Source organism: Panthera leo, chromosome D2, assembly GCF_018350215.1.
Source record: "Panthera leo isolate Ple1 chromosome D2, P.leo_Ple1_pat1.1, whole genome shotgun sequence".
Classification (NCBI taxonomy): domain Eukaryota; kingdom Metazoa; phylum Chordata; class Mammalia; order Carnivora; family Felidae; genus Panthera; species Panthera leo.
This window is the reverse complement of record NC_056689.1, coordinates 76,334,857-76,393,424: the sequence shown is the minus strand read 5'-3', so window position 1 is coordinate 76,393,424 and position 58,568 is coordinate 76,334,857. Positions and strand designations below refer to the sequence as shown.

The 58,568-nt window shown below is 44.2% G+C and overlaps 1 long non-coding RNA gene across 2 annotated transcripts; it reads left to right on the top strand.

Moving 5' to 3' along the window:
• The first annotated feature begins 12,830 nt into the window (after positions 1-12,830).
• On the top strand, positions 12,831-35,738 carry LOC122202250. 2 transcript variants are annotated; one of them, XR_006194546.1, is made up of 3 exons: positions 12,831-13,173; positions 13,427-13,570; positions 35,638-35,738. It is a non-coding gene; the product is annotated as an uncharacterized LOC122202250 (long non-coding RNA). The 2 variants fall into 2 exon arrangements; XR_006194547.1 differs by lacking the exon at positions 35,638-35,738 and adding an exon at positions 30,303-30,387.
• Positions 35,739-58,568: the final 22,830 nt, after the last annotated feature.

Below are 58,568 nucleotides of genomic sequence, written 5' to 3'. Positions count from 1 at the left end.
ATCTACTAATTGTTGCAATTAAAAATAAACGCCAGTTTTCTTCTGTGAACTTTGAATCTCTGAGTGTTATGCTTGTGTTTCTGCCCAGGGCAGATGAACGACTTATAATTCAAATCTACCCTGTAATGAAGCTTGAGTGTGGACAGGCTGAATCAAGAGGCTGAGATGACAGCAGAAAACCAAGGGGCCTCACAGCACTCAGACCTGTACCAAAAGTATTTGTTCAGAACTATCTTGTTTTACTCTTTTGAAATATGAAGAACAATATAATTTTTAGAAATGTATCTGTAACTTTCATTTGCTAATGTTTTTATTTTTATTTACACATTTTCTCCCAGTTGTTCAAATGAAGATGTATTTTACATAGTTGTATAATACACATACATCTTGTCAATCTTTTCCTTTGAACATTCTATCAAAATTATATTTATAATATTTATGTAGTCATCATTATCATTTGAACGATTTCACAATATTTGGTAGAGTGGATTTATTTAACTAGTCTACCCTTCCTTGCCTGATACGTAAGTTATTTCCATTTTGTTAAAATGTTTATTTTTGAGAGGAGGGAGGGGCAGAGAGAGAGGGGGACAGAGAATCTGAAGCAGGCTCTGCACGGACAGCACAGAGCCCAACGTGGGGCTCGAACTCACGAACTGCGAGATCATGACCTGAGCCGAAGTCGGATGCTCAACTGACTGAGCCCCCTATTTCCAATTTTTTAAATAATGAAGATAAAAAACTACAGTAAATATCTTTATGCTTACAGTTGGTTTTAATTCTATTATTCGCAGGAGTGAGTATAACTATCTTCGTTTTACTAAAAATTTCTAAATCATACAACAAATAAATGCTTATTGTAGAAAGCATGGAAGTTTCAGAAAAGCATAAAGACAAAAAAATTAAGTATATGGTCACTGGTAGGATTGGCTTCTTGTAAGTGACTATGTCTTCCTTTTAAAATGCATACGTTTTATTTTTCAGAAAATTGAGATCATACTATAGGTGATATTTTTACTCTTCTCTTTCCCACTCAATAACCAGATACAATCATTTGTAAATATTTTCCCCTCAGTAACCAGATACGATCATTTGCAAATATTTTCCTAATTTAATCTGCCCTTTATTTTGTGATTTTTTTTATAATACAGAAATTTAACAGTTTTTAATGGAATAGAATGCGCTGCCCACTGTATGCCCTTCTCGTATGATAAAAGCATGTCTTTCATTGCTTGACTGCCCCATTTCCATTTGACAACACGGTGTTCTAGATCGGTCGCGGCATCGCTGCATCTAGGCCTGATGTCAGTCACAGAAGCTAATGAAAAGGAGCCATTTTTGAAGTCCTCAGGTGATGAGCCAGGTGCCAGCCCTGGGAGGTGCCAGCCCTCCTCCCCTCTCACCCTGCTTCTCTCAGTGGTCTGCTCAAGTTCCCAAGAGGGCTTTGGTATAGTAGGAGCTGAATCCCAGAGTCTGCACTCACTGTCTACACGGACCCTGCAGGGAGCCTGGGCTTCACAGCCTCACCTAGATGTCAGTCATTCAGCCCCACAGCTGGGAAACTGGTTCAGGTAGCCAGGGCCAGCCACCAGACCCACATATCTGCCTCAAGACGCACCTAGCTGGGTGCTTTCCAAACAAGCCAATTAATGACAACGTGGCGCCTTCCTCTGAAGGATGCTCTCTTGAGGGCCAAGTTAAAGCTCAGGGGTTTCCAGCCAAGGAAAGTCACATCTGACTTCGCTATGTGTCACATCTGTCTCATTTGCATGAAGGGTTTCAACAGACAGTAGAGAAGGAAGACGGTCATTAATCTTCTCATGGCAGAATGTAGCAGTTATAAAAGTCAATTCTCTGCAGGATCGGGCTGAAATTTCACTTAAAACATTTTTAAAAGGGAGAACCACTAGGATTCTTGGATAATTGTAGAAAGGAGCATTCTATAAAGCTTGATGAGCTAAATAATGCGGTTTATTGAGAAGCAGTTTGGTAAATGGAAATTCGTGCTTCTGATTAGATATGTTATATATATATATATGTATATATATATATATATATATATATATATATATATGTATATGTATATGTATAAAATCACAAATATAAAAAATATATATAAAATGTTTTAGCTCCGACCATAACTTGCCATGTGGTAAATGGCAGTGATATTAAAATGTTCTCATTTTAAGTCTTGCCTTTCCTAGCTGAGCGCTCTCTGGGGGCTCTGGAAGTGGGGGATGTGAGTTACTGCTGAGAGCCTGAACAGAGAGGGTGAATAGAGCAACCATTATCGGAGACGTTTATGGTGTCTATGATTGAGGACTCCATCGCTTCCCTGCTTTAGTTAGCCCATAAGAACAGTCTTTACATGGTAATATGTTCGTGTCGGGGTTATACTGCCATTGCAGAATTTGCATTAGGGCTCATTAATCTACAACAGGAGGTAGTAGGTGCTTTACTATGAAATTTAATGATTCAAGGAAGTGATAATAACACAACATCAGATTTTAAACTGTAGGGGAAATTCTCCATCCCTGAACAGTACCTTTTCTTCTAAAACAGTGTTTCCGGTAGTGTAAAACATTTCCCTTATGCTCTGAAAACTGTATCCCGATGCTCACCTCCATCAAGTCTATCCTCCAGGGCAATGCTCTCCCTTGACCACTGCCCTTCTCCCCCTTCCCTCCCTCATCCATCCTCATTCAATGTCACACGTGTTCACAAAGCATTTGCCAGGGTCGGTGCTACGGGGCCAGCTGGTGGCCATCTTACTTGTCCATCATTGCTGGGGCTACAGCAGTGAGGTGCCTCGTGGACCTCCCTGTCAACCAAGGTCATGTCTCTTGTCTCCCACTGCTGGGTCTTCGCTTACCCTGTTCCTTCTGTCTGAGACACCGAGTCGTCTTTCTTTGACTGGCTCTTCCTCCTCTCTTGAAAAATCAGATCTGGTATCTTCCTCTCGGGGAGGTCTTTCTGGAATCTCCAGATTCACCATTTTCACACTGTCGTATTTTTTCTTTTAAAGAAGGGTATTTCCTATGTTCTTCTCATTATATAAGTAGCATGTGTTCATGAGTGAAATATTGGTAAATTTTTAAAATGTATCATTGAAATATTGGTAAATACAAACACGTATACAAGAGACAAAAGTTTCTATTAATCGCATCTAATGATAATATTCATATCATTTTAAAAGTTTCTTTTAATATGCCTGTTCCCTTCCCCTGACCTCTTGGGGACACATATTCATGTCTTATTCATATTATGCCTTTTTCTACCTAGCTCTCTGCCCGTCACATAGCAGCTCTCAATACATGCTTACTGAGTGGATCCAGATTCATTCACCTCTTATTGCTACAAAAGAGAGAGAGAGAGAGAGAGAGAGAGAGAGAGAGAGAGAGAAGTGAGCAAATTAAGCATTCTATTTGGGGCATTAGGAAAGAAACATAAATTCTTTCCACCAAACAGAAGGATATAATAAAGACAAAAGAGAAATAGAGTAGAAAAAGAAAGTATAATTAATAAATCAAAGCAATCTTCTTTTGAAAAAAAAAGTATATGGATTACTCTTTGGCAAATCTTGAAGACAAAACAGTGAAGAAAAAATACAAATAATAGAAGAACAGGACTGAATTGTAGGTATGGAAATATTAAAAAAAATTTAAGTACCATATATATATATATATATATATATATATATATATATATATATAACTTGAAAGGCTAAATTAAATGGATAGTCCTGAAAAACACGCATTGATACCATAGTAAATTTCTTTTCTAAATCAGAAAAGATAAATAAGAAGAAATGAATCAAAGAAGTGAGGCCTCTTCTTTAGAGCCCACTGCTGACCTGGGCTACTTGACAGGTGAGTTCTTATACTGTCAAGACATTGATAAAACCCATTATCTAGAAGCCATTTGTAAAACATATGGCCCAAGACGTAGATTTGTTAACATGTTGACTTGCAAGGAACAAAACCGACCGCGTGGCTTACCAGAAAAGAGACTGTTCCAAGAGTATCGGAAAACTAGTACACTCGCTAGAAAACAGGAAAACCAGGTTTGACTAGGAATGTGAGGAGCAGCAGCTTACCCCAAAGCATGCCAGCAATCTGCCCAGGACTGCACTGCTCCCCAGCTGGCCCCACGCCACTGCTGGTGCCACCAGCTCTAGACATCTCTCTCTCTGCCACACCCTCCGCACGGTGGACTCTGGTCCACAGCAACCACCACGAAGGACATTCTCTGACTGACGCACCCTGCTTGGTGATGCTGGGTGCCCATGCACACTTCCTCCTCTACTTACGCTTACGAATAATGGCTCCTGGCAAGTAGGTCCACTCCCTGTCATAACTCCAAGTAGAACAGCGCCCACCCACAGGGAGGGTTCATCCAAATCCCACCAGTTTCTGGACTGAATCATATGAAACTGCCATTCTTCTTGATCAACAAATGGTCGCATCTGATCATTTTCTTGTGGTTCACAATGACATTATACTCAACTCCCGTTTCTCCAAACTAGCAGAACCCTGGGTTGCAGATGGGGCAATGGCCCCTAAGACTGGTATCTCCCAAGGGCACTTCTCTCACCAAGAAGGAAGCTCCCTGAGCACAAGTTATGCCGCGTGGGCTGCCAAAATGCATCTGGTAAGACATGGAGTTTGGCACTGGCAGAAGCCTGCTGGGCCAGGAGAGCAACTCCAAGTTCAGCAAGAGGCCTGTTCCAGGGAGGGAAAAGCTCTGCTCTTCCATGATGAAACGAACCTGGCGTAGTTAACCTACTGCCGGCTTGTTATCCCCTAGTGGCTTTTTAGGTTTGGTTACTGCTGATATCAGATTGTGCCGGCGGCACCAGCGGTGTCACGGTCAACACCAGAGAGAGGAAGTTCATGTTATTGAGCCCAAACAGAGCCTCTGCTTCACGAGCAGGCTCTGGGCTGGCTGAGGAAGGAAGTCAGCTGACATCCTTAGGGCCCTTTCCCCACTACCTCCCTCTACCTCCAAGAGCCTCTGTCACAGAGGGTAACTTTTGATGAGGCACAAATATTCTCATATTCCGGGTCCAGTCGTAGATGTCTACCCATATATCTCTCTCCAGTACTCCTGTGATGCCATCTCAATATTCATTAACTGATTGAGTCAACTGCATTTTCTCCCATATGCTAGCAATACAGCCTTCAACACAGAGCAAGAGGAGGCCTAGAAGATACCAGAACTGAACTTGTATGAACTCTCACATGCTGTTGCCTCCTTCCCTCATTCTTCTGCCTAGTTCTATCAGTCCTTCCGCACTTAACCAGAAGAGACACTTCTCCTGGAAGCCTTCATTGATGTCTGTTGCACATCGGGTCTTCCTAAAGCAGACGCCGTGACAGAGTTTGGCCAACGATGTATTTATCAGAGATCAACACCTGTGTAAAGGGGTGAGCAGAAGCAGGATGAGGCCGATGTTGAGCTGTGCTGGAGACCCAACAGTGACCTAGTCCGAGGCCCATAGGTTGCCCAACATCTCAGATCCCTTCCAGGGCTGAACAGACGTTTAAAAGTAGCCCGACTCCAAGAAAAGACAGTTTTTTCCCAGAGGGAGGAGATGTGGGCTGTCCCCAGGTTTCGGAGATTCCACAGGGCAAAACAGAGTAGCAAGTTGCAAAGCCTGGGGCTCAGGAAGAAGAGAAAGTACACGGGGTTTCTGCTGAGCTGCAGTCACAGGCGGGGGCCCTTATACTAGGGTTTTATGAACATGATCCTTAGTTCTTGAAAAGAGCCTTCCTTCCCAAAGAGATGTGTATAATCTCTACCCTAAAACCTCAACCCAAACCGGCAAGTGGCAGACACACAAAGTTGTTCAAATGTGTACCACTCAGTTATTTCTTGACTAATCTTTGCACAGTTCAGAACAACTAGGAATATAAGGCGGAGGGCACCTGTCAAGTTTGCTCTCGGTCCAGGTCTTCCCGGCATGATCTAAGACACTCTGAATCTAAAATAGAATTGTTTCTACCAGCCTGGTTGGAGGACACTGCTGACCTCATGGTGCTCATTTGCAGCATATGGTAAGCACAGCCCACAAAATTCAAGTCAGCTTTCAGAAAATTCGACACAATTCAACCCCCCCTCTACCTGCACTGACACCAACTCTCAGTCCCTCAGAGATAACTTCTGAGCATCTTTTACGTAAAGGCTGTGCCTAGTAAATCACTATGGCCCCTCATAATGCTGACCAACAAAGCCTGGGCATAGGGCATAACTAAACACTTCCACAGTAGTGTAGGAGAGGGAGAGGAGGGGGGGGTGGTGAGAGAGAATATGAGATGTATAAGATTTAATGCAATATGCTTTATACTTTGCTGCAAACAGGAGTATGGTGGAGCGGTAAGGATGTGGGTTTTAGAGCCTGGAAGACCTAGGTTTGACAGTCTGCTCTAGCTACCTAGAAAGTTCTGCTCCTCAGAGACCCCTCCCAGCACCGAGAAGATGAGCCCTTCATGTTTGACTCCCCTACCTGCCATGTTCCCTCCAGAGCTCCCATCACTACTGACACCATAGCGCACGTTCATCGTTTTTATTGTTCCTATCTTTATTGAGTGCCTTCCCACCCAGTTGTAAGGGAATCTATCTCTTAATTTCTTCAAGGACTAGATCAGTGACAGACATAATGCATAACTCTTTGCGGGTGGATGAATGAATAAAATTGTAAGGACAGAAACCAGCCTTATGCATCTTTCGATCTTCAGCCTCCAGTGGGCACCGATGATTTGTTGAACTCATTACGTGAGTACCTTTATAAACATATATTTCTTAATTGCCCTGCACTTCAGTTCTCTTATCTGTAAATAGGGATCAGCTTCCTCTTAAGATTGTTGTGAAGACTGAATGGGTTCATACCTGCTTAGAACATGTGGCATATGGAAAGCTCCATAAAAGTGTTAGATGTTCTACTTATTATACATACTGTATATATTAATTATAATACGGTTGCAACATTATCAAAATGACATGTTAGTTGATGTTACTCTCATGGGATACACCTAAAATTAATCCATTTTCTGCCTCACGCATTTTGACACGTAGATAGAAGCACCCAATGACGGCCAGCCTGGTATGGAGCCAGGAGTCAGGAGGACCTATAGCGCCTCTAGGACCCCTCACCCTCAAAGCCTAGCATGGGATCCCCACTGTGTGGTCCTTGTTGATGAGGAAGATTCCACAAAGGACGCTCTAAGTAACAAGCATCCCCTTCAGATTTTCTTTTCTAGTTCACTCCGTCTGAGGAAAAAGAATCAACCTAGTGTGTCAAGACCTCTGAGGCCGAGAGGATGAGCCGGGATAACATTACAGCCTGAGGTTAGCATGACAGGATACTGGTGCAAGGGCTCAAGGTGAGGGGCATTGCTATGGTCTGTTTGCTTATGTGCCCCCCTCATCCATATGTTGGAAACTTAACCCCCAATGTGATGGTATTAGTAGTAGGTGGGTCCCTTGGGAGGTGATCTGATCATGAGGGTGGACGCTTCATCAGTGGGACTGTACCTTATAAAAAAGACCTCAGAGAGCTAGCTCCCCCCCTCTGCCATGTTGAACACACAGCAAGAAATCTACAACTCAGAAGAAGGCCTTCAACTCACCTCACCAAGCTGGCACCCTGACCTCAGAGTTCCCACCCAGAACTGGAGGAATAAATCCTGTTGTTTATAAGCCACCTGGTCTCTGGTATTTTGTTACAGCTGTGTCAACAGGCAGGAAGTAAAAGGGAGGGGAGGCAGTCCACACAGTGAGCATGTGCATGGGCTTCCTCAGTCACTGATTAGGTGCGTGACCTTGGGCCCATCTGCGCCTCTGATTCCTCATCTATAGAAATGAAATAATGATAGTGCCCAAAGAATAGGGCTACCATGAAGATTAAAGGGGATGATGTATGTGAAGTATTCAGGACGGTGTCGGGCATGTTGTAAGCTTTCAATAAATGTTGTTTTCCCACTGCTCAAAGGCCTTAAAGCCTGGCTGAGGAAACAAGACACAAACTTAAGTGGGCTTCAAAAAATGATTTAAAAAAAAAAAAAAACCCAACTCTGTATATGGATCCCAAACAATGGACTGGAATTATACTCACCAAATTCACAGTCGTACTCGGTCTGGGAAGAAGGAATGGGAAAGGAAGCCTCAATGTTATCCATCACCATTTATTTTTCTGATCAAAGGAAAAGATCTGAACTAGTACTTAGAAAATTCTAAATGGTGGTATGTGAGTGCTTGTTGTATTATCCTGCATACTTTCTGATACCTGTATGAAAAAAAAAATCTTTAGAAGCAATAAGAGAGAGAAAGGGCAAACTCTCCCATGTGTCTTCTAGGGCATTCCACCCTCATGACCTAAGCACCTCCCAAAGGTTCCGCCCCCTAATACCATCACACTGGAAGTTAAGATTTCAATATAAGAATTTTGGAGAAGCACAAACATTCCATCCACAACAGACAGAGAGGTGGGACTTGAAGAATTGAAAAAGAAAGATATTTGCACTGAAATGCCAACCTAGAAAGGAAAATGAGTTATTTGAACTTCTGGCTGGTTATCATTAGCTAAATATATGACTGCCTAGCTATGTATTTTTCCTGTGTTCTTTTCTAATAGCACTCAGACTTGATTCAGCTATCTACCCCTTCCCAAATAATCCTAATAAGTCAGGATAAACTGCCTTTACCACCTTTGGGTCTAGGCATGTGCCTGATTGGTCCAAGTGGGGTTCCTTCCTCCTCACCAGGAGGTAGTTAGGAAGGAGCATGTGATATGCTTCTGGTTAATGAAATATGATAATTTTTTTGCTGGAAATTTCTGGTAACATTCTTCTTTGCTCCTCTGAAAGGAGCTCCTCTGAAGGGCTTCTAGAAGCTGCTCTCTCTTTGTCCTGTGGATATGAACAGGGAGAACATAGCCTGGTTGTTGCTAGAAGCCACCTTATCATGAGGAGGAAAGCCAGCTTTAGGACGCAGTTGACTATAAACAGCAGAGCAGAATCACAGAGAGAGCCTGGGTCTCAATTATATTATGAGCCTGATTACGTCAACCCACCCAAAGCCCACCCATCTTTGGATTTCCTCTCACGTAAACAATAGATCTCTAGTTTAATCCAGTTTGAGTTGATTTTCTGTTACTGCAGCCTAATGCACTCAAATTGACATGTGTTTGACCTTGGAAAGAAGACACACTTCAAAAGTTAAACTATAGCATAAAATACTGGTACAAGCAGCTCCTGAAAGCATTCTTTGAAAAGAGCCAATGAGCAGTCCACACTCTGCTAGAATGGCATGAAATGCAGAAAGCACACTGCCTCCTACCTGGAAGCATCCGGCTCCTGTGAAGGCAGTGTGTGCTTCTATAGTATTTGGGTTTGGCAGACCCTCTTCTGACCAGTGTTATAGCCACTCGGCTATACTGTGGACACTTAGCTTTGAGTTGCACCATTGATATTTTTTAAGACCTTGTTCTATTTTTTTCTTTTTCCAGTGCTATCTCAACAGGCAGAGCGGGGTGGCAGTCACTTACGTTGAGAAACACTTTCATTTATATTCATGATTAATTTGTGGGGAACCAGCTAAAGGACAGCAACAGCTGTTGCCTGGGAAACAAGAGTCTTCTTGGCATTTTTTGAGAAACGTTGGGTCTTTGATGCTTCACAAAACACTCAACTTAATCTAATCTAAGAGCTGAGCAACCAGGGAAACCCTGCCCACCCATGCTAGAATGCAGAACTCCAGAGCCAAGAGTCATTGTTGACTTTGAACTCTGCCCAAATGTTTTCAAACTAGCTGAAGGAGAAATTCATACTCTTTTCTTACAAAGTTAGGTCCACTTTGTAATAAATCCTGCACTTACAGACAATAACTGAAAGCAGCAAATTCTGAGAAATTCCAGACAGTTGGGACTCTCCGCCTGCTGGGCTGTTGGTGACCTTCTCTCTAATATTCTTCTTTTTCAGACCTGCACAGAGAGGGTGTCTTTTCACCCAGAGATGTTAGTACCCCTGAGGGACTCCCAGTTTTTCTGAGGGTAACCGCATATTGCAACAAAAGTGAATTCCAAGGGTAACGTAACAGTAGGTTTAATAAAATACTAAAAACCATGCCACCCAACAGTGTACAAGGATTCTAATTCTCTACACTTTCACCAATATTTGCTGTCTTTTTTTTCTTTTGAGAATAGCCATCGTAACAAGTGTGAGAATGATAACTCATTGTGGTTTTGATTTGCAATTCCCTGATGATTAGTGACATTGAGCATCTTTTCATGTACTTGCTGGCCATTTCTAAGTCCTGTTTGGAGAAATGTCTGTTCAAGTCCTTAGCCCATTTTAAAAATTGAGTTATTAGGGTTTTTTTTGTTGTTGTTGTTACTGAGTTGTAGGACTTCCTCATATTTTGGGAACTAAACACTTACCAGATAGTTGGTTTACAAATATTTCCTGCCATCCTGTTGGTAGACTTTGCACTCTGTTGGTTGTTTCCTTTGCTGTGCAGAAGCTTTTTAGTTCAATGTAGTCCCGAGTGAGACTATTTTTGCTTTGGTGTCATATCCATGAGATCGTTGACAAGACCAGTGTCATGAGGATTATACCCCGTTTTCTTCCAGGAATTTTATAGTTTCAGGCCTTATGTTTAAGTCTTTAATGAATGTTGGTGTGCAAGATGGTTTGGTGTTGATCTGGCTGCGTTTTAGGGACGAGAGACGCAAAAAAACTTCCATGCTGTTCTGCCATCTTAGCCCCTTCCTGTTGTCTCAAGTCTTTAACCAATTTTGAATTGAGTTTTATGTATGGTGTAGGATAAGTGTCCAGTTTCATTCTTTGCAAAAGGGAATATCCAGTTTTCCCAAAACTATTTATTGAAGAGACTCTTTTCCCCGTTGTGCACGCTTAGCACCCTCGTCAAAGATCGGTTGGTCATTTATGCAGGGATTGATTTCTGGGCTCTTTGTTCTGTTCCACTGGCAGATGTGTCTGTCTTTATGCCAGCGTCATACTGTTTTTACTTACTGTAGATTTGTAATATACTTTGAAATCAGGAAAGGTGATACCTCCAACTTTGTTCTTCTTTCTCGAGACAGATTTGGCTTTTCAGGGTCTTTTGTGGTTTCATATGGATTTTAGAATTTCTATTTCTGAAAAAAAAAAAGCCATAGGGGTTTTAAAAGGGATTGCACTGAGTCTATAAATCACTTTGAGCGGTATGGACATTTCAACGATATTAATTCTCCCCATCCACGAACAGAGGATGCCTTTCCATTTGTTTGTGTCTTTAACTTCTTTCAGCAATGTTTTGTAGTCTGCAGTATACACACCTTTCATGTCTTCAGTTAAATTCATTCCTGAGTATTGTATTCTTTTTGGTGCTATTTTAAACAGAAATATTTTCCTAATTTCCTTTTCAGGTGGTTCATTGTTACTATAGAGAAACAGAAGTAATTTTTATGTGCTGCTTTTATATCCTGCAACTATAGAATCCACAGGAGGACAAATCCTTCGTGAGTCCACTTATACGAAGTATCTAAAGTAGTCAAACCAAGGGAGTCAAAGAATAAAATGGTGGTTGCTGGGGCCTCCGTATGGGGAAACGGGGAGCTGCCGGTCAATGGGCATACATTTTAGTTGTACAAGATGAATAGTTCAAAAGTTCTTCTGTACAACACTGTGCCCGTAGTTAACAATACTGTACTGCATGCGTGAAGATTTTCTAACAAGGTAGATCTCATGTTAGATGTTCTTACAATAATTAAATCAAACAAAATAAAGATGACCATGCCATCCCAAATAAGCATGAAGAGTATTTGGATCAAATAAAAAAAAAACGCTCCAAGTGAGGGTTTTTAGTTGTAAGTGACAAAAAGAGAATTCTTTGGCTGAAAGAATCCAAGGAAGGAAATATCCAAATGGTAGGAAGGAGAGGGGTGCAGGGGGCATCTACGACATTGGAATAAGAAAGTCAGGTACTGACTAGACTGGACTCTCCCTGGGTCTTTGTTCTCTGCTTCCCTCTGTGTGTTGGCTTTTTTCTCTCATTGTGGCCTGTTTTCCACCAAATGGCTGACGAGATGGTTGTCAACAGATTTTGAGCTGTATTTCATTGCTTCTCATTGCTGTTCCCCAATTCCAGAACAACTCATGGAGAAGAACACTGATTCACCCACTTTGGTCAGGTGCCTGTTAGAGCCACTTCGGGCCCAGGGAAGCTAGGCTGCGTAGTAACAAAAAATGCTGTATAGCTATGTAGAGGAGGGCACATTTTTATTTATTTATTTATTTTTGGGACAGAGAGAGACAGACAGAGCATGAACGGGGGAGGGGCAGAGAGAGGGAGACACAGAATCGGAAACAGGCTCCAGGCTCCGAGCCATCAGCCCAGAGCCCGACGCGGGGCTCGAACTCACGGACCGCGAGATCGTGACCTGGCTGAAGTCGGACGCTTAACCGACTGCGCCACCCAGGCGCCCCAAGGAGGGCACATTTTTAAAAAAAAGTTTATTTATTTTGAAATAAAGAGAGCAAGCAGGGAAAGGGCAGAGGGAGAGGGAGAACGAGAATCAAGCGGGCTCCATGCTCAGTGCCGAGCCCAACACGGGGCTCGATCCCACGACCACGAGATCATGACTTGAGCCAGAACCGAGAGTTGGACATTCAACCTACTGAGCCATCCAGGCACCCCTGGGACGCATTTCTGGAAATAGAAGGCATTCCGTCAAAAATCCCTGAAAGGTCCGCCACTCTACAGGGCCCCAGCCACCTAAGAGGATCGGAATCTTCCAACAACAGAGCTGGAAGTCACTGTGAGGATGAAGTCGTCCGGGTAACCAGGGGTCAGACCAACCAGGAGCCTTCTCAAAAGTCACAGAGAAAATCAGAGGCAAGAAGCATTGAGTGTGGTTCTCTTCAAAAGAATCATACTTCTCAGCTTCTCATAAACCCGCAACAGTGTGCGGTAGATTGTTGGTGCTGTTTAAAAAGGAATTGAGAATTCCCTCCTTCGTCTATGTTAGAAGGCAGGAGAGGGCGGCGGGACAACTGTCAGGAGGCATGCACTGTTCTCCGTGCTTCAGGTACCTCGTGTCATTGGATCTTCAGAGCACCCATGCCTAGGCCTCCCCATTTTACAGATGCGGAAAGTGAGGATCGGTAAAACAAGGTAACTTGCCTAAGGTCTCCCAGTGGGGAAGGGGTAGTGCTTGCTGGCAGACACTAGGTTAGAGACCCTCTCTGTGGACCCCGCTGTGTGTAAAGTGTGGGAATGGATGGAGCTGACTGAGAATCTTCTCGGCCCCGATGTGGCGAAAACAGACTCCTTTCTGCCACCCCTGGGATAGATTCCTACTTTATCTCTGGGGGATATTTACAGATTAGGAGTAATTGCCCCCTGTCTTTCCTACCTGCCCCACCAGGAAAGACAGCAGGCTCGTCCAGGAGATAAAAACTCAGATTTCCTCATCCCTTGCCCAGGAATCTGGAAGCCACCATCAGCCCTAGACCATGGAATCGGCCTGAGACGACTCTAACCAAGCCCACCACATTGCCTGGACCTTGAGGTCAGCAGCACCTATACAAACCATAGTTTGGAAAGTTATATGTATTTTTTTTCTCTTTGATAATAACCAGGACATACTTTTTCAGAGAGAGAGACAGAGAGAGACAGAGACAGAGCATGGCCGGGGGAGGGGCAGAGACAGAGAGGGAGACACAGAATCTGAAGCAGGCTCCAGGCTCTGAGCTGGCAGCACAGAGCCCCACGTGGGGCTCGAACTTACAGACTGTGAGATCATGACCTGAGCCAAAGTCGGATGCTCAACCGACTGAGCCACCCAGGCGCCCTGGGACTATTATTATTTTTTTAGATATTTGACTTTCAACCATAAGCACATCACAATGACAGTAGTGGGTTGTCCATGCTGGGCCTTATTACAGTGGCTTACAAATTATATTAAAGTATTTATTTATTCCCTTAATAGTCTCCAGGGTTGCTAATTCCCTTCATAACGTCACCTTGTGCCAAAGCTGACAAAGCTAATGAAATTATCCTCCCTCTTTCCCCCTCCCCCAAAGCAATCATATCTTATAATCATATCTCAGAAACTCTTCGCACAAAGTCATTTGAAGTACTTTCGGGGACTGTATTATAAAGATGGATTTGTGCTGTGAGTGTGGAATTCAATTTATATGTTTTCAGCTGGTTGTCCAAGTATAAGAAGGCTTTCCTAGTGTTTAAGGGAGCCTTTTGTCTCCAGAAATAAGCACTAATGCGATGTGACACGTACAGCCCTGGAGCTCTGCCTCGTCCCTCTGGCATGAGCACCCAGTGGGGGAGAGAGGCTCTGGTATCACTGAGAATCACGAAGGGCCACTTTTCTCAGACAGACTGCGTGACTCTCCTGGGAACTGCAGGAATGGCCAGGCTGTGCATTCTCTTTGTCAAGGCACTTAGATTCCTGATCTAGAACATTCTCTTCGGTGTGGTTCTGGATTCTGATTGTCGGGCCGCTTGAAAATGAAGAATGTCTGGAATTGAGATTTAGGAGAAAGGCTGGCCAGGATTAGAGCTCTCCCCTACTAATCTTACTGCGATTCCTGGGGCTGTTATTATTATTACTGCAATCTTCGGTAGAAATTTGCCAACTGTTTATAGCTATTTTATGCAGAAAAACAAGAGCAGACTGAGTATTGCTAAAGCACATTCAAAAATCGCTGATAACTAAAGAAAGACCCAGTCTATTGAGGAAGTACACAACCTGATTGTAGAAGTTGAAATAATTAGATGATATAGAAGTTGAAATGATAGAAATGATTAACTCATTTAATCCTTACAACCACCTGGGTAGACAGGTATTACCATTATTCTCATTTTTACAGATGAGGAAACTAAGGCACAGAGACTTAAAAAAAAAAAAAAACAGAGTCAGTTACTCAACCTCTGTTATTTTTGTCCAGTCAATACCCACACCTGCTTCTGGCCACAGGACTCCATTTATCCTTGGGGAGCCGCCTCCCCATCCCCCCACTCTGGAGCGCACGATTTGCTCGAGGTTTGCTAACTCCCTGTGCCCCATCCCCCCACCAAGGGACACGGGTCTAGGCCAATCAGCACATTCCACGCCCCTGACCACAATGTCCGGTTCAGGGATGACCACGGACAGTCAAACTGGAAACTTCCATGCAATGTTAAGAAAGGAGAACTTCCCTCTGCGCTCCCCAAAGCCGAGAGGAGGTAAGCGGGGAGCCGCAGGAGGCAACTGGAGGCTGGGGCCACCCAAAGCCAGGCAGAACTGCAGGTGGAGAGAGATGGGCCAGATGATCTGTGAGGCCCTGCATCCAGCCACTCCCAAGGCCTGTGCTGGATTCGTCCCACTCTTGTTTTTGTTTTTTACTTCACTTTTGTTTTCAAAGATCATTGCAAGGTTGCATAACCATTGCCACCAATTCCAGAAAGTGTCCGTCGTCCCGAAAAGAAACTCACTAGCCGTCACTCCCCATGCTCTGTGCCCACCAGACTCTGCAGCCGGCATCGGGGCCCTGGCTGCCCCGGGTTCAAAACAGAAGTGACACCTTCCAAGAGGTGGAAGGCGACGGAGCGGCTGTCACCTGTGGGCTCCCACGATGACTGGGACATTGCCACCCCCTGTGGTCTATGCAAGATTGTCATTGAATCCCCCCGATTCAAAGCCTTTCCCACAAAAAGGGAAATCACTGATGGGCTCAGGGTCCCCTGTGACGAGGCTCCTGCTTCTGGGCGTGCAGATTGCATACCGTTTGCATCGACATAGAACTTGCCTCCTCTTTGACTTTTGTTTCTGCTTAAACTCCATTTGCACAAAATTTACCAGTAGAATCGACTTGACTGAGAAGCTGAGTTGGGGGAGATAAGGGAGGGAAGATACACACAGCTCCAAAATGAACAACAACCTTCCCTGCTCTCACCACGGCCACCACCATTCTCCGAGACTCCTCAGGTTTTCCTTTCACTTGGGGCAGCCCCATGCCACCCACCGACTACTCTCCCTATGCACACTCCTCTCCCTGTCTCTCTCTCCGCCTTCGGTTCCTCGGCATCCCCTGCCCCTCCCCACAGAGCCCAAAGAGACTAATTCAGCTGCTCTTGAAGAAAAGCTTACCTCCCATTTTGTTCCTCAGGCACCTGACCTCAGGGTCCCATGTTCTTCCCCGAAGAGCATCTTCCTGTTTGCCCCAACAGCAGTTCCCTTCCAAAGACCCACACACCGCATAGCTGTTGGGCAGGGTCACATCATGACTTTGGTGGGCCCCATGCACTTTATCTTCCTGGGCCACTTCCGCCATAAATATATATATATATATAAGTATAAATTATAAATATAAATATAAATATAAATATATATATATATATATATATATATATATATATATATATATATAAAAGGTTATATTTATGACCGCATTGGTATAAGAAAAATATAATTCCAGCTGGGTTCTGTTTATTAAAAAAAAATCTGATCTGAAGAGAAATAAAACTTGTTCATGGGTCCCCAAAAAGTATCCTGGGCCCTGGGTGCCAGTCCTGTGGTTCCTGCTGCCTAAGTTGACCCTGCTGTTAAAACAATATGTTCTTTTCATCCTGCTTCGTGTCCGAGTGAGGTCGGATCTCCCATCAGTGAAGAGGGGCTCCCAATACCGAGACCTCCCTCACAGAGTGACTTCTTGGTGCTCAGTGCCCGCATACACGCAGGCTGGGGCCATGGTGAGTCTCCGTCTGCCGTGCGTCTTCTGTTCCCAGCAAGGAGACAGTACAGGGTCTGGCTCCCCTGTGCTGATGGAGGAAACCATTAGAAAGCTCAGTGCAGGCACCCTGCACTCCCCAGCAAAGTCCTCGCTGAGGTTATCAGAGGAAGAAGGACCAAATTACAGCAGAAGTGGGAAGGCGCGGAAGGGGGTGTGTGAGCTTATTGGGACGTGGTGGGCAAGCCGCCAAGCATGGCTTCATTTAATTTGCACGAGTGTCTGAAAGGTGGTCAGACATAAATATGTGTAGGGCCTTTTATGGTGTCCTGGAACTATGCTGAGCACACTAATTAGTTTATTCAATATTTGTAGTCAATAAGAAGTAGGCATTATTTTTGTTTCTATCTTACAGGTGAGGATGTTGACGTTCAGAAAGAGTGAAGTAAAGATTTATAAGCACAGTCAGGGGTAGAGGCAAAGCCCAGGACTGGGTTTCAGGGAACATTCCAGGACCAGGAATGGCTCATGTTCTCTTAGCATATCACTGTCTGGAGAAGATTTTGACACAGAGGGACCATCAGCTGGAGCATGGGCCATCACGTCTGACCAAGGGTTCACACATTCTAGTCCTGGGCTCATGGGCTATGCAGTACCCATGTCCCCGGTTGGGGCTTAGGTTAGATTTGGGGAGAGATGAGGTTGTGTCAGAGAGGTCAAGCTATGTGTTATTTTGGAAACTCCCTATGTCATGAGTTTCAAGAATCTTTCAATATGATCAGCATGTACCTTTTTGATTATCAAATCAGGTACCAAAGAGGCAGGCTTCCAGTAGAACTACAGGGCACCTCCAAATATTTATAGGCAAAGTCTTATGTATTTTTCTTTTAAAGGGTCCATTCCCAAGAAACCTGACTTGCCTTCAGTGCCTTCCAAATACAGCCGCCTATTCAACCATCACATGCCTCTGTCCAAGGCCTAGTAACAATAGCATCGCTCATCATCATTGATGCCCTATTACTGCTGTTTATTGAATGCCTCAAATGCATTAAATGCTTTACATGTCATGTCCCTTCTAGTCTTTGTAACTGCCTTGGGAGAGAGGGATATTTTTTACCCACATACACATGAGAACACAAGCTCAGAAAGGTTGAATAACTTATAAGGCTACATAGTTAGTATGTGGCAAAGCCACATTCAAATCAGTCTGACTCTAAATCTGGAGCTCATGACCACCAGTATATTCTTCCAGACCCAAAGGGAAAGGCTTCAAATTTCCTGACTTTTGGTGCTATTTCAGGTACCATGACTGTCTGAGGCTGAACCCACTCAGATTTGTACATCAAATTTTACTGTAAGACGTACTACCTTGGTGCTCCTCAAAGAGGGTCAGTTTTACCTTCCAGAAGATATTCAACAATGTCCAGAGATACGTTTGGCTGTCACAAACGGGGGCGGGGAAGAGGAGGTCTACCAGCATCTATCACATCTATCAGGTAGAGGCCAGGGATGCTGCTAAACATCTCACGGCACACAGGACAGCCCCACAACAAAGAATTATCCAGCCCCAAATATCAACAGTGCCGAGGCTGAGAACCCCCGTGCTACATAAGCTACCACTGGATTCTAAGTCAAAACGGGAAAGAGTCATACCATTTTCTCCCTCTTGATGCAGTGTGTTATTTGCCAGGGATGCAAATTACGGTCTTCGTACCAGCCCCTGGGTGCCAACTCTGAAATGAATGGCTTCTCAAGGGTCCCACTGGGTAGGGAGACCAGATATTTTATCGTACAAACCAGACGCTGACTGCAAACGGAGACATGATTCCACGAGAACAAGCCTAAACCTGGATGAACAACCCAGGCTGAGTTCACTGGCAAACACATGCTCATGGCAGAGGCTAGTGCAGTGGTAAAGATGAAAGCCTGCCATGTAAATCTTGGCAATGACTTCAAACCCTTCCAACTTCAAGGCACGTTTTTCTTGCGAGAGCCATATGGACACCTTAGATTCCCAAAGGCTGTTCCTGGGTTCCTCTGTCCTCCACACGAGTGATACCTAGCTAGCTCCATCTGTTGGTATCAGGCAGAGCTGAAAAGACTTTCTCGACAGCTAGTTTTCTTGCTATTTCTAAGAGCTCATCATTGGAACTTTGGCAAGTTGAGGATCTCCTGTAGTTCATTTTACCTTGGCAAGCAACCCGTGAGGGAGGTTATGTGTCATGGTCAGTTTTTCTCTTTACTTTTTTTTAAATTTTTAATGTTTATTTATTTATTTATTTATTTATTTATTTATTTTATTTTTTTGAGAGAGAGAGAGACACACACAGGGTGCAAGCGGGGGAGGGGCAGAGAGAGAGGGAGACGCAGAATCTGAAGCAGGCTCCAGGCTCTGAGCTGTCAGCACAGAGCCCGATGTGGGGCTCGAACTCAAGAACTGTAAAATCATGACCTGAGCAGAAGTCGGACACTTAACCAACTGAGCCACCCGGTCGCCCCTCATTGTTAAGAAGTGTCAACCGAGACATGGAGAAGCTGGTGCCTCTGGGGAGCAAAGCAGGTTGGTAGATCTAGGGTCTGTGTTTCTAAGGCATTCAAGCCCAGGGACTGTTTCTGTCATAAGACAGGAGTCATGTGATGTCACATTCTTAATACACCCCCACGGGTATAACAAGACTTCACCCCTGTCAAGCCACCATAATTGTTAATGGGATATCAATCAAGGTGCATCCTGAGCCGTGGAAGAATCCAAGGTGGTCAAAATCTTCTGGGTGTGCCGTCTGCACTTTACCCCCCTTTCTTGCACTCACGAGACTTTATCAGAGTGTGAGTGAGTGAAAGTAATTTCATTATACGAATAACCTTGGATACGCCCTATTCTCTTAGAAAGACGTGCATCCTGAGACGTTAGTTAGTAGCAGTAGTAGCCTGTGAGCCATCTCACAATCCACCACGACTCACCCGTGTGCTGGGCACCCTGCCTGAGAGAGGGGCTCCCGTCCACAGTGCCCCGTCTCTGGGGAAATGAACAGAGACACCAAAACACCATCACTAGTTTTGTTCTTAGGATGGTTTTTCTTGATTTCTCTTCCGAACTCAAAATCAAATCCCTGGCTAAAGCTCATGGGTTTTAGGAGATACTCGGACAGTAGAGAGGTCTAAGGCGTCTGGCCGTGTGGAGACTAACGATGGAAGGGTGGCCTGGCAGACGGAACATACTAGTGAAACATACAGAAGCTACAACTTGGGGGTGAGGCTTTATGAAAAGATGTGAGCTCGCCCCCAAAAATAAAAGATTAAAGACAACCAGGAGAGGAAGGTGGATGATCCTGGCTCCTTGGAGAGTTTGTAACAGAGTTTTCTCCTTCACCGCGTTCCATTTTTCCTTGCCACAGACCCTAAGTCCTTCCTTCCACCCCCCCCGCCCCCGCCAATGAAATACACTCCCTTCTGTTTGCAGATGGCAGATGTGACAGTGCAGTGAGCTGTGGGCTGTAATCCAATCTGATGGGCACCCTGGTCTGTGAGTGGAGGCCAGAAATAGCTGGGGCGGAAATGCGAACCTTGGAGTTGAGGTGGCCTCTAGGGGCGCTAGAGAGGCCCCGGAGGATTCTGGAGGGCGGGCTTGCAAATCAGTCTTCTTCCTCTAGCCTCCCATTCTCCAGGCAACTCTTGTCTCCTTTTTACCCGCCGCCCCTCTCCCTCATCGCAGGCTACCCTCTCCTTCAAGTTCAGAGCGCAGCTGTAGCACTGCAGGAGTCCCTCTAAACTGACTTCTGTTTGGGGTTTATGGGGAGAAGTGTCTGTCTCCACAGGACCCGCTGCTCAGCTGAGGCCAGGAAGCTGAGAGAAGGAACGGGCCCTGGGACACCAGCCAGTCGGGCCTCAGCTTGCAGAAATTGAAAGCACATCCTATCACAAGCACCATGAATGTGCGTCGGATATGAATATTCCTCTACATCTGTGCACATAAGAAATGTCACAGTGTTCTTATTTTTCTAAATCAACTTTAATCGGCTCTGAGCTCCCCCCAGCCAAAGTGGCAGGAATTCAGTCTTGGTTATGGAATCGGAACCCCTTTTCCCTTCCTCTGAGTTGTACCCAGGCCTTGAAGATACGGCAGAGTCCAGAACATTCAGCAAACGCTCCTCTGGTCTTTGGCTCATATTCCTTATTCAAAGAGTGCAATGGGATGCCCTGGAAATTGGTAGCTTCCTCGGCAGGCATCGCATGTAGACATTTGCTGGAGTGGGGGGGCTCATTCCTGACTCAATCCCATGGGAAGTTCTGCCAAAGCCCCACCCACAGCCCCAATCCCAGTGCTCCAGCTGGGAACAGGACTTGGGTTGCTCTTACCCATGCAATCCTCAAAAGCCCCCAGCTCCTCGTAGAGCCCGGTGAAGCTCTAAGTGACTTCATTCCCTCTGTGGCTTCACCATCCCCCAACTGCTTAAATTTCACCCACCCCTTCCCTTGTCTGCAACCATCTAGCATGATTTCTCTGTGAGCCCAGACTTTTGTAAACGAGCAACATGCTGGCAGTGTCGGTTCCTTCTGAGGTCTGTGAGGGAGAATCTTCCAGAACTTTCTTCTTGCTTCTGGTGGATTGCTGGTGATGTTTAGGTTCTTGGCTTCTGCTGTAATCACCCTGGTCTCTGCTTTCATCTTTACATGGTACTCTTCTGGTGTTCATTCCTGTCTCCAAATTTCCCCCTTTTATAAGGACATCAGTCACATTGGATTCAGGGCTCAACATACTCCAGAATGACGTCATCTGATTATTAATTAACTAAGTACAGTTGCAATGGCCCTGTTTCCAAATAAAGTCACTTTCTCAGGTACTAGGAGTTAGGGCTCCAACATTTTTGGGGGGGTGGGGTGCAACTGAATCGATAACAGTCACCAATTTGCCTCAATTTGTCGGAGACTCTCCTGGTTTCAAAGCTGAACGTTCCTTGTCCCAGAAGCGTCCTGAGTCCGGGACAAACCTGGTGACAATTGGTCACCCTAGTTGCGGACGATGCTGAAATAGTAAGAAAAAGTGTCCAGTACTTATTTTCTGCTGCCTGTATTTCTCAGGACACCACAAGGAAAGGTTGGCTAAGTGGCAGACAAATTTGGGTGCTCCTAGGTTCATTGGATGAATGTCACATAACTCGACACAAAGCCTTCACCAAGTGTTGATGGAAATGGAAAGGTGATGAGCCCAGAGGGGTGGGCTTCGGGACCAGTGTGGGCCGCAAAGGAGGAGATGGAGGCTAGAGTCGGGTGAGAGGAGTCATTCTTGGAAAGGAAGGGTGTGAGGGAGGGCTAAGGTGAGGCAGCTGAGATGCTGGGTTGCGTACACTTAAGGCCCCGCTTCTCTAAGGGCGGGAAATCCTCAGCTGTTGAGAGAGAGCCATCGTGCCCAGGAAGCTCAGCGTCCAGCTGTTCTAATGGCTGCCATGTTTTCAGGTTGCTTTCACTTCCGAAGAGTGGGAACAACTTCAATTCTCTCACAAATTGAAGATAATGACTATAGTGTGTTTAGAAGGTTATATTTATTTTATTTTTAAACATTTTTTAATGTTAGTTTATTTTTGAGAGAGAGAGAGAGAGAGAGAGAGAGAGAGAGAGACAGCGTGAGCAGGGGAGGGGCAGAGAGAGAGGGAGACACAGAATCGGAAGCAGGCTCCAGGCTCTGAGCCGTCAGCCCAGAGCCCGACGCGGGGCTTGAACGTACGAACCACGAGATCATGACCTGAGCCGAGGTTGGACGCTTAACTGACTGAGCCGCCCAGGTGCCCCTAGAAGGTCATATTTAAATCATGCTTAGGACACATCTGTTTTGCAGAGTGGCTGGGTACAAGTCTCCACCAGGACACATCTCAGTGAAAGCAGGGAGAACTGAACTTCCCGTAGACAACCCATTTGAGTGGCTGTAAAGAGAAGGGTCCCCCTGCCTCTGCCGTGATCAGCTGTTGCTGCTGTTTACAAGTTAGGTTTCAGGAAGCTTATGCAAATGCCTCCCACAGGATCCTTGTGTTATTTGACAAGATCTTTTTTTTTTTTCCAATATATGAAATTTACTGTCAAATTGGTTTCCATACAACACCCAGTGCTCATCCCAAAAGGCGCCCTCCTCAATACCCATCCCCCACCCCCCCTCCCTCCCACCCCCCATCAACCCTCAGTTTGTTCTCAGTTTTTAACAGTCTCTTATGCTTTGGCTCTCTCCCACTCTAACCTCTTTTTTTTTTCCTTCCCCTCCCCCATGGGTTTCTGTTAAGTTTCTCAGGATCCACATAAGAGTGAAACCATATGGTATCTGTCTTTCTCTGTATGGCTTATTTCACTTAGCATCACACTCTCCAGTTCCATCCACGTTGCTACAAAAGGCCATATTTCATTCTTTCTCATTGCCACGTAGTATTCCATTGTGTATATAAACCACAATTTCTTTATCCATTCATCAGTTGATGGACATTTAGGCTCTTTCCATAATTTGGCTATTGTTGAGAGTGCTGCTATAAACATTGGGGTACAAGTGCTCCTATCCATCAGTACTCCTGTATCCCTTGGATAAATTCCTAGCAGTGCTATTGCTGGGTCATAGGGTAGGTCTATTTTTAATTTTCTGAGGAACCTCCACACTGCTTTCCAGAGCGGCTGCACCAATTTGCATTCCCACCAACAGTGCAAGAGGGTTCCCGTTTCTCCACATCCTCGCCAGCATCTATAGTCTCCTGATTTGTTCATTTTGGCCACTCTGACTGGCGTGAGGTGGTATCTGAGTGTGGTTTTGATTTGTATTTCCCTGATGAGGAGTGACGTTGAGCATCTTTTCATGTGCCTGTTGGCCATCCGGATGTCTTCTTTAGAGAAGTGTCTATTCATGTTTTCTGCCCATTTCTTCACTGGGTTCTTTGTTTTTCGGGTGTGGAGTCTGGTGAGCTCTTTATAGATTTTGGATACTAGCCCTTTGTCCGATATGTCATTTGCAAATATCTTTTCCCATTCCGTTGGTTGCCTTTTAGTTTTGTTGGTTGTTTCCTTTGCTGTGCAGAAGCTTTTTATCTTCATAGGGTCCCAGTAATTCATTTTTGCTTTTAATTCCCTTGCCTTTGGGGATGTGTCGAGTAAGAGATTGCTACGGCTGAGGTCAGAGAGGTCTTTTCCTGCTTTCTCCTCTAGGGTTTTGATGATTTCCTGTCTCACATTCAGGTCCTTTATCCATTTTGAGTTTATTTTTGTGAATGGTGTGAGAAAGTGGTCTAGTTTCAACCTTCTGCATGTTGCTGTCCAGTTCTCCCAGCACCATTTGTTAAAGAGACTGTCTTTTTTCCATTGGATGTTCTTTCCTGCTTTGTCAAAGATGAGTTGGCCATACGTTTGTGGGTCTAGTTCTGGGGTTTCTATTCTATTCCATTGGTCTATGTGTCTGTTTTTGTGCCAATACCATGCTGTCTTGATGATTACAGCTTTGTAGTAGAGGCTAAAGTCTGGGATTGTGATGCCTCCTGCTTTGGTCTTCTTCTTCAAAATTACTTTGGCTATTCGGGGCCTCTTGTGGTTCCATATGAATTTTAGGATTGCTTGTTCTAGTTTCGAGAAGAATGCTGGTGCAATTTTGATTGGGATTGCATTGAATGTGTAGATAGCTTTGGGTAATATTGACATTTTGACAATATTTATTCTTCCAATCCATGAGCAGGGAATGTCTCAATCAGGAGGAAATAGAAAGCTTGAACAGACCCATAACCAGCGAAGAAATTGAATTGGTTATCAAAAATCTCCCAACAAATAAGAGTCCAGGACCAGATGGCTTCCCAGGGGAGTTCTACCAGACATTTAAAGCAGAGATAATACCTATCCTTCTCAAGCTATTCCAAGAAATAGAAAGGGAAGGAAAACTTCCAGACTCATTCTATGAAGCCAGTATTACTTTGGTTCCTAAACCAGACAGAGACCCAGCAAAAAAAGAGAACTACAGGCCAATATCCCTGATGAATATGGATGCAAAAATTCTTAATAAGATACTAGCAAATCGAATTCAACAGCATATAAAAAGAATTATTCACCATGATCAAGTGGGATTCATTCCTGGGATGCAGGGCTGGTTCAACATTCGCAAATCAATCAACGTGATACATCACATTAATAAAAAAAAAAAAGAGAAGAACCATATGATCCTGTCAATCGATGCAGAAAAGGCCTTTGATAAAATCCAGCACCCTTTCTTAATAAAAACCCTTGAGAAAGTCGGGATAGAAGGAACATACTTAAAGATCATAAAAGCCATTTATGAAAAGCCCACAGCTAACATCATCCTCAATGGGGAAAAACAGAGCTTTTTCCCTGAGATCAGGAACACGACAAGGATGCCCACTCTCACTGCTGTTGTTTAATATAGTGTTGGAAGTTCTAGCATCAGCAATCAGACAACAAAAGGAAATCAAAGGCATCAAAATTGGCAAAGATGAAGTCAAGCTTTCGCTTTTTGCAGATGACATGATATTATACATGGAAAATCCGATAGACTCCACCAAAAGTCTGCTAGAACTGATACATGAATTCAGCAAAGTTGCAGGATACAAAATCAATGTACAGAAATCAGTTGCATTCTTATACACTAACAATGAAGCAACAGAAAGACAAATAAAGAAACTGATCCCATTCACAATTGCACCAAGAAGCATAAAATACCTAGGAATAAATCTAACCAAAGATGTAAAAGATCTGTATGCTGAAAACTATAGAAAGCTTATGAAGGTAATTGAAGAAGATATAAAGAAATGGAAAGACAAGATCTTGAAATAATCCCCTCAAAGCAAGTTTTCTGATTACTGATCCAGCTAACAGAGAAATAAAAATAAACTCGTTTCATAAACACCGCTACCGAGGGGATGCAAAAATGTTGTGAGCACAGAAATAATTTCAGGAAAGAAAAAAAAGATGTGATTTTGACAAACTATGGCAACTGCTCTTGTTAAATAAACATTCTCCTTTCATAAGACCAGAGATAAATCATAGTTTAGGTGAGCCACAGTTGATTAAAGCAGCATATTTTCTTGTTTTCAGTCTATCGATAACACTATTCTCAAGCAACTATTAGGTACAGAGTAAGATTTTTAGAGGTTCCAGATACTTTGCCCAGAGTGGGTTTTTCCTCCATTACCCAGAAACTTATGCCACTGTCCATATTACTAATAGCCCAGTCCTAAAAGACAGCCTCCCTGGTTTAATGAAAACATCATCTAGATTGGTCCGTGGTGATCAACAAACCTATTTTATAGATGGAAAGACTGGGGTACTCAATGCCTTGTAGAAGTATGATTAGAGAACCGGAAGAAGAAAAGTTGTCTCTGATCTCAGCCTTAGAGGATAGGAGGTGCTGTATGTAAATTTCTATAGAACAGGTGAATAGTCTAATAATACTTGAAAATACTCTGGGATGAGTTTAGGAAGTAGAGTAGATACACAGACTTCACTTGATTTTGTTTTGGAGAATATGGTATTTTTCTTTGCATTAAAAAATTATTTTTAATCTTTATTTATTTTTGAGACAGAGACAGAGTGTGAGCAGGAGAGGGGCAGAGAGAGAGGGAGACACAGAATCCAAAGCAGGCTCCAGGCTCTGAGCTGTCAGCACAGAGCCTGATGTGAGGCTTGAACTCACTGACCGTGAGATCATGACCTGAGCCAAAGTCAGCCGCTTAACCGACAGAGCCACCCAGGCGCCCCAGAATATGGTATTTTTCATAAAAAATTATATCACTTATCTTAACATGGATTGGGCTTATGGTTGTTTTAAAATGAATCAATCATTTTTTAAAAATTTCTTAGTTTTCATTTCTAATATGATATTGATATACAACCCACAAAAACAAACACTCCTTGCAGTCTTCAGTCTTTTTTATGAGTGCAAAAGGATGCTGACACCAACAAATTTGAGAACAACCTTCAAAAGAATGGGTCATCCAACTTTCATTATGTTCCAGGAGCTGACTCGAATCCATCACCCAAGTAAGTTACTGCACTAATTCTCAAATGTCAAATAAAAAAGAAAGAATAAAATTAAAAGTTCAACATTCATTTTTTTTTAAGTAGAAAACTAGGATAGGAGAGAATGTTATTACCTGATAAAGAGTCTGCCTAATATAGGCATAAATATACCTAAAGTGTGGGGCATTTCATATATTCCCTTTGAAGTAAGAATAACACCTGTGTTGCTTCAAGCACTGCTTCTACTCAACATTGCATAAAAGGTTTTAGGTCAGTGCAGTAAGGAAAACTGGAAAAGGAAAGGAAAAGAAATAAAATGTATAAGGACTACAAAGGCAGAAGCAAAGTTGCCATTATTCACAGATAAAATTTCTGTGGACATCACATTCTAAGTAGATGTACAGAAAAGCAACTAGAACAAAAAAGACAACTCTATATTGTTGTTGGACAGAAAATTGCTCTGAAAAAATCCATAGCATTCTTAAGTCTGGACTGTGACATGCCGAAGAATGAAACTGGACCACTTTCTTATATCATACACAAAAAGAAATTCAAAATGGATGAAAGACCTAAATGTGAGACAGGAAACCATCACATCCTACAGGAGAACACAATCTCTTTGACCCAGGCTGCAGCAGCTTCTTACTTGACATGGCTCTGGATGTAAGGAAAATAAAAGCAAAAATGAACTACTGGGATCTCATTCAGATAAAAAGCTTCTGCACACTGAAGGAAACAATCAACAAAACTAAAAGGCAACCGATGGAATGGGAGAAGATATTTGCAAATGATATATTGGATAAAAGGTTAGTATCCAAAATCTATAAAGATCTTACCAAACTCAACACCCAAAAAACAAATAATGCAGTGAAGAAATGGGCAGAAGACACGAATAGTCACTTTTCCAAAGAAAAGAGCCACATCCAGATGGCTAATAGACACAATGAAAAGATGCTCAACATCACTCATCAGGGAAAAACAAATCAGAACCACAAGGAGATATCACTTCACACCTGTCAGAATGGCTCACATTAACAACTCAGGAAACAACAGATATCGGCGAGGATGCAGAGAAAGGGGAACCCTTTTGCACTGTTGGTGGGAATGCAAATGGGTGCAGCCACTCTGGAAAACAGTATGGAGGTTCCTCAACAAATTAAAAATAGAACTACTCTACAACCCAGCAATTGCACTACTAGGTATTTATCCAAAGGATACAGGAGCGCTGATTTGAAGTGGCACATGCACCCCAGTGTTTATAGCAGCACTATCAACAATAGCCAAAGTATGGAAAGAGTTCAATTGTCCATCCACTGATGACTGGATAAAGAAGATGTGATATATGTATATATACATACATACATACATACATACATACATACATACATACATACAATGGAATACTACTCAGCAATGAAAAAGAATGAAATCTCGCCATTTGCAACTATGTGGATGGAACAGACTGTATTATGCTAAGCGAAATAAGTCAGTCAGAGAAAGACAGATATCATATGGTTTCACTCATGTGGAATTTGAAAAACACAACAGATGAGCATACAGGAAAGGAAGCAAAAATAATATAAAAACAGGGAGGGGGACAAAACATAAGAGACTCTTAAATACAGAGAACAGACTGAGGGTTGCTGGAGGGGTGGTGGGTGGAAGGATGGGTTAAATGGGTGATGGGCATTAAGGAGGGCACTTTTCAGGGTGAGCATTGGGTGTCATATGTAAGAAATGAATCACTGGGTTCTATTCCTGAAGTCAAGACTACACTGTATGTTAACTAACTTGGATTTAAATAAAAAAAAAATAAATAACTTTCACAAATAAAACCTTTACAAAAAATGGTTGGAATGAGAATTCAAAAAACTCTACTGTAAGATGTAGGAGATCTCAATATTAGTTTATAGATGGGAAGATCCGACATCATAAAGAAGACATATCACTTTATTATTTTAATGATAGTCTAATGAAAGTCCTAATGACGTTTTTGCACACAATATGACAAGGATGAAGAAACACTAAGACCAATTTGGAAAACGTGGCCATATGCGTGGTAAGGGAAAAATTTGGAACGGGGAGCAAAACTTGCCTTAGCAGACAACAAAGCTTAGTCATACGGGCATGGTAACTAAGCCAGGGCAGCACTGGTCTGGGGATGAACACAAAGGCTGATGGTACACCTCAGGCAGCCTGAAACCATAACCACATATGTGTGTGAGCTTGGTACATGACAGAGGTGGCTGAAAAATCAGCATGGAAAGAATGGACCAAACAACTAGTGATTCTGGGATAATGAGATGTCTTCATTTTGAAAGAAGATAACATTAGGTCATTATTTCTGACCATATGCGAAAATAATTTCCATTGTGTAAAAGACACAGCTGTGCAAAGCAAAACTGTAAAACTTCACAAAAAAAGGCATCAGCAAATACCATTAAGATAGTGGCGTAGGGACAGATTTTTTTTAATGATAGGAAAAGCGTAAGTCGCAGATAACAAGTTCGATGAAGTTGTCTAATCAAAATGATAAATTCTCATGCCAAGAGGCAAGAAAAAACATGAAGAGGTAAAAGCAGATTTCACAATGCATGTAATTGACAAAATATCAGTGACTAGAATATATATATAATTCCTAGTGAAAAGGGCAAATCTAATAGAAAGATGGGGAACATAATATGAACAGGCAATTTCCAGAGGAAGAAAACTTCATGGTCAATAAATATATTAAAATATTCTCAACCTCTCACAAAAATATGCAAATTTCAAAATGAAACTGTAATGAAATACTATCCCACACATCATTAGGACAATTTATAAGCCTGTTCATACCGAGTGTTGGTGAAGATGTAGAGAAATAGACACTCTGCACCATTGGTGGCATGAGTGCTAATCAGTAGAAGTGACCACACCAGAGAGCAATTGGACATCTCCTGGTACATTCTCCTCCAAAGAAATTCACATTTGCACACAAGTTATATGTGCATGGGTGTTCACCACAACTCTGTGATTCATAGCATATAAGTGGAAACCATCCCACAGTAGAGGACTGAATAAATAATGTAAGGTCTATTAATCAAATGGAAATCTAAACTGGATCTACATGGTACCAAAATGGGGGCATTTCAAATGCAAATTAAAATCAAATGAGGTACTGCTTCAAACCCATCAGGATGGCTATTACAAAAAACAAACAAACAAAAAAACAGGGGCACCTGGGTGGCTCTGTCAGTTAAGTATCCAACTCTTGGTTTCGGCTCAGGTCATGATCTCATGGTTCATGAGTTCAAGCCCCACATCGGACTTCACGCTGACAGTGTGGAGCCTGCTTGGGATTCTCTCTCTCTCTCTCTCTCTCTCTCTCTCTCTGTCCCTCCCCTGCTCTCTCTCTCTCTCTCAAAATAAACTTAAAAAACAAAAACAAAAAGAAAACCAGAAAATAAATGTTGACTAAGATGTAGAGAAGTTACAGCTCTTGTGCATTGCTAGTGGGAATGTGAAATAGTACAGCTGCTATGGAAAACAATATGGTGGTACTTCAAAAATTAAATATAGAATTACCATCCGATCAATCAATTCCACTTCTAGGTATATGCTCATAAGAAGTGAAAGCAGAGAGTCGAATGGATATCTGTACATCCATGTTCAAAGGTGGAGACAGTCCAAATGTCCACCAACAGGTGAATGAATAAACAAAATGTGGTACGTGCATACAATGTAAGGGATGAAATTCTCACACGGGTGACAACATTTTGAACACATTATGCTGAGTGAAATAAGTCACACCAAAAAGTATTGTATGCTTCCACCTATAGGAATGATAAAGAAGGATGAAATTCATAGAGACAGGAAGTGGAACAGAAGCTATAAGGGGTCGGGAGGAGGGGAGAATGGGGAATTATTTAACAGGGACAGGGCTGCAGTTTGGATGATAAAACTATTCTGTAGATGGTTGGTGGTGATGGTTGAACAACAACAGCGTGAATGTACTTTCTGCCACTAAAGATACTTAAAGTGGTAAATTATATGGAATATCTATTTTACCATAATAAAAAAAGCTAATGAAGGGATTTTAGGATCATGAGTGCTGCGTTGAGGATGTGAGTGCTGGTGTGAGCTTTGTAGATCTAATGGGGAATTAACATTCTCCTCGCACCTACCTGGGTGGATGGAGAACCGGGGCACTGGGCTCAAGGTCTTTCCCAAAAGCCAGAGGAGCAGGAGGAGGCAGACTCAGGGTGGACAGAGAGGTCAGAAAGGCTCAGGTATTTGGCTAGTTGGAAAGCATGAAAAGGCAGAAATTTCTGGTTGAGAGGGAATCCCTGGGCTGACACAGAATCAGGCAGCTATGAATGAGCCATTTGGACTTGAAGTCTGGGCTCCCAGGAAGAGCCTCTTCTTCTGGTCTGTGGATCTTTGGTGCTTATTAGGATGGAGTAAGTGGGGAAAGAGGAGGCAAAAGAGAGAGAAAAGAGATAGGTGTTGAGGTCTTGTATGCTCATTCAGGACCCAGGGGTGGAAGGAGAAAGGGTGAACTGTGAAAAGAGAGCTTGTGCAGGCAGAGGGCAAGGAAGGGGTGAGACCGACTTGAGAGACTGTCTTATGCAGTTGTAAGACGTACAGTGGAAAAAGAGAGGGATTTGGAGCCATGCACACCTGGGTCTGAATTCACATCCCGCCATTCACAGTCAGTGTAACCTTACTGAGCCTCAGTTTCCATATTCATATGTAGGAAAAACATTTTTTTGCCACTTAATTTTACAGAAAGACACAGTTCTAGTTAACCTTGCTTCCATGTAACTCAGAAAAATAAATCTGATTATTTAATCAAAGATCTTCTGCGGAACATTGTGCTTGCCTTTTATTTTTTAAAAATTGTTTGTCTTTCGGCATCTACTCTAATTATTCAACATAGCCTTCTTTTTAGTAAAGTCACTAAAGTGTCCTTTTGGAACACGAAAGAGTTGTCTAACGTCGGAAAACCCTAAGGGAAGAGTGTTCTCCACCCCAGATTTTGATCTACGTGTCTCTTCTATTCGGTTTTACTTAATTGAAAGATTGTTTCATACATTTTCTCTTTTCCTCATATCTCTTTTCATTCTTTCTAGTCTCATTTCAGAGCGCACTCAACCATTTCTGCTTCCTAAAGAGATGCTATTCTGTTGGTAATCGAGAAAGCTCCAGGTGCAATGCCGTAATCTAATTTCAGGATATTATGAAGAGCATTTAATTCACATAATTGTGTTTGATTAGAAAAGAATGGCTAAATCATGGATTGAATCAACTGGGGTACAACAATTTCAGGGCTTGTTATTAAGAATTTAAATATTATTGGGCAATTGCTTGTGGCTGTTTGAAGTGTCTGTTTTCACTTACAACAATGAATCTCCCTGGTAAAACCTTCTGTAGGGTAGCCTTTTATACTGAATGGGGGACTGGCATGTTTTATTTGATATAATCACCCTAATGTCTCAGATGGTTTTCCTCTATTTTCATTTTAAGATTGGAGACATCAAAGCACGAGGCTTAAATGATCTGCCCCAAACTCATTAGTAGTAGGTGGCTTCTTCATTTGTCTTCAGGTTTAGTTGAGTCTCCTGCTGTCATTGTCACATGAAAGCCAACATCACATATTCCATGTTACCCCTGAATTTGTTTTCCCATTTGTCTTCAAAAAATCTGAGAATTAAGCTATATTTTATGCCAGAAACATGGTATGATTGGTTGTTGTTCAACAATCTCTACAGAAAAAGGAAGGTGAGGGATGCTTCTATTGAATATTGATAACTCACCTAAAGTTGTGGTCTTTAAATTATGCCCCATTATAATTCATTCCAATTGGTTCTGGATATTATGGAGGGCACCAATATTATTATTATAAATTATTATCTGTATTGTGAAATCAATAGCCCTTATTATTTGTATTCTTTTGGAATTGTTGTAAATTGGGGTTTCTCAATCTCAGCACTATCTATACACTGAGATCTTTCTTTGTGGAGGGGCTGTTCCGAGCACTGAAGGATGTTTAGCAACACTCCTGGCCTCTGCCTACTAGTTGCCAATAGCACCCCATCTCCTCAGTTGTGACAACCAAAGATGTCTCCAGGCATCACGAGATACTCCCAGGGCAAAGTCATTCTTAGTTGAGAACCGATGCTGTTAATGATACAAGCAACAAAAATATTTTATTCTCTTAAACTATTGAATCCTCTAAACCCAGGAAGCATTATTAATTACTTAGAAGCACATTTTTCTATTGATTCTGGTAACATCAGTAGAAGTCGATTGAGAACTTGTCCCAGAAGAGAGAGAAGCCAAAATCTAGTTAATTCAAACATAACCCCTGGGACCAGGCAATTAAAGGTATTCTTAACTGGATGTCTTACCAAAGTCAATACATACTAGAGTTTCATCCATCTTAACTACAGAACATGTTTTCATCTAGTAACATTCCTTTTACAGGTCTTGGAAGTGGGGACTGAGAAAACAAATCAGGGTCAACATCTTCGGCTACATAATAAAGGTGTTTGATACACATCAGCCTGATTCCTCTGCACATTTGATCATTCTACCTATTTTCCTTTGTATCATTTGAAAAGCAATAATCGTTTATGATGGGGAAAAAGGAGGTAGGGCTCTGGATAAAAAGGCATAAATAGGAAAGGGAGGACAAAAGAGTTCAACTTACTTCTCAGCGCTGTCCAGCACTCAGCTGTACCCTCCCCATCACTGGGTGTATGCAATCACGGTCGAAGTGTGGGAAGCGGGAAGAGAACAGGCCGGACAGATCTGGTTGAGAAAGCTCCGTGGCTTGAACATTAACTCCACTGAGGCCCATTCTATCTGTAAAATGACATAAAAGTCAGAGACAACCGTTTACAGAAACCCTGACTTATGCTAAATAGTCAGCAAATGGCAGCTTTGTTTCTAATTTCTGTAGGGGCTCTTGTCACTGCTGGAGAGTTGGGCTGCTTCGCTTGCCGATTCTATGCATGACTCCGTCCTGATGGATACCCAGGAATCGTGGCTATTTAGGATCTGCTTCAAAATGGCTTTATCCATCACCATAAAACAAACATTTCACAATACCCATTAGATGCATATTCGTATTAACTTTTCCCTGAAACCATCTTTTGCTGTTTCATGGATTAAGAAAAAGAATGAGCAAGAAAAATAATGGTCAGGGGCTCCATTCGCTGAATCCCGGTTTATGGCAGCAATAAAAGCAGTGTGTTACCCAACCATAGGCATGTCTATTTTTAAGTAAGCTAAGCTTCCCTTGCGTTATGCAGACCTGCATGGAAATGTGGACTTAAGTGTCTGAAAGTATCCTGGGGCTCTGTTATGCTGGCTCAGCTTCCCAGGCACATGAAGCTGGCTGGAAGAGAGTGAGGAACCGCAGGCAAGGACAGAGCACCCTTCTCCTCTTGCTGGAGTGCTTTCCCTCTGTACAACCCCGCAGGAGTGAGAAGGGGCGCCAGATGCCAAAACAAGAGACACCAACACGACAGTGTTGACCACAACCCAGGTCTTACTTAGTCATTCATCAAAATATTTGCTATTTCAAACTATTTTTGTTCCAAAGAGCATACTTCATCAGTGAGTCTCTCTAGCCTGCGGGGACAGGAGATAGGCTAGTAATTTTCAATTCCTGTCGCAGTTAGAGAGCCCTATCTATACACAGAATTTCCCAGGGAACACCGATCTGGAAAGTGAGTGAGAGGAAGGCCCCTATGGTTAAAATTGGGGTGAAGAACAGGACTTTTAAAGCCTGTCCATTCCGTGGATCACCCTGCACAGCTCTTTCTAGAGGCCTGGAGGCATCCGCTTGAACCTCTATGGCTCCCAGAATCCAGATTGACAACCAGTGGACACAGCCTTTTCAAATCTCTTTGACAGTCTGGATTGAAGTCTTGCACTGAAGAAACAGCCTTTTCAAATCTCTTTGTTTTAGTAGCCTTCTTTGACCACGTTCATTTGCACACAGTGACCTTGCAAGCCCCTCTTGTACCAATAGACGATAAGAAATCATCTTCTTGATGGTTTCTTCCCTGCCAACTAGGTCTTTAGAGCCAACTGAGTATAAAACAATCCCTGTTCTTTACGCAAAGAGTCTTTTAATGATATTTAATAAGAGAAGAGTTTTACTTTATGTTGCCCCTGATGCTTTTCCCTGTACCATTATTTTCAAAACAGAAGGTTGTAGACACAGTAGCTACCAGCATTTATAGAAGGAACATCAGGAAATAATTGTTCAATTGCCGTTGCCAAGGTTTTAACTGTCTGGAGACAAGCCACTGGAAGTAGAGATCTGAGTGGGAATAATGGTTCTGCCATCTTTGGGAAGCTGGGGGCCGCTCTCGTAGATCCTCGGCTGATCCTGCTTAGGTGTTGAAGTGCCTGAGACAGAGTCTGGTGCACAGCGGATGCTCACATACACTGGCTGAAAAAGAACCAACCCAGAGCCCCCAAAGCACCCTGGCTTGATAATGCTCTCCAGTACACTGCTGAAATTTAATTCCAACTTGGCATCACCAGATTTTGCTGACTAACTCTTTTCCCCTCTCTTCTGGCATCCATCCCCCCCGCTGCCGCCCCACCAGAAAACAAGAAAGTAGTATGAGAGAGGATCCATTTGAATGTTTCATTTTCTTCTAGTAGGACAGCTTCTTTTTTTAGACCATGTAGTACTGGAAGCAACGGCCACAAGGAGATGCTGAAGCCGATTAGTGAGATGACATGAGGCAAGACGAAAAACACGCAGATTTAATTGAAGAAAGTTGCAGTATAAAATCAGGCTGCCAGCCTTTAAAGTTGTAATTAATTCTAGGAGAAAGCGAAGCCTCATCAAACCACTTCCGCAGCATCCGCGGTAGAGTGCTTGCACAACCATCTGACTCATTCAAGCCTTCATTCCTTCCAGGTGCCCCCTTGGACATCATTTTCCGACCTGTGACACAGTCTCTTCCCTGGATGACAACTTTAGGACTCCATGGCTGCAGAGAAGCTTTTTCCCTCTGGAGGTGTTTTTTTTTTTTTTTTTTTTTAGCACTCTCTGTTTGAACAACGCCGTGTCATAAATTCTGCCAAAAGACGTGAAATGTGATAGTGGACACGATCGGGCTGGTAACTAGCATCCCAGGTCTCTCTGGGGTCAGAATCAATGGCTTTGGTGGAAATGATGGAAAAACAAACTGTCGACCAGGGAGCTAATGATATCAAAGCTTCCAGTCAGGGCAAGCATGAGCCCACCTGCCGATGAGATAGCGGGCGTTCAATAGACTCACTGAACACGGAAGAAGATCTGGAGGGGAAGGTAAGGATTTGAGCAGAGGCGGAAAATTCTTCCCATGGCCCCCAAATCTCTCCCAACCCAGCCGCTCTGGTGCCTGAGATCTCTCCATTACGCATTCCTACTGCAACTGATTTCTCCAGGTATTGTTTTAAAAAGGTACAGACTCCACGAAGGCACCTCCATATCCCAGGGTGAGTTAATCAGATGCCTTTCCTCACTGGCAGCAGAGATAGAGGCAAGTGGGAATTATGAGTGGTAGGACCTTGATCAGGCCTTTGTTTTCCCTTCTCATTATGGCCTTCGAGCATGTGCTAGGTTGTCTAACGATGTTACAATGGGGCTCTGCTATACTTCGGGGAAAGCCATTCTCCGTAGACTCTGTTCTGTCTGGAAGGGCAGAGGAAGCAGAAACCTAATTTGAGAGTTCCTTTCTCACAATTGCTATTCTCAAGGAGCTCTGCATAGTGAAGAATGTCAATAGAATCCTGACTATGGAAGGCAAAGGACCTGCATCGTATGGAAACAAAGGAGCTGGAGCGTGCACAAAGATGCCCACTTTGGGCAAAAAATGGGTCTGAAGGCTGTGTGCAGTTCTGCTTGCAAATATGATGGGCGTATTAATTTTCGTCTCAGTAATGTTATTCCCATTTCTCTCCACGCTTTAATGTGCAGTGGCTAATGATTTTAACTTTCATTGTTCCTGCCCTTGAGCTTGTCGATGAAATAACGATCTTCCGTGATCCACATTCTGCTAGCCTGAAGAATTCTTCTGCAAAGTTAATCCCGATGGTCTAATTGACCTAGTGTATAAGTTTAGGCTTTAACACATTGAGATACTTTACTCCGTGAAGAAATGAGAAGGACGTATCATTTGATATCATTTTCTGTATTAATGTTAAGCCATTTCTTTAAATAATTGACTATTGTCCTTGTTAATTCCATTATTTAGCCATTTTCCATTTCTTCTATTTCTGCTTTTGCAAGGAGGCTCCATGCCCAATGTGAGGTTCAAACTCACGACCCTGAGATCAAAAGTTGAATGCTCTACCAGCTGAGCCAGCAAGGCATCCCTATTTCTGTTCTTATCCTTATTTCTTCTTTTCTATGTATTTTTGGTTTAATTCACCCACATTTTCCTAGCTTCATCACATGGAAACTTCAAAAAGAAGAAAGATTTCAGATCAATGATCTGAGATTTAAAGCTATACATTTCTCTTAAGTCAATGCTTTAGTGGAATCTTTGAATTTTTGATGTGTGTGTTTTCATCATAATTTTTCAGTGCACATGTTTTCTTGTTGCTTCGATTTCACCTTAGACCTGTACATTCAGCTGTTTCATTTTCAAACATTCAGAGTCTTTCCAGATATCTTAACATTACTAATACCAAATTTAACATTGCTGTGATTCAGAAACACACCTTTAAAGATTTCAATATTTGGACATTCATTGAGACATACTTTATGGCCTAGCATGTGGTCTCTTAATCTGCCACGTGTTCTTAAAAAGGGAACGTGTCCTCCTGCACCTTGTTCAGTAAATCCCCATTAAGTTTGTGCACAGTGTTACTCAAATCTTCCGTATCCTTGCTGATTTTTTCTTGCCCTGTTTTCTGTTAGTTACTAAGAGAGGGGGTGTTCACATCTTTAGCTGTCTCTATTTCTCTCTTTAACACTGTTATTTTTTTCTTTGGGGATTTTGAATTTCTCTAACTATTTGGTTTTGATCTTTAAGACCAAATACATCCTGTCTTGTCACGTATCCTGATGAATTGACCCTTTATCACCATAAAATGCTCCTCTTCAGCTCTGCTCATGGTTCTTTCCTTGAAATTTATTTTGACTGGTATTAATGTAGCCACCCCAGCTTTCTTATGTTTTGCATTTTATATATTTTCCATCCTTTTTCTTTCAGTCTACCCAGGTCTTTATATTTAAAGTGCATCTTTTTTAGACATTTAAAATGTTTTTTTAATATTTATTTTTGAGAGAGAGAGCGTGAGCAGGGGAGGGGCAGAGAGAGAGGGAGACAGAATCCAAAGCAGGCTCCAGGCTCTGTGCTGTCAGCACAGAGCCCGACGCAGGGCTCGAACTCACGAACTGTGAGATCGTGACCTGAGCCGATATCAGATGCTTCACCAACAGAGCCACCCGGGTGCCCCTTTAGACATTTTTTTTGTCATAGCCTAAGAAGAAAAAAAAACATGAAAATTACTAGATGTCTAATGATGAAGGAAGAGTTTCTGAGTGGCATTATGGCGGGGTAACTAAAACCCAAATATTAGCTTTCACGTCTTCAGGCAAGTGATTGGTTAAAAATATCATTTCCCCATAATTTTTCTGTTGTTCAGCTCCCCCAGATCCTGTTGACAGCTGTTCCTTAAACCAGAGAAATATGAGACTGTCAGAGACAGTTTGGATTGTTGATGTTACATCTTGCAATAATAACACCATTTGAATGAAATGAGATTATAACTGTTTGCTGCTGACTTTGAACAAACACCATTGTCCTGTCCTGCAGCATCTCAGAACGTCTGCCAACAGCGGTTTGATGATGCTCACTGAAGCACTTCTCATGAGAGCTGAGATACGTGACACAGAACGGAGAACAAAGAAAGTATTTCACTCTCAACAATAGGTGCCTTGAAATTAAACAATCGTTAGCTGTTAAATGACTCTATCCATCACCAATGTGTCCAGCCTAATCTTTCAAATTGCCATACTGAATTAATATTTTCCTCTACAGAGTCAGAAAAATATGAATACCCAAATAATAGTCATTATTATAGAGATGATTACACTCTGCATTCAGTGTTATCTGCACTTCTCTTGCTTTGTGCCTAAGATTTACACTTGCTTTTCACAGTGAGCGTCGGGGTCAATTTGAAGCCCGGAAGTGTTTTTGAAAGACTTATTTCTTATATAATCTTCAATATTTTGCCAAAGTTCTATAGGACGGTGGTAAGAGAGTCAAAGGTATTTTTCCTATCTTGGAAAGGACCCCAAATGACCCACAATCCAAGTTCAGAAACCAACCAAGCACCCCAAATGGCCTCCAACTGATTGAATGGGTAGGTAAAATGTAGTTTATTCATACAGTGGACTATTATTCAGCCCCGAAAAGGAACGAAGTCCCGATACACGCTACGACAGGGATGAACCTTGAAAACATTGTGGCAAGTGAAAGAAGCCATCTCAAAAGGCCACACATTGTATGATTAAGTTTACAGGAAATCTCCAGAATAGGCAAACCCACAGAGACAAAAGGCAGATTAGTGTTTGCCAGGGGCTGGGGTGGGGGATGGGCAATGACAGCTAACGGGCACCAGACTCCCTTTGGGGGTGATGACAATGTCTTCCAACTAGATAGTAATAATGGCTGCACAATGAATGTACTAAAACCCACCAAACTGTACTTTAAAATCATGAATTATATGGAATGTGAACTTTATCTCAGTAAAAATAAATTAACAACAAACAAGCAAAATTAGCCAGTTATGGACAGTTGGTTTCCCTGTAGGTGACAAGGAGGTGGCTTTTTAGGACAAGAAGGTGTCCCTTCTCTCCAAGGGTTCCCAGAAGAGAGGGGCTGTGGGAGGCAGAAGGTCTCCCTGCCCCTCCCTTCCCTCTGCTCCCCCCGAGTAGACTCACCGTAAGGAAGACCCTGGGCGAGACTGTGACTGCTTGGAGAAGCGGACACTGATGTCGTTCCCCAGCCAGCCTCTGGGCGGCCGACCTCCTGCACCACTGAGGACTGAGTGGGGGAGGGGGTGCCCTGGGGACAGATGACAGGATGGACAGCCTGGAGAAGGATCAAGAGCTGCTCCCTTGATGTCCCGGCTCCTGAGGGACGGATACGATCCGTCACTGCCCATGTCCAGGAGGCCCCTCCTCCAACATCAGGGGAAAGTATGTGTGAGGCCACCGCCTGCAGATCAAGTCATCTAAGGGGCCGCCAGAGCCCAGGAGAGCTTCCAGGATGCAACCCTTCCAGTGGGGCCTAGATATTATGGGAAATCAGCAGGATGACGAACAGAAGCAGAGAGCGACCACTCCAGGGACAGTCACTCAGGGAAATATTCTTTCCCCAGCCTCCCAACCCCACTCCAACACTAGGACAAGGGCATTCCAAGGCCCCCAACCATCTGGAAGCTCCCAGATGGTCCCCAGATTGATGGAGATGAAAAGTTGATTTTTACTTCCCTCTGTCGGCTGTGTCTAACGCCCTTCTCCCGAGTTTTCATTTCCTAGAAGCCCAACCCCACCTGCAGGCACGTGGACCAATCCTCTGGCCTCCCCAAGAGATCCATACAATGTCCCTCAACTATGCATGCTTTATTTTTTAAGTTACGCAGCCTCAAATGATACCGCAGGTGGGACACTTGTTAACCCAGGTGAGGCGAGACTGAGCCAAGTTCAACCCAATTTCTTTTCAGGCTCTTCTCATTAAGGATCGAAAGATCTCGGTGTTCATCCTTTTCCGAGGTCTCCTTAATTCAGCACGTGTTGGCATGCCCATTTTACAGAGGAGAGCTTAACAAAGGCTCTGACAAGTCAAGGGACTTGGTCAAGGCCACACCTCAGTAAGTGCCAGAAATGTCTGCCATTGCTACAAATTCGGAATGTCTAACATCCCCTAGTCCCCCTTACCCCTGGAGGATCCGTTCTCTGACCCCTAAGTGGATGCCTGAACCCGCAGTTACTACTGAACCCTAGGTATACTATGTTTTTTCCTATATGTACACACCTATGATAAAGTTTCATTTGTAAGTTACACACAGTAAAATATTGACACTCATAATAAACTAGGACAATTGTAACTACATACTCTAGCAAAAGTTATGTGAATGTGGTCTCCCTCTCTCTCTCCCTCTCCCTCTCTCTCTCTCTCAATGTCTTGCTGCTGTACTGCACTCCCCTTTCTTGTGATGACGTGAGCCAGTACAATGCCCATGTCGTGAGATGCAGTGAGGTGAACGACATAGTGTGAGGCTACTGCTGACTTTCTGATGGTTTTTCAGAAGGACGATCATCCACTCCCAGATGGAGTTTGAGCCCAGGGAACAGAACCCGGAGCGCTAAGCCGCAGAGAAGGGGCTCTACTATAAAAGCTGTGCTGACTTGTCCCTGTGGCCACACAGGACCAGCCGGTTCTGCCCTCACCCCATCCCAGCGTACCACCTGACCTTCCATCTCGCCAACGGGAGCCCTTATGCTCCTCTCCAAATGGGAGGGAAGCCTCAAATACATGTCCAGTCGTTCCCCCAGTACCCAGGAGTACACGTGAATTGTATTTGATAGCATTCACCCACTTCATGACGACTTTTCCAAAGCAGAGCACCTGTCCACAGAGACTAATTCCATTCTAATAGATTTTTAGAAAACACCACTAAATAAAAGAGCAGGCTGCAAAAATTTAGATAATACAGGAAGGAAAAAAAAAAAAAAGAATAAAACGTCCCCCTGACGAAAGGGGATGAGGAAGGGGAAGTAGAGAAGAAATAAAGATAGGAAACATGTGCTGTGCCTAATACTAATTTTACACTCTGACGGATCACTAACAGCTAGGTCGACATAGCTCTGTCGCAATGTCCTGCTTTGGATCAGGCGCTGATGAGAGGGTGAAGGGTGAGATGGGTCAAGGGGTCTGATTCAGGACAGAAAGTGTGAATAAGGTGAGCGCAAGATGGGGGAGGGGGGTAGTGTTCAGGTTGTGTGCTCGTTTATCCCTGGCTGGGGGCTGCTGGCCAGGCCATGGCTAGCAGGGTAAGAGCATATGCCTAGCTCTGATCTGTGTCCTTTAAAGTACCGAGTCAAGGAACGTAGCAGGTGCGCAATGAATGCTTATCACCTGATTGCACGGCAAGCTACATAAAAGAGTACTTATTTTTCCTTATCAACTGCAACTAATCTTTCTACCCCCTTCATGGTATAAGCTATAATCAATAAGAGTATTAATAGCAGGCAAGGAGCACAGAGTAAATAAACATGAACGTGATGGGCGGAGGATACATTAGATTTAATTTTCTTTCTTTAATTATGCGTACCTGTGGGACATAGAATTCATTCTTTCGAGGGAGAAGAGGAGGAGAGAGAGAATACGAATGAGAAACAGAGTGAATTGCTAGGAGTGGCCTGTCTCGCAATTTCTCAGAGTATTTTTCAGCGAGGAGGAGCACTGCAGAGCATCAGGAGTCGGGGTGTAGGCAGGGGAACAGTCTCCACGCTCAGGAAGATCCCAAATGGCCTCGCCAGTTCCAAGGGGCATAAAACTACCAGCCCTGTGGGTGAGATGGTGTTAGGCCCCAGTTCCAGTCACCCAGGGCTGAAAGCAGGTCCGGGACATGGAGGTGGCACCCAGCCAAGGTCAAGCATGATCCCGGATCTGTACCACCACTACCCTACCCGAGTGCAGGGACTCAGTCTCGATCATCTATCCATCCTCGCGCTCAGAGCCTGGAACACTGTAGAAGCCCATGAACGTTTGTTGAATAAGCAGATGAGCAAGTGGATGAATGAATGAATGAATGACTGAAGGGATGGATGAATGAATGAACTTATGTCTATAGTTAGAAGAAACTCCCCTTTTTACTTTAGGAATCATTCTCTTTTTGTTTCTTTGAATCGTTTCTTCTGTGCTTCGTGACACTGCAACACACAACGGCCCTCATACCCTGTATCCAAACCCAGCCTGAAACCCTTGTGCTGTGCGTAGATACAAAAAGGTTTTTAAAAGCACACCAACCCTAAGCCAGCCAGCGCCCATCCATCACGGTACGGCTGGAACGTATGGAGGAAAGGAAGGCTGTTTACGCTCCTGCAATGTAATATTTCAAACCCGGTTTATCCTCAGGAGTTTCTGACCAACTTCTATCTCCCAAGATATTCTCAGCCACAGAAATTCCCTCTTCATGTGTGATAAAGTCTGATCTCCACATCACGAAACACTCTTAATCCCCACAGCAGATTTTTTGAAAGCCTGCCTTGGAGAGCTTCAGGGATTTGACAGCCTAATAGTCAGCACATAGACAGCCCTTCTAAGGTGCAACCGGAGAGGCCCGGGGGGTCTTGACCACCGTGGTGGGCAGAGAGAGCCCGTGATGGACCCAGCAAGAGGGTGTGTGGGGGCTCAGAGATGGTCTTGGGGACCTGAAGCCCATCTCCAGGCCTCTCTCTCTCTTTTAATGTTTTTTTTTTTTAATATTTTTTATGTTTGAGAGAGAGAGAGAGAGAGAGAGAGAGAGGAGGAGGGGCAGAGAGAGAGGGAGACCCAGAATGTGAAGCAGGCTCCAGGCTCCGAGCTGTCAGCACAGAGCCTGACGCGGGGCTCGAACTCCCAAGCAGTGAGATCATGACCCGAGCCTATTTCAGACGCTTAACCGACTGAGCCACTCAGGCGCCCCTCCAGCCCTCTCTTGATAGTGACATCTGGTGAGCAGTGGGAAGGGCCACCAGCTAAGTTTATGTACCATGAGGCAGTGCAAAGGTCAGGTGGCCGGGTTGAACTTGTTAAATAAGCTAACCTTATGTCACGGAACATTGGCCATGTTCCAAAAACTATTCTAGATGCTTTGCACATATTCATGTAATTAGCTCATTTAATCCTCAGATCCACTGGGCTTGTTCCTATCATTACTCTCACGTTCCCAGGAAGACACTTGGCTTGTAGGCAGCGGGGCCAGGAGGGGGACCAAGTGAGGTCATCGCAAGCTGGCAACGCTTCTGGGCAAAGGCTGTGTTTCCTTTCCCTCTACTACCCCCGGGCCTGAGACGAAACCTCTTATACCCATCACTTGTGCTAAAGGGGGGATAAGTTGATAATAATACCGACTTCATTAGGTTGTGCTGAAGATGAAAATTAATTACATCTAGTGATGCTTGGCCTATAGTATCCATTTAATAAATGGAGTCATTTTTATTAGGTTGAAGATTAGAAATGGGAGAAATATGAATCCCAACTCACATTAGGTTTAATTTCCTTTGTATATAAATATGGTTTCGGCTAAATAAAAATGGAAACTTGCTTATATTGATTTTCCTTTAAAAATCATTTTTATAGGGTGAATGTCACACAGCTATTTCCTATGACACACGGTTCCCAGGTCAGCTTTGGGTGTCCACAGCTATTAGTTCGGTGTGTCAATACATCTATTCCACATGGGAGGTTAGTACTAACATTGGTACTCAGGTATCACTGGGGGGGGGGGGGCTCTTTGTTTGGATTCTCTGTACACTGAGGGGAAAAATATCAAATTTCCTTCCTCGTATAGCAGGCTATGCCATTTCTTGCTTATCTAATGTGTCCCGGGCAAGGTCCCTCCCTCTCCATAGCACTGCACGTGCCCTGCTTCACAGCTTTGTGAGGAAGACATTATCAACCCCATTTCACAGCGGGGAAGCCCGAATCCCCGTGTGGTTCTGTGTCCTGCTGAAAGTCACAGCTAGTGAATGACAGCGCTGGGGTCCCAGTTCCCCGCCAGCGCCCAAGCCTGAAACATACTCTGTGCAGTAAGTCAGGCGTTATGTATCTTAGGGCTTCAAAACGTTGTAAAAACTTCACTGCTTAGACCACCTTTTGGAGGAAAGATTTGGGAAATTAAAATCAGATACTTTCCTATCCTTTAATAGTAAATGACAGGCCAAGTTTCAACCATTTCTTCCTGATCCGAGATTAGCATTACAAACTTTCAGAATCATATTTCACCATGTCGATGTGGGGAGTTGCTCTTCTCCATGCAATGCTCCAGTTGACAGGGCTTTGAATATTTTCGTCTTTATGCTTACTTTTTTGACAAATTATTGTAGAGCGAATCACAGACACTATGATATATTACTCTTAATATTTCAGTACATTTCTAGGACATTTTCCTATACGTCACCATGACTGCACCCAACAAAATGAGTATCATCTAATAGTCCATCTATGTTCAAATTTCCCCTGTTGTCCTAGAAACGTCTTTTATAGCTGGTCAAATTCTCTTCTGAAATTCTTGCCCATGGTAGAAGATAGCTGGCCATGTCTGCAAACCAACATTTAGGGGCATGTTCCCAAGTCAGAAGTTTGGGCGACCCCAACAACAGCTCATTTCCCCAAACACAACAAAACCAAACCTCATGGCCATATAGGAAACACGCATGTAATCAGGCGGTGGCTTTGCAGTCGTATGTGCAAGTTAAATTTAATATTTAAGACTCAGTGCCAGGTTTTCCCCTGGGCAAATTTCCCCTGGGTTATGAAACCCACCACAGCAGCGCTGGCATATCTAACTCCTTCCAATGTTAGCAGCATGGCTCGTCTTGCCCTTGGGTAGGTGCTCAAGGTCACAGTGAGCTGTAACTCAGGAGGGTGGATGATAGTCAGCCCCCTTTCAGCTCTGACTGCCTGCTGGGAGAAGTTCAAGGGCTGCCAGTTTTGAACTCAGCGCAGGTAGGAGGTACAGATGCTACAGACATTTTACCTGTTCCTCCAGGAGTGTGACCAACTATCTTGGTTTCCCCAGGGTTCAGGGGACATGGGACTTTCAGTTTTAAAACCGGGACATGTTGGTTACTGTACTCCTCAGGGACCTCCACTGGCGCCTCATGGCAAAGCTCTTCCCTCTTACTTGGGCTGACACATCCATCAACCAGCAGCATTTACTGAGCCCTGCTTACTTCTAGCAGAGTCCTAGGGGGCTATACAAAGAAGCGGGATGGGGACAACATTATTGACAACCCACTGCGTGGCCAGTGCCTTACAGAGCCCAGCCAACTCACCCCCCATGTTACCTTTTGGGGAAAGGAGGGGGGGGCAATGGTTCCCTCCTGTTTTCCCGCCTGTTCCCGTGTGTATGTTAGACTCACTTGAGAAGCTTTTAAAACATAGTGATTCCAATCCCATCCCCCTAGATTTTCTGATTCAGTCTGAGGTGAGGGTCGAAACACGCTTATTCTCAAAAAGTGCTTTCCCTTGATTTGGGAGACTCTTTTCCACGGATCCTAGATTAGACCTAGAAGTTTCTCAGTGCAAAATTGTAGGCAGCCAATTTAGTTGGCCTATGAAGGAAGATTGATTTGCCCAACTGACATGCAAGGTGGGTTCCTCTGTATAGAGCAAGTTTGAGAGCAGCCTTGCCAATGAGGGACACAAACCCACTGGTTGGGACCCAAACAGTCTGGGTTTACGTGCCAGCTCTTTGCAAATTTCTGATCTCTCTTCCCACCCCTGGAGAAACAGGGACTCCCTGGTCCCTGGCTCCTTGTTTAAGCAACCCCAGGTGAGCCCTTGTGGTCATTTTCAGACAAACTAGCTTGTTGCCCTACACTGTTGCGTATGAAGAAGGGAAAACCATGGAATACTGCAATGTAACACCTCATGTCTTGAACAGAAGTTGGTAAAATATGACAAATGCTCATGAGAATATCATCAATAATGTCAGACAGGTGATACCAAATACAAAATGAAGTGTTTCATCAGTAAGCAATGGAGGAGTAAAGAAGCACAACTGAGCCCTTAGAGGTGGGGTGGTCCTGGAAGGCTTCCTGAAGAAGGCAGAGTGGAGAGGAGAGAGCAGAACCTTCTCAGAAGAGAATGGACTTCTCTTTCATCATCTTAGTCACTCATTTGGAGGAAAAATTGGGGTGTCACTTCGTTTTTAGACCCTTACATTTTAAGGCACTGACATTATCAGTGGTTAGAAGTTAAAAGTACAAGTTCCTGAGATGAGTTGCCTGGGGACAAGCCTGGCTTCCTGGTTATGTAACCAAAGGCAAGATAGACTCCTTATCTGTAAACCTGGAATAATAGTAAGATCTGCCTAGCACAAGTGTGGCGATGGTGATCAGATAATGCACACAAAGTATGCAGCGCTGAACCTGGGACATGATACGCTCCCAGTAAATACTGGTGATGATTGTTGCTTTCACTATTAATCAAAGGCCTGATCGGTTGCTATAATTACCAGGGTCACATGTCATCTCTCGAAATATTAAGGAAAGTTCTCATGGTAAGAACACTACTCACAGAGGATGGAACTCCAATACTGGGATGGGGGCATAACTGACATTGTCCTTCAAGGCTTACCATGTTTTCAGAATCATCAACTTTAGATCTACCTGTACTCAACGGATAATAGACTGACATCTGAGTTTGCTAGGGTGGCCACAGTTTGGATGATTGAAGTCATGGATATTTATTTCCCTGTGTTTCTGAAGGCTGGAAGTTCAAGATCAGGATGTTGCTAGGTTGGGTTCCTCCTGAGGCCATTCTGGGCTTGTAGATGACCACCTTCTCACCATGTCCTCACATGGCCCTTCTCCTTCGTGTGTGCACATCCGTGTCCTAATATCTTCTTCTTATAAAAACCCCAGTCAGATTGGATGGGGGCCCACTCTAACAACCTCATTTTAACTGAATTGCCTCTTTAAGGACGCTGTCTTCAAATCCAGTAATGCGATGAGGTGCTGGGTGTTAGAGTTTCAACATAGGAGTTTTGGGAGCACACAATCAGCCCGTAGAAGTTGAGTTCCTTCTGCTAATACAGAGCAGAGGAACATTCCAGTGGCTTTTATTGTTCTTAAAGGGAAAAGCATGGAGTCCTTTAAGCACGTATCACATATGGTTCCATGGGCCAGTTCAACCCAGTGAGGCCATCTAAAGCATCCATAGGAGGTACAAGCCATCAACAGCTTTCGGCGTAAATAGAACCATCAGTTCCAAGGTTGCTCCGAGAAGTGGAAATGGGTTTTTAAATATGAATCATTTGTTGAACATAACCGCTAATGTATGCAGCCAATATTTCTCCCTAATGGATGGGCTAAAAAACAAATTTATAGCCAAGTGTCAAGGAATAAAATATGTGTGGTCTTTATAATTACCAACGATTTAGAACAGATCATTCCCTCACTTGGTAAATGGAGTTTTCATATCTTTTGTCTGAAATTAAATAAAATGAAATCATATTGATGATATTCAACCAAGAGGAAAGGCAAAATAAAGATACTTAAAAAAAAGACTTTAGGCTGCACGTGTATGTTTTTAACAGGCTTTCTCTACATTTATATTGCTGACAACCTAGGAAAATTTATAATAAAATATTGGCTTCTGTGGTGTTCAAATGCAGAAGGGATAGAAACTTCTAGTCAAAGTATTGAGTTACTAAGGTTTGTGCTTGCAGGCCCCTTTAGAGCTTTTTTCCTGGTTTTTTTTTTTTTTTTGGAAGTACTTGGATCTTCAAAATATTTAATATACACGGCTCTGTTCTTTGAGGTAGTACATGAAAGCAAATTAAAATCATCTTAAAATTTTCTCCCCAATAATAGCCTGGAGCATCCACTCTAGCTTCACACACACACACACACACACACACACACACACACAGTAGTTAAAGTAGTTAAGAGTCGGGGCGCCTGGGTGGCGCAGTCGGTTAAGCGTCCGACTTCAGCCAGGTCACGATCTCGCGGTCCGTGAGTTCGAGCCCCACGTCGGGCTCTGGGCTGATGGCTTGGAGCCTGGAGCTTGTTTCCGATTCTGTGTCTCCCTCTCTCTCTCTGCCCCTCCCCCGTTCATGCTCTGTCTCTCTCTGTCCCAAAAGTAAATAAAAAACGTTGAAAAAAAAAATTAAAAAAAAAAAAAGTAGTTAAGAGTCTATGAAGCCTGGAAACGTAAGTTTGAGTCCAGGGTGATTGGAAACTATCTCATGTTCTCCTGGCTTGAAAAGTCAGCACTAACCAAGACCAAAATGGTGCATGTTAGGTCTCTGGGTATTTCGTTTTACTTGTGGAAAATATTCATCATTAATTATTTTACCCTCACATTTAATTATTTTTTTTCCTGGACTTGGTTTGAAGTATTCTATTAACCAGAACCCAATTCTGCTGTAATTTATGGCCAGCCACGAGGATTGGTGTCAGGAAAAAAAAAAAAAAGCTTTGTGATATAAACCTAATATACATGGCTTTATTGAATTAAAAGCTATAGATGATACTTTAAAGCATAAATCTCCCCAGTAATAGGATGGCCATAAATAATTGCTTTGTCCATAAGAATAGTGATATGCCCTTTCTTCTTATTTACATTCTGTAACTCACTTTATGCTATAACATCACTGAAGACACACACACACACACACACACACACACAGAGTAAAATGTTGTTGGGGTATTTAATTAGGAATGCCCCATTTTCCTCAGCAAACAATTCCAGTCGGATTGACACTACAGAGGCAGGAGAGTAGCATGAACAGCAGTGTGTGTGCTTGGCCTTGGGGAAGAGCCATGCCTGGAGGACGCTGTGATACTGCACCGTTGCTGGTGATCTTTCAGGAGAAAGCTGTACAGGGATGGGTAGGGGAAGGTGGGGATTCCCAACGGTGGTTCACTGGTGACAGGACAGCACTGTGGCCTCAAACCCAGGCCCTGGAGTCAGGCAGATCATGTTTGAGTCCTGGCTTTGTCGCCACCACCTTGAATGGAAGCCACACAGATAGTAGGTGTCTACTATATAGGGAGGTGACGATGAATGACGCCTATGAGCAGTGTCTGGCACATTCGATGATGTTGGCTGTTATCCTTAATACTGTGATGCTTACATGGGCACAGCTCTGTGGAAACTTAGCTGTGGTTTGATATTAGCAACATGGGTAGACAAGTTATTGACAGCAACTGACTTGTGATCAACTTGATCTCTTTTGCCAAATTTCCACTTCATTGTGTGCTGTGTGGATACACTTAAGCACAAAGAATTGGAGAAGCGGTCATTTATTAAATGCCCGAAAGCCGTACCAAGCCCTTCAGAAAACATGATTGCCGGTGTGTACAAATTATGCATCCTGCTCCGATACTCACGGCCAGAAGAATCTCACTTCTTGGCAAAAGTAGCCAATGGGCGATTTACCCGACCTGTGGGCACCTGCTGATCAAGGCAGGGGGAAACATCTTAGCTCCCACAGCATCTGCAGCCTGGATTGGATCTTGGTCCTTTATAGTTGGGTAAGCTCCAGATCTGGGGCCTTTACTCTCTCTTCATCTCCCAGTGAGAGAAAGCCATCTTCTCTCCATAGCGAAGGGGTGAACAAAACAGGGAAAGAAATTCCTTCTCTACTGTACAGATGTCAGGACGGATCATGAGAGAGCAATGGACATTTGAGAAATCAAACGGACATTTGAGCCACAGGGTCCCCCAGCTGGCAACCCCAGCCACAAGGTCCCCCAGCTGGTCTTCTGGCTTGGTCCTCCATGGAGCCTCAGTGGGGCCCTTAGAGCATCATTCGTTGACGCAAAGCCTGCAGAGCTGCTGCTTTGTCCCCGCTGCAGGGAGGGCTCCCTGCAGCCACTTGCATCATCTCTCAACAGCCACCATGAATAGTAGCTGCTTATTATCACTCAGGGCTCAGACAACGGGACAGCGTAGAAGCCACCTCTGTAGTCAAAGGGGCTGCAGCTCACAGCTCTTGGCATCGTTCCTGCTGAGGGTCCAGGGGCAGTTCCGGTGCGCTGCAGACCCTTGAAGGAACTGGGCATAGCTTCCTAGGAGCTTTAGAGTGTCACCAGCCCATCCATGCCTGCCTTTCCCCTTTGCTCTGCCCCAAAGACTTACAGACTTGGTCAGGACACTCTTCCACTGCCCCTCTCCTTAGTGGCCTCCTAAGGGGATTTGATTTGGGACCCTCTTGTACCTTGGCAGTTCATGTGGGAGCTTGGCATCTGGAGAGGTTGAGAAAAGGTCAACTTTTTATCATTTTTCTTGGCAGTATATTGTGTGGGCCAGAGATCACGCCAGGACAAGGGGGAGAAGCAGGGAGTCTCAGAGCAGGAGTAGTGGGGCGTGCTTGCGGGATGCTTCTGACTTCAAGAAGCAGAGTACCTGGGTGCAGACTAGAAGTAGTTTAGCCAGTATGGGCCATTATCCCCCGCATATGAAAAAGTCCCCCTACCTACTGGGGTTGGCTCAACAACTCAGTGATATCTGGATACTGACTTGGTGCCTCTGCTCTTTTACGAGTCCAAAAGCCCCAAAGCAAGAGTGAGGCTTTATGCTGTATCTCAGGAAGAGAGATCTTTCCAAGGAGACCTTCAGCATATTTCCTCTGAGGTCTCTGGACCACACTAGGTCCCATGGTGGCCAGTAGAACATGAATGGCTGAGAAGTAAGTTTCTGTAGTTTTCAGCTTCTATCTATCATTGATGCAGGCTCCACCAGTAGGCAGATATCGGGGGGAGGGGGTGGCTATTGGAGAGGTAACAAGGAACACTGGTGACAGACACTGTCATTCGTGAGGAGGTGAGTGCCAGCACAAATGTTTTTATTACCCGCCCCCGCCATTGACTCTAAACCATTTTTGAAAATGTGTGTATTTCCTTCTCCCCACCCCCTCGAGACAGGATGTATTAAACCCTCCAGCACAGTCCTGTATGTGCACGTGTGAAAAACCTGTGTCAAATGTGGGCTACATATGCGTATAAGGATTAGCTTCGTTTTCACAGCATAAATAACTGTGGTAGAATATAAATGCCTTTATCCCTTTATTGAATCAGGGGATTAGGACCTGGGATCTGCTATTCATTGAAATACTACAGCAAATTAGTCACCACAGTGGTGACATGTACCAGAAAATGCTTGAAAGAGAGTACAGAGATATGTAAAATATAGAAAATATTTCTAAGATTTTATAGGGCTTACTTCCCCATTAAAAATACCTAAGGCCATCCAAGGGAAGAGAAAGAAAGCTACTTCCTGCCCATCTTACAGATGAACTGACTGAAACTCAAAGGGGAAAAATACTTAGCTTCAGAGCCAGCAAGGTGGTCCGTCTGGCTCCAAATTCCATATTCCTATCACATCACCCAACAAACATCCGACACTCTAAGGATTAATATAGATTTTCTTCAAATTCTTCAAGTGTGTAGTGAATGTTCTATTTTATGTAAATTATATTTTAAAATTAGATGCAGTAACACCTGCCGCTCATGAATTTATTTTTTAAAATTTTTTGCATACGAGACGTGGTTTGACATTGATGAACTATGCAAATTACAGAGGCACTTCGGTACAAGGAAACTATATCTCAGTTTACAACATGGCTGCTGGACTATTCGTGCAGGCTCGGGCCATGGCAGCTACCTTGGAATAAATAAGGACTCGGGATGTGTGTCCAATGAGTGGCAGTGAGCCTTACACACCAGAAAGGGGGTGGACTCCAAGGAGGCTAACTCATCCGAGAGAAGCAATTTTCTCCTTGTAGCCAGGCGGAAATGTGCCATGTAGTAACACCCATCTTCCCATGGCCGGGCACAATTTGCTAGCTCTTCTATCAGTCAAAAAATTGCCAGGGACTCAAAACATCTGTCTATCACTCTTTTGTTTATTATTTCTGAGACAAGATGCATACAGTTGTTAATGAAATGTGTGATTTTTCTGTGCAAAATCGTCTGGCTGTGGAGGCGAAAGCTTTTTTGAATGGGTGACAATCTATTGCGTGTAAGTGAAATTTTCACCTCCCAGAATAATAGGGTTGTTCTGGGAAAGGCCCTGCATGGCACCTATTTGAACTGTTTTGCCGTGAAGATGAGAATCTGAGGCAGGGGAAAGTGAAATAATTGACATAAGAGCCCACACAAAGCTAGTAGTTAAATTGTCCTGACTGTCGTCACAACACAATTATTGGTTACTATTAAGATATTGGAACTTGATTGTAGGAAATTTTGATATGCAGAGAGAAGAAAACTAACCTCATCTCTAATTCCTCCGGGCTTAAGTAATTATTTTGCAATGCTTTTCTTACAATCTTTTCTCTCTTTTTTTTTTTTTTTTTCCTATTTTTCCTGGTAGGTTTTCTAACTCCCAATTCCTAGGACAGATTCTTACTTAGATACCAAACTAATACAAGGATATCTAGATTAGCTACTAAAAGCACTAGAAATGGAATGCCTTTTCTTTTCTTTATTTGTTTAATGTTTATTGAGAGAGAGAGAGAGAGAGAGCGCGCACATGCATGAGTGGGGGATGGGCAGAGAGAGAGAAAGAGAGAATCCCAATCAGGCTCCACATGGTCAGTGCAGAACCCAATGCAGGGCTCGAACTCATGAACTGTGAGATCATGACCTGAACTGAAAATCAAGAGTCAGATGCTTAACCAATTGAGCCACCTCAAGAATGACTTTGATTTTAATAGTGTTGGACGTCTAAGCTTCTCTCCACCTGGTAGGTAGGCTTTTGAAAATGCTTTCTCCAAATCAATGAAAGATAGTGTGTATTAGCATGTCAGAAGAACTTACTTTCAAGCCAGAGCTCTGTCAGATCACTTATTTTATTTGTGTTTCCACACTGCTCTTCTTCCCTACCCCCCGGCCCCCAAAACCGACTAGGTATTTGGTCAACGTAGAGCCCCACCACTCAAGAGCGCTGGGTCACAAGGCTATACTCAAATATGCAGCGTCTCTCTGGAGTGCGTCCACATCCATCGTGCCATTTAGGCCCTTTACAGACCTGAGAGAGGTACTGAGGTAACCTTTCTCCAGGTGGGGGACCTGAGACTCTGGGAGCAAGGGTTCAATGGTCGCAAATGTCTGGAAGCGACACCTTCTGACACGAGTCTTGAGCTTTGGGATAAGGCGGCTGGCTCTAAACTGGACCTGAGGTTTGCATTATTGGGCCCCTTCCAGCAGAAGCTAGGCGAGGGGACAGTGAATGTTCCCTGAATTAAGTGGGATGTTAGACTGGATCATCTCTAATGTGCCTTCATCCTCTGAAAGCCTAGAATTTTATGTTCTCACCCCTTCTAATGAGTTTCGGTGCCAGGAGAGTAGATGAGCCCGGAGCCGTCAACACACGAGATATTGGGCTCATAAAACTGGGACCCATGTGGTCCCGTTCATTGGAATTTCCACATCTGAAGACCTACAGTCCTCGTGGGGGGGTTTAATTTCAGTTAGCTCTCTCTCAGCCACTCACTGGGCTCCAAGGGTAAAGCCCACAACAACTGTGACTTCTCTTTGTTTTCTTCTCTGCCCACCCTGGTGTTCAGAGCTTTCTCACTCTCCTAAGCCACAGCGCCCTCGACACCGTTCATCTGGGTCTGTTCCTGCAACTGTCCCTGCTTGCCTCCCACCATGACCCATTTGACCCAGTTACATCTTTCCGTCCCCCGTGGAGCTACCTGTCTGGGCTCTCTTCTCAGGAGGCTTTGCATGGATTTTGCCCTCTCTGCTCTCAGAAATCAGGCAGCGGGGGTAAGGGCAGAAAGAGCCAAGCTGGTAATTCCGACGAGGCTATTTCTATGCAGGAAAGGATGGAGTCTGAAAACAAGCACGCGTCTAACCACTGCATGTCCTGTCACACAGAGGGAAGTGTGGCCACCGTGTGCTGTGTCATGCACGCACTGTCCCCATCCTTATGCCCGTGGTGTCCACAAGCAGCCACCGTGCGCACCGAGGGTGCCCCCCAAACGGGCTGCCTCGGCAATCCCGCTGCAAGTGAGACGCCACGTGGGGAGGAGCCACAGGGGTGCGACGGGAGTGGCCTCCTGCTCCCAGGAGCAGGCCCCCTGGACGGCACCGCTGAGCCGGGCGTGGGGAAGAGAAGGGTCTGCAGAGAAGCTGAGTCTGTGTCCGCACTGGGGAGGAGAGAGTCTAGCTGCTCAGCTCTCCTCGCTGCAGGAGCAGCCTCTCAAAATCTTCATTAAGCAAGGCATTAAGATAATGGGAAAATAATGACACATGCAGGACAGCTGCTTTCATTATAATGCAGGAATTAAACCCGAACATCTTTTTCCCCGCCTCCTTCTGCGTCGTTCAGAGAACACTCGGAGGGGTGTGAAGCTCACTCACGCGCTCTCTCTCCCTCTCTCTCTTTCTCAGACGGGGGAACGTCTAAGTAAATCCCGTGACTACAGTTCATTATCTCCCAACGCTTAGAACTTTATACACGAGGCAAGATGGGCTTGCTTTGGTCTCTGCCCCTTTTCCAGGTACCCACATCACCCCTGGCAGAGCTTCTGGGAGTCTCTGGCGAGACTGATGAAAAGATGGGAAACTTTTGGGTGGTGAGAGTGGGGCAGGTGGCAGGAAAGCACATTAGGGCTAAGCACGGAGGTGTGTTTGCCCTCTAAAAGCTTTAGCTTTGAAAATCAGAAGGAGCCAAGGCCTTCCTTCCCCTAAGTGTCCGCCCACGTCCTCTGCAGAGGGAACCCTGAGTAAGTCTCAGGTCTTGGGCCTGACATCCGCTTCTGGGGTGCAGCTGGGAGCTCCAGAGTGAGCACAGCCCTCGGGTGACCGCGGTGTGACGCAGGGGAAGCAGCCTGTGAAGGAAGGTCACACCCGGGCACGTAGCCGGTTTGCAGTCTCCGTGAAAGACGGGGAAACAATGTGTCTGCACTATCTTTTGGACTCTGGGAGGGTAGTCAGCCAACTGTAAATCCGTGTTGCAGATAATACGCCACACCCAGTGCCTTACGTGTTGTTAACGAAGTATAACCGTGTTACAAGTGCACGGTCATGTCAAGTTTTACTCCAACTAGATGTCAAACTAGAAGAGCCACGGTGTCCCTTAAAAGCGGCGGTGGGGAATTGATTGATATTTATTTTAAAAGTCACATTGTTGGCGGTGGTCCTTTTTTGATTTTGTCGGTTGAGTCATGAATCTTTCATGGTAGCCGTGGGTCTGTTAGTTGACCACGTGCCCTGTTGTGGGTTGAACACGTTCGTGTCTTATCCTCCGGTGCCTGTGAATATGACCTTTTGGACATGAGGTCTTTACAGATACAATCAAGTTAAAATGAAGTCGTACTAGATTGGGGGGGCTCCAAATCCAGTGACTGGTGTTCTTATCAGGAGAGGGAGCTTTAGAGAGAGGGATGTGCACCAGGAAGAAGGCCAGCTGATAATGGAGGCAGGGTTTGGGTGGTGGAGACCCCCAAAGCCAGGAAGAGGTGAGGAAGGAATCTCCCTTGGAGCCTCCACAGGCAGTATGGCCCTACCGACACCTTGACTTCAGACTTCTGGCCTCCTCAACTGTGAGGGAATAAAGTTCTGTTGGCTTCAGCCACCTGGTGTGTGTTCATTTGTTACTGCTGCCCTGGAAAACTAATACAGGACCTTAAGCAAATCGCTTCGCCTTTCCTCCGGGTGTCACTTCCTGTATTTGGACGGTTCTCACTGCTGTACAACCTCATAGTTCTTTGTACGAACTTCCCCTAAAATAGCATCCAGCTGTCTTTCTGTTCTCATGCGTCCAGTTTTCTTTCCAGAACCAGTCAACAGGTCTGTGGAAGCTGGGCCAATGAGCTGATTTCATTCACTCCTCTATCCTTGTATTCCCAATGCCAGGAACGTAGTAGGTGGTTGGTAAATACATTTGGGGGGGTGGCGGTGGTAGTAAGTAAATGTTATTAGCGATGAATAAGAAGGGGTTGTGATGATAGTAGGAGAACATATATGGCTAGCAATTGCTTTATAAGTAAGGCTCAACTGGGCCACTGGGCTGTTGGTTAACCCTGGGTGAAGGCTGATACAGGGAGATGTAAAGGAGATGGGCTAGCACTGGGCTGATGGGGTGTGTGTAGAGGCTTGAAGATTCTGGCTAAAGACTCTAGAGGCTGATCCAGAATGTCCACTGGGGCCAAAAGGAGCTGGTGAGCATTAGCTGATTTGCCCAACTTCACCTCCACAAGCCACACGTTCCCCCAGAAGTCTTGACAAAACTGTTCACCTCCGCAGGACTTTCACTTATCAGTCTACTCCCAGATCTTAGGGAAGTTCCCCATGGACGTTGTTGATCAGAGGAACTGCTCTCCAAGAGTAAATCTTTTCCAACTTGGCCACGTGTCATTTTCCCTGAACATAGATTAGTGAAGAGACATGGCCTGAGAGAAAATAGGAAGCCACGGGATGAGCAGAGGGGTCTGGTCAGGACTCTTGGGCAGTATTAAAAGTGTGAGAAGCTACCAAGTGGTTCCTCCTTGACCAGGTGATGCAATCCGTCAACCGTCGGTGCGGGAGGATTAGAGAGAGAGAAGCATAGATTGAGGTTTCAAGGAGAACACAACACCTACTGGAAATCTACCGCACACCTGCCAGTACCATACCCTAAGCTCTCTCCTTCAACTCTTGAATTGATGGCAGGTCCCCCATTTTATCTTACAACAGCAGGGAGGGAATTCACGCATGGGACCCATTCGCACAGCTCCCGTGTTAGTTCCACCTGGTTTCTGGTAACAAAGTGTGTTTTGGTTTCCATGATAACAAGAATATGTTTGGTCTCTATCCCTTGCTGAGAGTGTTAGGAGTGAGAGGAGTGTCTTTTGTTATTCACAACGAGCCCCTTTCAACCACACCTGAGTTTAAGTTAGTGAGGGACTCTTGGTGGGGCCCCTAGAAAGTTTCAGGGTGGGGGCTGCTTGCCAGAGGAACCCACCAAGTGAGTAGAGGGTGGGAGCTTGTAGACCCATATACCCCCTAATTACAGAGAGGGGCTGGAGACCCAGTTAATCGCCATGGCCAATGATTTAATCAGCCATGCCTACACAATGGAACTTCCGTGAAACCCACTAAATACTGGGGTTTGGAGAGAGCTTCCAGGTTGGTAAATACATCACAGTTCTGGGAGGGTGGCTCACCCAGAGCGGGCTTGGATGCTCCACGCCCCACCATGCTTTGGTCTATGCATCTCCTTCATTTGGCAGTTCCTGAGTGGTATCCCTTATACTAAACCAGCGATAGTAAGCAAACTGTTTTCCTTACTCCTATGAGTCGTTCTAGCAATTTATTGATGCTAGGAGGGCGCTATAAGAATAATGGGTTTAGAGCCAGTCAGTCAGAAGTACAGAAGGCCTGAAATTTGCAACCCATGGGTAAGGTGGGGCAGTCTTGTGGGACCAGACCCTTAAACTGTGGGTCATTAATTTGATTGTAGGTGGCTGGAGAGTTGGAGAATTGGTTGAGGTGGGCGGGGGGGAACCCCACTCATTTGGTGTCAGAAGGGTTGTGAGTAAAAACAGTTCAGGGTTTCTGACAACAAAGCGTTATTGCCTTCATTATTATGTATCATTATTAATAAATGCATTCATACAGTTTATTTATTTACTTATTTATTTAGAAAGAGAGAGAGAGAGAGAGAGGATCCCAAGCAGGCTCCATGCTCAGTGCAGAGCCCGTCGGGGGGCTCAATCCCACGACCATAACATCATGATCTGAGCAAAATCAAGAGTCGGATACTTAAGGGATGAGCCACCCAGGAGCCCCCTGTTTTTTATAATTTACAAATAGATCTGGACAATTTCATTTGATGCTTATGACACTGCAGCTGTATTATTGGTACCTATTAGTATTATTGTTCTCATCTCCATTGTAAAGCTACTAAGGGACTTGGTCCACGGTTTGTGGCTCTGAATCTATTCTCCTAGTGCCTCTTGAAACATTACCCCAACGTCTAATGGCTAGCCCTCTACTTCCACTGAACCGTGTCAGCTCAGTTCCACCAAAAGCAGCTGCAAGATGGGACGAGCAGTGCAAGAGGTTTATTAGGGACACACGTGTGAAGGGTGGGGGGTGCTGGGAGAGTTGGCAGGTCCCAAGGTAGGTCTGACACT